The sequence below is a fragment of the Populus alba genome, chromosome 1 (genome assembly GCF_005239225.2).
Source record: "Populus alba chromosome 1, ASM523922v2, whole genome shotgun sequence".
Taxonomy (NCBI): Eukaryota; Viridiplantae; Streptophyta; class Magnoliopsida; order Malpighiales; family Salicaceae; genus Populus; species Populus alba.
The window spans coordinates 35,740,033-35,812,121 of NC_133284.1; the positions used below are offsets into that span (position 1 = coordinate 35,740,033).

The following is a 72,089-nucleotide window of genomic DNA, read 5'->3' on the forward strand; positions in this document are numbered from 1 at the left end:
CTAAATTCATCGGTAAATTTATTACCGACGAACTCACCGACAAATCAAAAATTATTGACGAGAGTTTTTCTGACAGACTGGTTCATTCATAAGCTTATTGGTAAAATACTTATCAACAGGTTGTGAGTTTAAATACCAACAGAAATTTTTGTCAATAAAATTGTTAAATCTGGTAGTGCCTTATGGTTTTACATGTATACATGTTGATGCTCAATATTGTTATATGTATAGATTCATGTCACCATGTACATTTGATATGCTTGGAGTGTTGCAAAAGCAAGAAATTGTGAAAAAAAGAGAGGAGAAATGGTATTTGATGAATGGGTTTGCCCACTGCTTATGATGGATTGGACTATTCATGATGTGTCCTAACCTGCAAAACAAATTTCTTTGCGTGTTCCGATTATTAAATTAGTTCAGTGATGGAGCTTAATGGTGTAGAAAACTTTTATTTATCGGATTCCTTTTACCTGTATCGTTAAGTATAAAAATACCTCCCCTCACTCACCTGCGAAGACAAAAGGGTATAGCTTTTCATCATAGTGTAGCTCTCCTCTGTAATTGTAACTGTCGGTTTTAGCTTTCTATACAAGCAAATCATCAATAAACAATGTTCTGATTGCTCGCGGTATCGATCAATAAACAGAGCCTTATCAAAAAAACTCAAAGGAGAGCCACAGGAAATCCAAGTGGGCATAGCCATCTATTTTCTGGCCTTGTGATGTTTACTTGCACGCAGCCGTCGCATCTTTTTCTCAAAACTGCTTGTTTTTGGCTGTGTGCATGCGCCTTGGCTTTGCCATATTGTAAATAAATCCTCACTCTTGTTTTAACTATTATCATGATTGAGGGAAATTCAGTATGATTGATGCATCATTTGATGTGACAGAAAATTTCATTTTCTTTCTTGTGTCATACATTTTCCTGCCTTCAATAGGAATGGCATTACCTGTTGTCTCTCACATGGTGGCCCAGAGCTTGAAAGAAAGAGAGAGTTGCATGAAATTGCAATGAGCTCATTATCCCATCTTCATATCAAATTAGTCATCATATCGACCTCTAATTTTTTTCCCTTTCTTTTAACAGTGGCGTAGATCACACTCGTGTTTCATAAATATTTTAATAAGTTTTTTAAAAAATTAATTACTTTTTATATTTTTAAATTATTTTATTATACTATATCAAAAAAATTTTTTAAAAAAAAATATATATTATTTTAATCTATTTAAAACTTTAAGAAACAAAATTATATGAAAGTGCTAGCTATCGTCATTCTACCCCTCAAACATTAAAGCTAGGATTTCCTTGGTTTCACAAAAGCGGCAACAACAACCACATTCTGAATTTAATATCGACCATGTGAACATTCAAAATACAAGATTAATATGCTGATGAAGAGAATTTATTGTGTAACTGCCAAGAATCAAAATCACAGACCCCAGTTTATGGATTTATTTTAAAAAAATATATATTAGATAACTCTGTTCAGTGGGAACAAGAAGTTCCCCAATTGGGTCCTCAGAGTATTCAGAAATTCGCAATCGAGTACACAAATCCCAATTGGGAACTCGATCAAAAATCTTTATATAAAGAGAACGAACTTAATTTTAGTTGACGTGCAAGAAGGCCGGAGTGGCCAGGTAAAACAAATTATGGTAGAGGAAAGAGGACAAATTCATCTGAATTACTGCTGAGATGGTTACACATGATAAACAATGATAATTTAAAATAAGGAAATTGACGGCTACACTTGAGAAAAGGGACAAATCATCTTAAATGCCGGAATGGAAAGTTTACGCATTATTAAAAAACTATGAAAAGAGATAATTGACAACAGTACCTTACCACGAGTGACAAACAAATCCTTTTTTTACTACATGCTGGAACCTCGTTTTTTAGACTTTTTGCCCGGCCATAAATTTGTGTACAGTACACCAGCAAATCTTTACGGCTGCAAAGGTCACTGAAACAACCGATGAATTTGATGGTTTCATGACTTTCATTGTTTCCATAGAGAACAAGCGAGTGATGGGCATAAAGGGTTTCCAACACCTTGTGTCTCTTTTAGCACCATGTGCCAGGCATGTGAGATGTTGGATTTTCCCATTGATTTCAACCGGGAAATTAGGGGGTCCACGGTCCATGATTAAGACACATTATAATATTCAAGATTTTGCTTTTGAAAATACATTTTAAACGTACTGTGTGATTTGGTGATCTCAGTGGCGAATATAACCCCTTGTGTCCCATGCATGTCACTTCTTTCTCTTCGAAGCTTTCCAAGATGTAGCCAAGTTTTTCCGCTCCAAGGCCCAACTAGGTAACGGATGGTGGTCCTATCCAGTTGAAGAAAAGAATGAGAGATTCAAGACGAGAAGAACGCAGCCATTCAGGAATTCAACTTATGAACTGAGACTGATAAGAAAAAGTGGAAAGATTGGGAGTAAACTCCTTTTGAGGTAATAATTCTTCATGATAAACAAATGATGGTGCAAAAAAAATTAGCATGATGTGATCATTTGTACAGTTGTGTACATACAGTTATGTTGATTCAACTTTCTTACTTGTATGGTCAGTGGGGCATCCTTTGCGTCTGGGAGGCTCTTTAACACCTGTTTAAAAGAAAATTGATGTCAGAAACCTCACCAACAGCAGTGGTAAACGTGATAGTAGGGAAATAATATGATGTATGTGAAGGAAGATTCATGGATATTTACTTGGTATCGTTTCCAAGAAACCATAGCATCAGTGGCAGCATATTGTAGGTTGTTCTTTTGATAAAACATCTGCTTCCCAGTTTCCAAGTCTGATTCTGTTGGGCTTTCAAAGCTGTGAAGTTTCGGTAACTTAATTAGAATTTCTGAACGAAAGGCATAGCCAAAATAACTTGGAGAAAATTAAGTTCCATTTCAATCCACTAGAAAAACTACATACCAAGAGAGGGAAAATAGAAGACCAGAAGAGGTTGAAACAAAAATGAGAAAACAAGAGGAATGGTAGAGCAAGGATAACTCCATTGCTTTTGTATATCAAAGCAGAAATATATCGATCAAAGAAGAAGGTGCACGTAACACTCAGGGATCTAGAGATTCTTTGAAACAACAACAAAGAAGAGAACTCCAAACTAAGGAATGCTCCATTCTCTCTGAATACCAGTCACTGAAACACTTCTGAAAGCCTGAAAGCATCATACCACAAGGATGCAAGAAACACCATGCCATCCACTAACAACTTCTCAATGAGAGAATTGAAACTTGAAAGTTGTAGCATTCTCCTCCATCCAAACACACAAATGGCCACACAATCAGCACAGAACAATAAAATTCTGGTAATTTTTCTCCAAATCCACCATAGCATATTGGCAGCAAATCCCACAACCTACCAGGAACCACCTAAGACTCACATCTGCTGCTTGATCTTTGTGCAATGCTTCAGCATATCCAAGATTTCCATTTTCACAACCCTCCTCCACAAATACCATCCAACTTGTCAATGGAGAAACAATTGGCTCACGGCCTCCACAATGTTTGGTAACTCATAGATCTGATGTTAGGAGAAAGATCCTGATGATGACAACTCCATTGTTCATTACTAACCTTCCTAATGATGCAGATATGACACGTGCTCGATGTCCAAACTAATATAAGCACATAATTCTAAAACTATTTGCATCGAAATGCGTTATAGAATAACTTAATAGCAGGACCAAAATCTCACAGAAGTGAATTCCCTTTTCTGGCCCTTTAAGAATTTGAGGAACAATCACTGTTGAATTCAAAAATCTAACCAGACTGTGAGTAGGATCTGGCCAATGCAAATTGCCTTAACCTATTAGCATAAATATGTATTCTAGACAGGGCACAAAATCCTGTAGTTGTTAAACCTTCAGTGATGCCTTGCATGGAGTCTGCATAAGAAATGCAATCAAAGCTTTTCCTTTCTATTTCATTTTTTCTTCATTATGGCAAAGGCAACAAAAAGTTCTCCTAGAAATGCATAGGATATGTATATTCTGACCGGTCAAGGCAATTTTGGATTTATTTCAAAAACAGGCTGGTCCAACATTACCATATAATAATGCAGGCACCAATTTATTTTCCCACTATTTTTTTGATACTGTTGACAGTCCAGTGACTTGATAAAATTGCAAAACAAACATAAACAATCAGGAATAAGCTTTTGAAAATGCAACTCAGAGAACCAAATAGATGTCCTTTACTCAGAAGGCATTTCAGCAAGATGTGATAGATACCTCTTTGCAAACAAGAATCTTTGCTAGAGCAAAGACCCCAAGTTTTAGGTTTTCCACCAAGCTTTTGATTTGCATGATAGGAAAGGTCCTCACTGATTTAACTGAGACATTATAATCTCTAAGAACCTTAGCACAGTCACCACTTATGCCAACACCAACCTGCACACATGCCACACATTCAGAATAGAAAATTAAATCTGTAATTAAAAAAAAAGAGAGAGAAAAATCATATGTACATAAATGAAGTACAGAAACTAGTGCAAGAGATCTCACTAACTTTTACAAGTGTAGAATCCTCTAGAAGAAACTGCAGACTTGTGATTCCAGAATGAAAAGTATGCATCACATGACAAAGGCTGGTGTTCCCACATATCTGCATAACTGCAGCTTTTCCAGGCAACACACCTGCAGAGATCGAGGTTACTATTCAAAGTGATGATCCATCAAGAAAAATCTATTTCCTAAAGGGAGGCAGCACAGGAAGGACAATGCTTGCAGAGAACAAGATTTGATTCATTTTTCAATGTAAACACAGTAGGAATGCATTTTTGGTCACCTCAACCCCTAATCAATTTTTCAACATTAGTTTAACATGCCACTCGGCAGAATTGAGGAGTTCCACAATTCAAATAACTCAATGTTAGCGATAAGTCAGGGTCATTTGTATTAGAAACATAATTGAAAATTCTGCTAGAACATTTGACAGTGCACAAAGCACTGCAACGAAATGCCATGGAACCCTGCCTTCTCCTCCAGGAGCACTGGAAAGGCAAGGAAGACAAAACTAACATTTTAAGTAATGTACTCTGGTTTTAAGGAAATGGTACATAATCTAAGGTTGAAGTGAATGATCAAATGTCAACTGCATTTATTTGATGACATGCTGCAGGATAACAGTTGCCTGGTTGGTTATTAATTTCATGGTTCTAATGCACAGTGAAGGTGTCTATACCAAGCTACAATCCATAAATGAAACTTGAGCATCATCAAAGAACAAGATTGTAGTATATGAGTAGGAATAAATTTCCTCCATGCCATAGAGGAAGTGGCAAATGGAATAGTAAACCTAAGCACTCTACAGCTAGAGAATGCATAGGAGAAGAAAACATGGCATATAATAATCAATAAGCCTAATCAGTTTGTAAATCAAGTTCACATTCCAAAAGTTTTCCTCTGACTCCAAGAAAGCTTTAGGATAAAACATTAAACAACAAGCATGAGCTCCATGTATTTGATGAATCATAATTGCATAAGCATCATTATTATTGAGAGAGAATAAGATCAATGACAAGGATTTTTGAAAGAAAAGGAACAAAAAACATGCATTGGAAGGTCCTATTTATCTTATAATTCTAATAATAAAAGCGAAATAGCTTCCATAAAATAAGAGAAGTCCAATTTATCTTATAATTCCCTCCATCCAAAACATTGATGAAAACAACTAACAAACAAACCTTTGTAAATGTGGTTTTCCACTCAATATCAAAACCAACAATAACTTGACCCATTTAACCCTTTTTAGCTTTAAGACTCTGTAAAAGCTCCCTTGCAGCCTCTTCTACCTCCATAGAAGTTCTGATATACAAAATTTGACCCCTGAACTTCAATGCAGGATATCTCATCTTCACACTACCTGCTACACAAAGTACAATAAATAAATTAAAATCCCACAAATAATCAACTTGAATCCGAATTAAACTAAAACAAAATGTATGTTTTAAAGCTATGTAACATAATTAAAAGTTCAAACTTTGTACATAATTAAGGACCTCGGTGACAATTCATAAGCAATGCACATATAAAAATGAATAGGGAACCTGCAAGCGTGATTTTTTTTTTTTTTTTTTGGGGGGGGGGGTATGAACAGTGATGATATGTAAGCAGAAATTTAGTAAAAATTACATGAACATAACCGACATCGAAATTGTTCCAATCACACTTCTAAATTCTAAATTTCATTTCTTTCTTCTTAGATCTTAACTACCAAACGAACCTTACAACAATGAGCTGCAAAAGTACTAACAAAACGAACCCAAATTTATAACTTATTCCAAATGTTAACATTTGAAAGGATAAATCAAAACCTAGAATTTTCTAAAGAGATATTCAAATGGTTTAGAAAGATATAAAATGGTTTAGAAAGATATAAAATACAAGTACAAGTAAAAAAAAAAAAAAGTTATTTTACCTTGACAGGGAGAGAGAGAGGGAGGGAGGGAGGGAGAGAGAAGAGAACTGGGAAAATGGTGTCGAGTTCTTGGAAGTTATTGATCCTTTTGTGGACTTGAATGTCGTTTCTTGATTATAGTTGCTGTTGATGATGATAGCAACGACGACGGTGTTCAAAATCTCTCATGGAAATGAAGAATGCCAGGGAGAAGAGGAATTAGGATTCAATTGATTCAAAAGAAATCACTCTCCCACCTGATGTTGAAAAAACGCACCGTGTTATTAATTTGTGTCAAACGCAGCGTTTAGTCTTGTTGTTTTGTTCTTGTTAGTTATGTTGTCACGTGTTGGCTTAGAATAGAAGGATAATTGGTAGTGTTCCATAAGGACTGCGGACGCTCCTGATGTTTAGTATACCGGTTTCATTATATTTTTTAAAATTTTTGAGTTTTTAGTTATTTTTTTATGTTTTTTTTTAGTTTCAGTGTGTTAATGTTAAAAATAAATTTTTAAAAATAAAAAAATATTATTATGATATATTTACAAGTAAAAAATACTTTGAAAAACAATATTTACCTCACTCTCAAACAAGCCTGTAATAGATGTATTGAGAGGGAAAATGAACATAACAAAAATGATGAATTAACTAATCTTTTCCCTCCCTCCCTCCCATTTTTGTTCTTTATAGGTGTATTGCCTATCATCTACTAGATTTGGAAAATTACCATAACAATTTCCCTTAAATCCTCTAAAAAATCTCTAGTTAGGCACTCATAGAATCCAGCTTGCACCTAGTAGTATCAAAGTCCCGAGTCTTTGGATTTGAGAAATGACTCTTAATATTTGATCATGAGACCCAAAAAGATTAGAGGATTCTCTTGAATTTGTGAATAAAAAACAAGCATTTAAGCATGAACGATGATGAAGATGCTGGAATCATATAATAAAAAACTGGAAGTTATAAAGTCTATCCACGATGCCAAGTTTAGAGACTTGAAAAAACCCATCAATGATTTATCATATCAACAAACATCAATCCTATAGGCTTTACAACAAACAATAAGAGAATCTAGTGTTACTAGGTAAAGGTTAACCCATATTATGGTAACTTTGCTACTAAAACTTTTAGAACCGGTGATGAAGGTTGTTAACACTACAAAACACATAAACTAAATGAGATTTTCCTTGTTTTAATGGTGATAATATGCACAAAACTTTGACATGGAAGAGATTGATGATTTTAAGAAACTTAAACTAACTTCATACTATCTAGATAACATGGCCCTAAGTTGGCATCAAAAGTATATGAGAAGCTTTAAAGGTCATGAGGTAACATGTGGAGAATATATGGAAGCTTTATGTGTTAGGTTTGGGGATCAAAAGGACCTATTGGAAGAGCTTATAAATCTAAGATAAGTTAGGAGTTTATAAGCATATATACAAGATTTTTTATGTCCTACAGAATATGGCATAAATTAATGAAAAACAAGTCATGGTAATCTTCATAAGAGGATTGTAGATGGAGATCAAAAACCTGGTCAACATGTTTGAACTTAAAACTCTTAAACAAGCATATAACCTAACTTGTTTATAAAACAATACCTTATCCCATATACATTTCCACAACCATTACAAATATTCATCCTAAACCATCATACAAACTACCCAAACCAAATTTAATCATTCCCGATCTCATCCCATAAACTTAAATCCACAAACGCCAACACATAAAAACCATCTCAAGCTGGCTTATTGTTTGCTCCTATCCAAAACTATATCCACAAACCAAACTTAAAACCTACCAAATCACTAAGGACCAGGGGGTTGGAGGAAAGACAAGCCAGAGGGTTATGTTTCTAATGTGATAAAAGATTTGTACTTTGATACAATTGTAGAAATAAAAAATTGTAGTTACTATATATCATGGAGGATGAAGAACATAATGATAAAGGTGCGAGTGAAATAAATGAGACTAATGCAAAAGTAATGACTCCATACATTTCCTTTAATGCTTTGGAAGACATAGTGGAATTCCATCCTTAAGGATGACTGTAAAGGTAGAGAGACATTATATCTTTGTTGTAATCAACTTTAGCAATACTCATAATTTTTAAATGCAGAATTAGCTCAAAAACTGCAATATGACTTAACACCTATCAAATCTTTAATAGTTGAGGCAACAAATGTTGGATCTATATGTTGTATAGCCATATGTAGAAACTTTAAGTGGAAAATACAAGAGATGAATTTTATGGTTGGTGTCTTTATTGTATATTTAAACAATTGTAACATGGTGCTAGTCATTGAATGGTTTGCTAAATTAGGCAACATTGTGTCTAACTATAAGGATTTATGTATGTCATTTAATTGGCTAGGTTAAAAAGTATTGCTTAAAGGAAATAGGACTGCTAGACTATAAACTATCATACTTGAGCAACTTAATGACTTACTAAATAATCCATCATAACTTATAGAAGTGAGCATGTATAGTATAAAGGTCTTAGAGGATATATTATGTAATGTGTTCCATATTGACCACCTCACATTCTAAATGGGTAATGAATATTGTCTTAGAGGAATTATTGAAGTGTTAATAAAAGATGTTTAAGGAACCTAAAGGTTGCCACCAATTATAGCTCATGACCACATTATACCTCTAAAGAACAAAGTTCAATGAGTGTATTTGGTATTGCGATAGCTGTTGTGGTTGTAGTTTGAAAAAAATTATTTGATAAAAAGTACTTTTAGTTGAGGTTGGTTTGAAAAAATAGGTGTTTGGTTAAAACTGTGGTTAAAATTGAGGTTGAACAAAAAATAGTTTAATGTGTTTGGTTAAGAATGCTTTTGAAATTGAGGTTATAAAATAATTTTAAAAAAATATATATATTAATATTGATGATTTTTAATTTAAATATTGTGAATTTAACTATTGCTATAACATCATGAAATAAATCATATTTAATATAAAATATTTTTTTATTATTCCATAAAACCATCTACAATTCCATTATGTACAAAATACATTCGACAAAAACTACAGTTTTTTATAATTTTTTTTGCATATAATAAAATTAGATAAAATATTATCAGGTATAAAATTCATTCTAAACTAATTTTAAAAAAAAAATATTAAAAAACTTAACACACTAAAAAAAAAAAAAAGTAGTAGTCACGCAGTGCAAATGAACAATACAATTTTCTTGCACTGTTCATTGAACAATGCAATTACGTGAACAGTGCAAAAAAAGTAGCCTCAGCTGCTTCTTCCAATCCTGTGTTGCAAACATAGAAATTAATGGGGCTCGTGAACAGTAATCAGTGGTTTTTCTTTTATCAAACACTTGGCTCTTGCGTTTTATTTTAAACGCAATTTCTAACGCGTAAACAAACGGTCTCAATATGTCAAACCAAGACCTTGCAAATATTTTGGGTTACAAAAAAATATATTAGAGAAGATGTTTTTTTGAAATGATAGAAACAATGGTAATTTAACAGAGCAATAGTCCATTTGTTTCTCTAGTGGCTATAGTTAAGAATAAAGATAAATCATGGATACTTTGTATAAACTACAGGGTCATCAAAAAACTCACCATTAAAGATAAGTTTCCTATACCTTTAGTGGATGAATTATTAAAGGAATTGGTAGATGCAACAACATTTTATAAGTTAGATTTAAGGTCTAGATACCATCAGATTAGAATGGAAAAATAAGATGTATTTAAACCAATATTTAAAACTCACAATGGCCATTATAAATTTCTAGTGATGCCATTTGAGTTGGCAAATGCCCCTACTGCCTTTCAAAGTCTAATAAATAAAGTGTTTAGGAAACATTTAAGGTAGTTTTTATAGACTATAGGGTCATCAACAAACTCACCATAAAAAATAAGTTACATATAGCTTTAGTGGATGAATTATTAAAGGAATTGGTAGGTGTAACAACATTTTATAAGTTGAATTTGAAGTCTGGATACTATTAGATTAAAATGGAAAAATAAGATGTATTTAAAACAACATTTAGCACTCACAATGGCTACTATAAATTTCTAGTAATATCATTTAGGTTGACAAATTCCTTTATTACCTTTCAGAGTCTAATAAATAAAGTGTTCGTGAAACATATAAGATAGTTTATACTGGTCTTTTTTTTAATGATATTTTAATATATAGTTAGTCATTGGTAGAACATTTAAAGCATTTGAGAACAATTTTTGAGTTGTTAAAACTACATCAATTGGTTACTAAAAAAGTAAATGTGTGTTTAGCAATAGCCATGTATAATATTTGGATCATGTAATATCCAAAGAAATAGTTGATATCGATCATAAAAAGATTCAAGTTATGGTTGATTGGCCAATGCCTAAACATATTAAATAACTATGTGAATTCATTGGCCTTACTGGTTACTATAAAAGGTTTGCTAGGGGTTATGTATCTATATGCGAGCCATGAACATAAAAGAAAGATGTATTTATATGGATTGATAAAGCATTAGAATCTTTGAGATACTTGAATAAGGTAATGACTCGGCCATATGCATCCTTAATCAAACCACCTAACCTCAATAAGTTGATGAGCTATAGCAATTCCTTTGGTTTGTTGGACTATAAGTTTATCACCATATGCATCCTAAAGCCACACAGTAGTTCACCATAACATTCTTAATGATAAAAGCTAATGAAAGATTAGAAGCATGCAAGGAAAGAAAATTCAAACTACGTGCTTGTTTTATGGTTGGTTTCTTTAGAATAGAGATAAATACAAAGATAAGAAAGAGAAATTACAAAAAAAAAAAATTGGGATAATTACAAAAAAAAAAATTGATATACTTTAGTCCATTTCTTATTTTCAATCTAAGGTTTGAGAAAGTATTGTTTTTTTCCCATGGTCAACGAGATAAATCAAATTAAACAAAAAGACATTTTTGACCTTGTATATAATAAATGTAAATCCTAAAAATTTATCATAAACCTCGTTTCTCTTTCCCTAAGCTAAAGTTTGAATATTTATTTTTAAGTAACATCCTCACTTGCATGCCATTATAAAAAAGCTAACAACTTTAACTAACTTGACAAATCTAGGGATAAATTGGAGAGTATTAATACTTTAAGCAAATGAGTTGAATTTTTCTAGTATTGCCTTCTAAGAATCTAAACTATCATGACTCAAGATAATGATTTAACTTCTATTGTGATCTAACTCAAGAAAATATTATTAACTATATAAATTAATTTTATGGGATTAAATTAATATTAATGAACCAATATGTTAAAAATAACTATTATGTGAATTTAAAATTCATAAGATATTAAGAATAGCTATTTTTAAAAAAATATATGATCTTGCATGTTGACATTTTTTTTCATTTGAATGATGTGTACTAAATGAGTTCAATAATATAAAATGGTGAAATCAAAGTTTAAGTTGGTGGAATCTTGTTTGTTTAAAAAAAAGTTGAGTAAATTTCTATTTATCTTAATTCATAATCTCAATAACATTAAAAATTATATTATTTACTTAAAAGTTACAATATTTAATCATTACATAATCTAATTATTTATATTTCAGGGTGCTAGCAACGGCTAGCTTGTCACATGAAATGATACATATATGGTTACTTATTAAAGATGAAGTTTTATTTCTTGGGAAGAAATCTCTTGTTATTAATTTTCACCTTTTTTTTTAATATATATCTTTTTAAAACAAAATCCACCACGGAAGCTATAAGACTAAACACGGGGTAATACTTTTTTAGTATAAGCCATGATGATATCAATATCAATATCAAACATTGACTAGGATAAATCCTAGGCAGCTTATAAGCTCATGATATAACTTCTCTTTTTATGAGGTGTTTGTTTTTTTTGGGAAAAAAAAACCCATCGTTAGCTACTGCTTTTAACTCTTCAAGCTTTTTAATTAAAAAAAACATGCACGCTGACATGAATATTAAATCAATAAAAAAATTAATGGCTTTTATTCACCAAAATAAATTATGTATCAATAACATGCTTTTCAAAAACTCTTGTAAAACCATATATATATATAAAAAAAAAAAAAAAAGACCCAGTTTTTTTTAGGGTGTTTGGGAGTGTGGTAGCGGTTGCTTTTCAAATAGCTTTTCGTGCCGAAAAGCATGTCAATAATGTTTTTTTATTTTTTAAAAATTATTTTTAATATCAACACATCAAAACGATTTCCAGAAAGTACAAACCGAACTCAATTTTAATAAAAAAAAAAAATTTTTTTTTTGAATTTTTGCAAAAAAGCTGTTTGGACCGCATTGCCAAACAGCTTTAACGCAACATGAATTACTTTGGAGCAAACTTGTTTTATTCGAGGTCTATGCTCTTCATTTGTTGAAGAAGTATCTTCGCGCCCTCCTATTTCGAACAAAGACAACTTGCTCAGGATGAAATCCATGGTCAGGAACTCCATTGCTCGTCGTGTTGTTCCTAATCAACGAAACTTCAATTTCCAAATTCAGATCAAACAACAAACCTTAAACACTGACTCGAATATTCTTGTTAATGGCTGCAACCGATTCTCCTGTTGCTCCTCCCTTTTCCAAGCCTATGAACAAAGCCCCGAACCTCAAATTCAACCCCAGCTCCCAAACTTGAACACAGACCCTCGGCCATGGAACCCTAGCTCCCAAACTTGAGCACAAATCACAAACCCTCAACCATGGAACCCTTCTAGTCAATGTCTGCCATTACTTGTTGTGTTGTTGCCAAATTAATTCACCCTTATACTCCTCTCTAAAAAAACTTTTTTTTTTCAATTTCCAAATTGAAGCACAAATCACGAACCCTAAACCATGGAACCCTCCTAACCAATGATTGTGTGTTGTGTTGTTGCCAAATTAAACCACCCCCTCTCTCCTTTATATATAAAAAAAACCCTTTCTTTTTCAAGCTCCTCCATTTGCTTATGCTCCTTCTTTTCCCCGCGCATGGAGAGAGGACGGGAAAGGAAGAGAAGAGAAAAGTTAAGGAGGGTTGTAGTTATGTGTTTCAAGAAAAGCTTTTTCTCCCTTAACTGAGAAGCAATAATAATATGAAGTACGAGACATTGATTGTGAAGATTGATGGGATATATATAAAAATAAAATTTCATTTTAAAATTAATTTTTACTTTTTTTAACTAAATATATTTATATTAACTTTATCTATATCTTTTCTATAAAAAAATATTAACCAAGAAAAACAATGATTTAGTCTGGCTTTTCAAAAAAAAAATTATAATGTAATAATTTGTAATTGTAATGGTAATCTAAAATAATCTTGAGGTATTGTATCATTAAGGTTTTTAAACAATATTTAAATTTTTATGATGATCAAAATAAAGTACTGATAAAGTACTGATAAAATAAATTGTAATTTATTATTATTATTAATATCATACATGCACTCACTTGTGTAGTCATGATGCATGAGATTTTATGAATCCTTTTACCCTTTATGATTTAAAAAGTTTATTATATTTTATTTAAGATTTTAAATAGAGTCATTAAATCTATAGTTGATTTGGTATGAGATGTTAATTATGAATAGAGTGAGGTAACCTAAATTTATTATATATGTGACAGTGTAGTAGTAGTTGTTTTTCAAATAACTTTTCGTGTTGAAATGCATGTTAATGATATTTTTTTATTTTTAAAAAAATAATTTTTGACATCAACATATCAAAACGATCCAAAACATAAAAACCGTATTAAATTTTAACAAAAAAAACAATTTGAATTTTTTGGGAATGCAGTTTGCATCATGTTTCTAGACGTTATCTTAGTCCGTGACCTTTTGGTTTTTCTTTTTGTAATATTGTAATAATTTGTAATAGTAATCTTCATTTAAAATAATATTAAGATATTGTATTATTATGGCTTTTTAAACATATTTAAAGTTTTGATGATGATCAAAATAAAACACTAATAAAATAAATTGCAATTTAAGAATTGAGGAATCCTTTACCTTTTTTTAAGAAGTTTATTATGTTTTATTTAGGAGTTAAAGTAAAGCTACCAAATCCAATGAAATAATTGATCGATGAAGAAATAATAGATTATGAATAAAGTAAGTTAATTTAATTTTTTTAAGGTGACAATAACATTATTTAAATTTTAAAAAATTAATAAGTGTTTAAAAGTGGAGTAACTTTTTTTGTTTTTTTTTGATGTATTTTAAAAATAATTTTTTTATTTGAAAATACATTATATTAATAATGTTTATAATTTTAATATGTTTAAATAACAAATAAAAAAATATTTTTATATATTTTTAAGCGAAAAAAACTTACATTCTAAACAAGAATTTAATTGAAGAATTAATGATTAATTAAACTTTGATTTAATCAAAAACCCAGGACTAAATAAAAAAATCGAGAAAATAATCCCCCCTTTGCATTTTAATTCACTGACAGTAGTAAGTGAATTATATCACTTGCTACTGTAGCAAGTGAATTATAATTCGTCTTCAAGCAGCAGACCACAAGTAATCTCCCTTTGCCATCCTTGCTACTGTAGCTCATTGGGCAGGCGTGCGCTACGCACGCCAAAAGGTAAAGTGTTTTCCTTTCTTTAAAAGCAAACTTTCATTCGAAACGAATTCATTTTCCTTTGACCATTTTTCCTTTTTGTTGCCAAACAAGCAGGAAGTGAATTCCAGGAATTCACTTTCCTGCAATCAAACACTGAAACACTCCTTAAGAAACGACGATGCATTTCTCTCTTTCTTCTTCCCTCTCTCGCTAAAATTGAAACTGTTCTTCTTCAATCAATCAATCAAAGATGAGTACAGTAGACAAGATGCTGATAAAAGGAATCCGGAGCTTCGACCCGGAAAACAAACACGTCATCACCTTCTTAAAGCCTCTTACTCTCATCGTCGGCCCCAACGGCGCTGGAAAAACCGTAACAATCATCACTATCATTTCCTTTCCTTATTAATTTCCTTTTTTTTTACAAATATTATTTATTTTTACAGACGATAATAGAATGCTTGAAAGTTGCATGCACCGGAGAGTTGCCTCCGAATGCTAGGTCTGGTCACAGTTTCATCCATGACCCTAAGGTAACTCCAACTTTTTCATTCTGTTTTTTTTTTTTTTTTTTGTTAATTTTGAGAGGACCGGTTGGTTAATTAGTTGATTATCTGTTGTTGTTAGGTTGCCGGTGAAACGGAGACGAAGGGGCAAATTAAGCTGCGGTTTAAGACGGCGGCCGCGAAGGATGTGGTGTGTATTAGGTCATTTCAGTTGACACAAAAGGCGTCGAAAATGGAGTATAAAGCCATCGAGAGTGTGCTTCAAACGATCAATCCACATACTGGAGAGGTAACATTTCTATGAATTCATGAAGGTTTCACGGAGAAAAAAATGATAGTAGCCTGTTAGGGTTCAGATTATTAGTGTAAGGCTAATGGATATTCTTTCGTGGCAAAATTAGGGTAGTTGTGATGCAAATGTATGCGTGTTTTTTGAACACTGTCTTGTGTGAATCTTGATACGGTCGTCACTTTTTTTTTTCTTGGTTGTTGTTGGAATGCAGAAAGTCTGCCTTAGCTATAGATGTGCTGATATGGATCGAGAAATTCCTGCTTTGATGGGTGTCTCGAAGGCCATTCTAGAAAATGTTATATTCGTGCACCAGGATGAAGCTAATTGGCCTCTACAAGATCCTTCCACGTTAAAGAAGAAATTCGATGATATCTTCTCTGCTACTCGGTATTCTTTGAGCTTTTCCCCTGAAATATTGAGAAAAGATTTTATAGTTATCATCTGTCACTGATTGTGCTGTTAGTTGCTACAGCCACTTGCTTTTCTTGTTGTGGTTAATTGTGTTTAATTGCTTCACTTGTATTCTCTTGCTTTAACTTGCTTTCTTTACTACACTGTATGATGGTCTCAAGTATGTGAAATATGCATTCTAGAACACGTAAACAAGAAGTCTCTTAGTATCTTATTTAATTTATCTCCGACTTTGCTAGTTTACTCATTTTTTTCTTGGGAACAGAGAATGAACTTGATATTGTTTTAAAGTTTCACTCTACAGTAAATTGAAAGAGTGAAAGCTGCTGTTGAAACGCACATTATTAAATAAATGTTTGTAAGAAAAGAGAGTGTAAAGATCAAAGATTGATATATAGCTCAAGTATTCAAGTGATGTCTTTCTTGGTGATCTAGAGCATGAAAAGCATCCTATCTATATTTTAAATACCTCATATCAAAACAAAGCAGATTCAAAATGCTATCTTTGCAAAACAATAACAGTAAGGGAAAGTGTTTTCTGCTATTTGTTGATGTTTTAAGATTGAATGTGTTCATGACATGAATTATATATAAAAGAATGCAAAAATGTTTATGCAATACAACATTGAAGCCATGCTCAATTAAACAGATATTTTATCACTTGGTGCCCACTTCATTTCATTTTGGTAAACATTTTGTTGATCCTTAGCAAGAAGCTAATAATACTTTTGCCATGCTCAATTAAACAGATATACAAAAGCCTTGGAGGTCATCAAAAAGCTTCACAAGGATCAAGCTCAAGAGATAAAGACATACAAACTAAAATTAGAGAATCTTCAAACCTTGAAGGATGCTGCATATAAGGTTGTATTTCTTTTTTCCATCCTTTTCTTCTTATAGCACGCTGGTCATATTTATTAGTTTTTCAGGTCTTATTTTTTCTACTTTTTTATTTACTATGGCAATTCTTTTTGTTATTTCATGATGAATTGATAATCTGTCTTGTAAATGATCTTCTGACTGCTAAGAAAGTTGTAATGTCATTGTTTATTTGGAATATATAGTATCTCTATTTCAATCTTCAATCTCTCTCTTTCTCATGAAAGGCAGTGGCAACAGTGTATGCTTGCATTCTCTGTCAAACTAGTAGTGAAGAACCGGAGTGTGATCTCATCTTTACATCAATGAATGAGACTATGGGCGGATTATAATTTCTCTTCTGCATTAGAACATGACATCACTGTTGACATTAAACTATTAGGAATATGACCTATAATGTTTCCTTTTGAAATGCCTTTGGAAAATTCATTTACTTGGTCCGAATAACTGACATGTACAGTGATTTTCAGCACTTGTTTTTCTTATTATCAATAACTAAGTAGGATCCAAAACTCAGATCCTCATTTGCTGTTCCAGTGAATTAAATATCATGGGCTGTGGATATCACTCAATAGTTTGCTAAATTTGAAGCTGTCAGGGTTTTCACTCTATTTTAGGCTTCATGCCATTTAAGCACTTAATTTTGATCAGGCTTCACCTGTAGAATCACAGCCTGATGTGATAAGTATATCTTAAAACTAACGATGCCCTGTAGTGTGGATCCTGTGGCTTGGATTGTCTACTTTCAGAGATGAAGCATGGCTTGTAGTAAGATTTCAGATTGGAGGAAATGTAGGATTCTGTGCCTTTGTGTGTTGGTTTTGCTGTCATTTAGGTATATTTGGATAACTAGGAGTTGTAGGGTTTTTAGCAATCTTTTCTTCTCCAGACAAGTGGAGAGGGTTAGGACAATTTTTTTCTGCATCCTTGTGGTCTCGTGGCTCGGGAGCTTTTAGGGAGTTTCCCCAGCTGACTTTCAGGAGGATTGGACCATGCTTTATTTTTTTTCTTAAGGACTTTCCTTTTCCCTTTGTTTGGAGGATGATTTATTCTCCAATAAATTTTTGTACGTTCTTTTCTTTAATCAAGCATTCTTCTTTTATAAAGAAAAGGCAAAAGTATTGGATGGAAGCTCTTAACTCATTATTTTGATTGAGCTGTCTATTTAAACATTGACTTAGTGCATGTTTCCTTTTCATTTTGCTAGATTGGGCCAAGTAATAGTGTAACAGTTAATAAGCATAAAGTTGGTATGAAGCTGCTTCTATGTAGCACTTATTGATGTCAAGTTTTGTTTGTACAGCTTCGGGAAAGCATTGGTCAAGATCAAGAGAAAACAGAAATTTTAAAAGTCCAAAGTCAGGAGCTAGAAAGTAACCTTCAGAATTTGGATGCAAAAATTCATCATACTGAAGTAACTCTGAAAGATATGAGAAAATTACAGGACCAAATAACAATCAAGACTGCTGAAAGAAGCACTTTGTTCAGGGAGCAGCAGAGGCAGTATGCAGCTCTTGCTGAAGAAAATGAAGGTTTGCCAAGCATGGGAACAGCAATATAGTTTTTCTGCATATCTCATATTCATATACACATACACATGAAGTCTTAGATGTGTGTGCTTATTACCATGTCTTTAGAACCAATTCCTTGAGAAGTAAAGGAAGATGCTGATTTTCTGAAATCATTCTATACTTATTTTTCATGTACAATTCTCTCTGTTTCAGACAGTGATGAAGAACTACAGGAGTGGAAAACCAAGTTTGATGAAAAGATTGCAAGTTTGGAATCGAATATTTGCAAATTGGAGAGGGAAATGAATGACATGGAGACAAAGGGTTCCTTTCTTAAGCAAAACATTAATGAGTATATCCGAGAGATCAGCAGGCTTCAGACTGAAGCTGAGGTAATGCTAATGAAACTATTCACATTTGATATTTAAAAACTGTGTAATTTATTGCAGAGCTTGCAAATGACTCCCTTTCTTTTGAAAATTAGGCTCATGCATCCTTGAAGAATGAAAGAGATTCCAATATCCAAAAAATGTATACAAGACATAATCTAGGTCCTCTTCCTAATGCCCCATTCGGTGATGATGTTGCTTTGAACCTCACAAATAGATTAAAGTCAAGGTTGGTGGATCTTGATAAGGATCTACAAGATAAAAAGGTAACCCCCCCCCCTGATATACCATTCCTTTACCCATGTGCCTATGTAAAACACAAATTGTATATGCTCAATTTCTGTTCTTCAATTGGCAAGTTAAAGATTTCAAAGAGTTTCTTGTTCACTTGAAGGCTGAAATTGTGCTCCATGAAATCATTGAAGCTTTTAAGACATGAACTTGATTTGTCTGTTATTTCAGACATCGAATGATACTGAAGTTAAGAGAGCGGAGAATTGCTACTGGGATGCCAATGAACGCTGGAAAAATACGGAGGCTCAAAAACAGGCTAAAGTAGAGATAAAGGTGCGCACTATTGGGGGTTTCTGGAAGGGTACATGTTTTATTTCCTAGAGTTGTACGTTTTATGTGTGACTCTTGATATTGTAACTTTATGCAGAATAGCATTCTAAATCGCATTACAGAGAAGGAAAGGGAGCACTCTTCCTTTGAAGAACAAATTTCACATGTTAATCTTTCTCACATTGATGAAAAAGAAAAGAACATGGTGAGGATGTCTTTGCATAAGATGTACCCAACTTTGCCTATTTTAACTGAAAACAATTGAAAGAGAAGCTCCTTGTGATTTTTTTCAGCGAATTGAGGTTGAGAGAAAGACAAATCAGCTAGCTGAAAGAGAATTTGAATCACACATTCGACAAAAGCAGAGTGAGCTGTATGGCATAGAGCAACAGATTAAGGTTCTTAATCGAGAAAAAGACATTTTGGCTGGAGATTCTGAGGACAGAGTGAAACTGTCTCTAAAGAAAGTAGAGCTGGAAAACCATAAAAAGAAACATCGAAAAATGTTAGTTAGATCTTTCTTGCCTTGCTTTTAGGACCGGGCAATCCATACTCTTTTGTTTCTTCACATTGTCTCTATCCTGCTCTCTCTCTTATCCCTCATAGCTATTTTTTCTTTTTCTTTTTATTTATTTAATTTTTCCAGAATTGATGAATGCAAGGATAAAATCAGAGGAGTGCTAAAAGGGAGGCTTCCTCCGGATAAGGATTTGAAGAAGGAAATTACTCAGACCCTAAGGTTATTCTATTCTCTTAATTTGTTCTGTGCTCACAGATAACATCTGTACAAGAATCCGTTTGTGGATTTTATTGATGCTTTTTGGATTCATTTTTGGTTAGCAGAAAATTAAACATGTGATTGCTTGATTTTCTATAACTCTTTTTTTTCCCCTTTCAATTCTTGTCATTTGCCATACTGTAGTATAATTTTTCCCTTATTCATTATTATTGATAGTGCTTTTACGACCTCCTTCAAAAGTTGTGGCTTTGTATTGAACCCTAGTGAATTATATAAATTTTGAGATTTCAGATCTCCTCATAAGATGGTCTTTCAGAGCCTGCTATTGGTTTGTATGTGAGAGTTGCCTGGCAAGCTTTCTGGATGTTTTAATTTTTGTCAACACCTTCTTCAATGAGATATTGACAAGTTGATAGTGCTCCTGCTGCAGGGCTCTTGGGATGGAGTTTGATGACTTGAATATGAAATCCCGTGAAGCTGAGAAGGAGGTAAATGTGTTGCAGATGAAAATACAAGAAGTTAATAATAACCTTTCCAAACAACGCAAGGACATGGACTGTGAGTATTGCTTCACATCTAAAAATGAAGTACAGCTTATGTTTATCCCGTGGATCAGTGAGAGATATTGTTACTAATTGTTGGTCATGCATTTCCTTGCTCTGTTAAAGAGTCTGATATGAAATTGTTAATGAGAATTTATCCTCCCTGTGGTGGCGGTAGCTTTTTGCAGGACTTCTTAGGCTACTTCAGTTTTTTAAGGGGGTCGAAGGGTATGTGTGTTTGGTGAGCAAATGGGACTGGAGTGTACTGTATGAGAAAGGACCGGGCTTCCACACGAGGGTAGGTTGACCAAAATTGGGTGCCAGACAAGACAAAAAAAAAATTGTGTTGTGTGCTCCAAACAACATTTCTAGTGGAGTCATCCTGTTCAGTCCCAGTACATATTGCTACCTCAGTTCCCTTTGTTTTCTTTATGAATACTTTTGGGGCTAGGATTTTATGGCCGGTATTCTAATCTTTGTTTTAATAACAAATTTTTGGCTGTTCTTTTGAGAACTTTAGGGTTTGGATAGTTTAGAACATTTTCTCTCGTAAAGTATAGGCTTCAGTTAAGTGTGCCTCCACTGAATTGTGCTCATGACTGTGATTTAAGAATCCTGGAACTCTGGCATTTCCATTTTGCTTTTTCTTTCTTGTAATCTCCTCATGGTGCTTAAAACTTGTTTTCTGACCTATTTATTGACACTTGGACTGGATATAATGTAGCTAGGAGGAGATTTATTGAATCCAAACTCCAGTCCTTGGATCAACTGTCATTTAGTGTTGATTTATATCTCAAAGCATTGGAGTCGTCCAAGGAGAAAAGAGATGTTCAGAAAAGGTTCCTCTTTTTGCTTCCTACATGATATAAACATTATGTGTATGGGCTATTGGACATGTTGACATATAATTTCTGTGGCTATGAAGATACTAATATAGGGTATGGTGTATCACCTGCAGCAAGTACAATATTGCAGATGGTATGCGGCAGATGTTTGATCCTTTTGAACGAGTTGCCCGTGCTCATCATGTGTGCCCTTGCTGTGAACGCCCTTTCTCTGCTGAAGAGGAAGATGAATTTGTTAAAAAGGTTTGTTATATGTAATCCAATCATGCATTGTCCTGTAGTATGCATATCTAAGAGTATTATCCTATAGCGATACTCAGATAGCCTGAAACTTGAGAGGGAATGCTGTTTAAGCTTCATGTATTATTTTCTGAATATGCTGATATCTTCTGTGGCATGCAGCAAAGAGTGAAGGCTGCAAGTTCTGCAGAGCATATGAAAGTGTTGTCTATGGAATCTTCAAATGCAGACACTCTTTTTCAGCAGTTGGACAAGCTTCGTATGGTTTATGAAGAATATACCAAAATTGGCAAGGAAACAATTCCTCTTGCTGAGAAAAACTTGAGTGAGCTAACTGAAGAGCTGGAGCAAAAGTCTCAAGCCCTTGATGATGTAAGTACAGTATTGCTTCTGGCACTTTTAGCTTTCAAATAACTTTTGTCTGCTGAACTAGAATGCTGGACTTGTTATAATGGAGCTGTCTTTGGTTTTTATATGCTATAGCTAAGAACAAGTTTAGACGTCACCCATGGGCATCAATAATATACTGTCTGCTCCTGGGAAAGCATGTGAACCATAGTCTCACTTAATTAATTAATTAATCCTTAACTGGTGAAAAAATGTTCTGTTCATGACTCTTTTTTCCTCCCTCTCTATTTGTTATCTAATATTTAGCTTTTAGATGTTAGACTGTATTATGTTGTCAAGAACTTTTAGTGATGATAAGGATAATGTAGTCATGACATTGGAGATCAGTGGTTATAACATGAGGGATTGATATTTTTCAAGTGGGAGCATTTCAAGAACAAGAGAGAGTCCCCATGTCACAACTTTCATAATTTCCCTAGAGGACATTCATTGAAGGGCATGACACAAATATAAGCTCAACAAAATCCAGGGCTGCCATTGCAGAAATTATTGGAGAACAGTTTCTTGGAAGATGAGGACTGTCATATATATCTTTTGTTGAAGAAGCAATAGATGTCTCCCTGGATTGAACCTAATTGGATGGAAATCTACAATTGGATTTTGAATTTTCAGGAAAGACACAGGCGTCAGTATGCCTGGACCGTATCATATGGAAGAGCTGAATAGACATAGTTCAAGACTGTAGAAAGGCAGCTGCTTACAATCACACAAAAGTTGCACCTTGCAGAGAAAACTAGCGAAATTAAATAAACAGCCATGCAGCTGACCCAAAATAGGGAGTGCAGTCCCATGCCGTTGACTTTATTGTAGTTGGGTTGATAGGGTTATGCTCTATATAGCGGGTTGAACTCTATTTTGAAATAGCCCTTCCATAAAAGTTACAAGTTTTTTCTTTTTTGCAATTTTTCATAATCCTTTTAATATAATTCTCGTTTCATTTCCAATTGCATATGGTATCATGGCAGCTAGTGGATAAGGAGGGCCTCAGAACTCAGATGTGCTCTGTTATTGTGGATTTATTATTCTTTAATGTGATATTTAGTGGCTAATCATTGATTTTGCTTGATGATTGTTTAGTTATGAGTATGACAGTACAGAATGGTTTTGCTCATAGGTGTTGGGTGTTTTAGCTCAAACAAAGGCCGAAAAAGACTCAGTTGAGGCCTTGGTGCAACCTGTTGAAACAGCTGATAGGCTTTTCCAAGAAATTCAGAGTTGGCAAAAGCAAGTTGATGATTTAGAATACAAGCTTGATTTTAGAGGGCAAGGTGTTAGAACCATGGAAGAAGTGCAGTCGGAGCTAAGTAGTTTGCAAGGCACAAAGTATAGCAGTTTATCCCTTAATTATCTAATTGATTTTTTTTCCAGCATAATTATCAAGCGTTTTCCAGTTGGTGACCGCCCACATTCTCAAAATACATGTTTTTTTTTATCATTTTATTTTATTTTGATTTTCAGTTCTGAAGTTGCCTTATCATTTCAGGATATATCAGTATTTTTTTTCTTCCTCTTTTGCCTTGAGCTTTATCTCTCTCATGACAGGGATAATTTGCATAATGAAGTGGAGAAGTTAAGGGATGAGCAAAGGTACATGGAAAATGATTTATCACATATTCAAATTCGGTGGCATGCTCTGCGGGAGGAAAAAGTTACAGCAGCTAATATGTTGCGTGATGTGAAAAAGTCAGAAGAAGAGTTAGAACGTTTGGTGGAGGAAAAACATCAAGTTGAGCTGGAAGAGAAGGTTGTCTTTATTTTCTTAATTGTTTATAGTCCATGACTATATTTTCTATTTTCATTTAATTTTAAAATCTCTTGACCGTTTTGTTGAGCATCTGTTTTTGTCTGTTTCTAAAGATTTTAGAACTTCTGAAATGACAAAATGTGGATTTCAAAATTTTCATGATTGGTTTTATGTATTAATTTGCCATTTCAATTAAGTTTTTCCAGTTTGGTGGTCGATGTTTGAGAGAATTTGACTGAATGCTTGATGGTGCGAGTTGTGACTTTCTTGGTGTAGTGCAGTAACCTGGAGTCCATGGCTATATATTGCCCTGATAATTAGTTTACTAAATCCAGTCTTAATAAAAAAACAATTCATTTTGCTGTAATATAATTGATTTTCTGTGGTCCCTTTCCAGCATTTGGCAGAGGCTGTTGGTCCTTTATCTAGGGAGAAAGAAAAATTACAGGGTGAACACAATGAGTTGAAAGGCCAACTTGAGCGGGAATACGAGGAACAAAAAAAACAGTTAGATGACTTTAAACAGGAGGTTGACACCCTTGTTAGAATTGCATCAAAGATTAGAGAGTAAGTTCTATGAAACCGAGCTTTTCTCGGGTGTTGTTTGTAAATTCTCTATTTCTTGGTAATCAAAGCCCAAAGATCTATGAACTATCTCATGTTTGACCAGCCAAGCAGACAGAGGACCCTGTCTAATGTTTTCTCTCTTCCCCATTCTTGTTTGTACAAGCATTTCCTATTTCCAATGAAATTGAGGAGGATGATTTTCCTCATTCCATTTGCATTGATCATCAATTCTGTTTGCCAGGTATTATAATTTAAAGAAAGGTGAAAGATTGAAAGAAATGCAAGAAAAACTATCTTTATCGGAGTCCCAACTTCAAGGTTGTGATGCTAGGAAGCAGGAAATTTTAGCAGAACTCAATGACAGTAAAAATGCAGTGCGAAGTCAAGATAACCTTAGAAGAAGTATTGAGGACAACTTAAATTACAGGAAAATAAAGGCCGAAGTGGAAGAGCTTACCAGGGAGATTGAATCATTGGAAGAGAGAATACTGAAGATTGGTGGGTTTTCCTCATTTGAAGCTGAACTTGCAAAGCTATTACAAGAAAGAGAGAGACTTCTTTCAGAGGTATGTATGAAAAATAATATATCTTTCTTTGAGACTGATATGTTATGTCCCTGCTGATGTACCTTCCTTTTCTTATTTGCCATTTTATTTTTAAGCTATTATCTTGGTTAACCCACAAATCTGTCATAACAAAACTTTATACTGTTGATTTAAATAAGTGTTAGGTTATAGAGTATATCTAATTGAGACTATTATTGAATAATGCAATTTTGGTGTTTCGGGTTTGATTTGTTTAATGTATGGTGACCGGGCCTTTTCATGTTGTAACTTTATCTTAATACACTGGATTAATTGTTAGGATACACAATTTGATCTTATTGATGTCTGTTAAGGAATAACACAATGGTTACGCTTTGGGTTTAGTGTATGGTGGCTATGGACCTTTTCATTTGATAACTTAATTATTCTGGTCATATGTTTAGGGTTGTGTCAGAACCTGCTGCTTTGTTCCATGGATTAATCATTTGGTTTGTTTGTTACTTCATCTGCCTCTGTATGTTCTTGAGACTGAATTTGCCTTACACATATGAGGAACTTCAAGGAAAAGTAGATTCTCTTTTGATGCAGTCCTAACCTTGGTGGCTTAAACACTGGTATTGCATACTCGAGTCTTGGCTACTAGAGAATTAGGAAATAATGTCTTGAAGTGTTTTGTTAGAGGAGGTGTCGATGGGTTTGAACCTGGGACACCCACTGGTACCATGGACGCTGCCCTCCCTGATAGTGAAAATGTGCAATGATATCTCTATCTTTTAACTCTAAAGTGTTCCATGTATGATTGTATCTTATAGGAAAATGGGCTCCTATTTTTTTGTATTTTATTGCAATCGAATGAATTAGGGAGTTATGGAAACCGATATTCTTGGAGAAAGAGTAATGGTATTTGTTTAGTTGATTAATGTGCCAAGGATATTTTTGTTCTTTTTTGTCTAAACAGTTGAACAGGTTCCGTGGAACAATGTCTGTTTACCAGAACAATATTTCGAAGAATAAAATTGATCTTAAACAGGTGCAATACAAAGATATTGATAAGCGATACTTTGATCAGTTAATCCAGCTAAAGGTGGGACATTTTGCTGACTGCTTGGATGTGTTTTTTGTTACTCATCCCAATCTGTTGTTAACTTGGACATCTTGTTACAGACTACTGAAATGGCAAACAAGGACCTGGACAGATACTACAATGCACTTGACAAGTGAGCTTTTCCAATTAAGTTTTATATTGCTTTTTGGTTAATTTTGACGCCTGTTTTTATTACCAGGGATTAGCACATACTAAAATAAAAGCTGTATAATACAATGCATCTGAAAGTCATTTGTGTCATTTGCTGGATATTATATAAGATATCTGTGTACTGCATTCAAAACTCTTCAATTTGATATTATATAAGATATCGGCGTTTCATGTTGGGCTGTTGGCTGCACCTCGCAAGTTCATACAATCACTACTTAATGGTTTATGAACTCTCACCAAGAATTTTGCAGCACTACAATAGCTTGCAAATGCATATTTTACTTAGCAAGGGAACAAAAAAAGAGTAGCAGATGGCCTAAAAAATTGGGGCTTCTAGGCTAGTGCTTTATTTTATTGCTCCTCCTTGATCTGTGGCTCATAAAATTATGCATTGCTTCTTTATTGGACATGGTCTCTCTCTCGCTGTTTTATTATACTTGAACTGGATGGCAATTGAACATGGGAATACCTGTTACCCCTTAACTCCCGGACTCAACTCAACTGGTATGTGTGTTAAAAAAAAAAAACTCATCTGGTATGTGGGTGAGAGGCATGCTACGGAACATTGCTCACTCTTTTCTGATGTTAAATCCTCTTTACCTTCAATATAAGAATGCATTCTACATGGGAAAGGGACTCTTTTCAGCTAGTGTTTTCTTCTTTCTACCGACTAGAATTAACTGTCACTTTGTTGTTAGGGCACTCATGCGCTTCCACACAATGAAAATGGAGGAAATTAATAAAATCATTCGGGAATTGTGGCAACAAACATACAGAGGACAGGATATAGATTATATTAGCATACATTCAGATTCTGAAGGTGCTGGGACTCGTTCTTACAGCTACAAGGTAAAAAAGTAAAAACAACTCTAAAAACTGTGCTTGCTTCTCACAGTTAATTTGTTTCTGCCCCATGACTGCATATCATTCTTCCATTGCATTCAATGCAGGTTGTCATGCAGACAGGTGACGCGGAGCTTGAAATGAGAGGAAGGTGTAGTGCTGGTCAGAAGGTGAGTAATATTTGACTGCTATTTCCCTTCAGTTTTTACAAGGAGGGAATTGAGAATTTATGGTTCATTCATAGGTCCTTGCTTCACTTATTATTCGGTTGGCTTTAGCCGAGACATTTTGCCTCCACTGTGGAATACTAGCTCTAGATGAACCTACAACAAACCTGGATGGCCCAAATGCTGAGAGTCTTGCTGCAGCTCTCCTTAGGTAAGATCAGAATATGAAGTCCATCATAGGATAACTAATCACATTTCCCCATCAAACTGGGGGGGAGGTTATAGAATTATGATGAGATATTGTATTAACTCGTCTTCCTGTTTTTCATTTTCTCCAGAATCATGGAGGATAGAAAGGGCCAGGAGAATTTTCAACTGATTGTAATTACTCATGATGAGCGATTTGCTCAACTTATCGGTCAACGACAGCATGCAGAAAGATACTATCGAGTTGCAAAAGATGATCAGTATGGCTTTTTGATTTTACTCTGTTGTCTTATGTTTACTGGGTCTGACCTGTTTTAGCTTTCCATTTGTTATTAGATTTTATCTCTTAGTAATTTCTATCATTGAGACTAACTTCTCTTGCTCTCTTTTCAGTCAGCATAGCATAATTGAAGCCCAAGAGATTTTCGACTGACATTTCAAAATGAGGCAGAAACTCCCTTCATCCCATTGAATGCTCTGTTTGAAACGGAAGCAAAACCCAGAAACCAGTTGTATGTAAAACTATTGTAATTTTTAATTTAAATACCATTGATCTTCCTCACAAATACTTTTTTTTTCCCCTCCTATTATTGAAAGCTACAACAGCAATCCGTGTTTATACTCCTGCCTTTGTCCAATCTATGGCTGGGCTGCGGCTTCTGTGATATCCAAGATGTTTTAGGACTTGAGCTGAATGCGTGATCCTAACTCACTTTATCCAGTGATGTAGTGGATTTTTATACAATCTTCTCTTATAATGCTGTTTTATAACGTCATCTGGCATCACCTCTTGCCCCCCTTCTAACTGATCTTTCTGATGAAACTAGCAGTCGCTACGGATCCCATTGCACGAACAAGCAATGGAAGCATGAAGGAAAGTAAGTGAAAGGGCCTGAGAATTTCGAACTACCGTATTTTGCATAATTGCTTTGTAATTAAAGTCAAAATGCAGCTAGAAACGATGACAGAAAGCGATGAACTCGTCTCCGACTCCGTCTCTTCAAATGGAATGCTCTCGTTGTTGGATGCCGGCCTACAGAGCCTTTACCTGCGTCTGAGGCCTATGGTCTGACCCAGTTATAGGCCCTTAGATTTGCCATTGGAGCACATCTTCCAAATAGAAGTGGCAGTAGTCATGGTTGTTGATTCAAAGTCACATGTAGCCCTTTCTCATTGTTGCTAGCTAACACAACAATGTTTTTTTTTCAAGTGTAAAAAATTAATTTTTTAATATACACAGGATTCATTTACAGAAAAATATTAAACTATCTAGAAAAATAAACACTCATCATAAACCCATAAATTTATTAAATGTTAATAATTTTTATGATAAATTGTTTTTTCTTGATTATGCTATAAAACATGAATTTCTAATATCTTCATTATAATTCTGTTGTTACTGCTGAACAATTAATTGATCATTTCCAACCTTTCATCCCCATCCTGTAATTAATCCATTAAAGCTTATATAAAGCTATAACTCATTACTTTATTGGTTGGACAATCAAATACATCATAATAATAATAGAACAGGCCATTGGGAGGATGGAACATTATCAGAACCCAAACGACATGACATTCATCCAAGCGTGACAAAAAGAACTCATCCCACCATGACCGAAAGGAAAAAAAGAGAGAGAACCAGCATAAAAGTGAAATTAAAATCAAAAGAAAAATTGAAAGCTAACTAAAAGACCAAGAACGGACGAAGAAGAAGCTTCTCTTTTCCGGGGGTGAGGGGGGGGGGGGGCGGGGGATTTGAAGTTTTCGAAGACCGGAAGCTAAAGATAATTGCATAGATGCAAGACTTGATCCTTGTACTTCATCTCAGACATCAGAAACCCACCCAGGCATGCCTGTTGAAGGAGCCTAATCCTTGTACTTCATCTCAGACATCAGAAACCCAGGCATGTCGAAGGAGCCAGAAAACTTTTCAACATCAGCCTTGAGTGCCTCAATGTCCTTGTTGTTCACCAGACCCTTGTTGAAGTCCTTCAAGAGCTTTCCATATTCCTTTTGGATGCTCAGCGTGATGGTCACAGCACGGTGGAGGAACTCTCCAATCTGTTCGAAATCCTTCTCTACCAAACCTCTTGAAGTCATGGCGGGGGTACCTGCCAGCAAAAACTCCAATTAATATTTCGTAAATTGTTCGATGCCATTCATTGTCTAGACAGTGGATTAAAACGCCCATATGTTCAAAGAAAAAGAAAAACGTCGGTGTTTTAAGCAAATCGGAGAGAGCAGCTTCTCATTTACCAGTTGCACGACTTCATAACTTTACCGAAACAATCAACACTAGACAATGCATTCTAAGGGGGTGGTTCTTACCGATTCTTACTCCTCCTGGAGCCAAAGCACTGCTGTCACCAAACACGGCATTTTTGTTGACGGTGATGTTTGCAAGATCACAGAGCTTTTCAACCTTGTTGCCTGCAAGAACATTACTAAAGTATATCAGATTTCACATCAGATGAAATCAACACGCATGACCAGCAAAGCCCTCAAACTGAGCAGTTCAATTCTTTTACCTGTCAATCCAAGGGGTCTAAGATCCCACAGAACGAGGTGGTTCTCAGTTCCTTCAGTAACAAGCTTGTATCCCTGGCCCATCAAGTAGTTTCCAAGGGCAACGGCATTGGCCTTGACTTGCTTGGCATAGGCCTTGAACCCAGGGGTTTGGACCTGTTTCAGGGCAACAGCCAGAGCACCGATCTGGTGATTGTGGGGACCACCCTGAAGAGATGGGAAAACAGCAAAGTTGACCTTGTCTTCGAAGTCATAAACCGCATTCTCTGGCTGGCCCTTCTTTGGTGGTTTAGGGCCCTTGCGATAGAAGATCATACCAGCCCTAGGACCCCTCAAACTTTTGTGGGTAGTGGTGGTGACTATGTCACAGTACTCAAAGGGGTTGGCAGCTTCCTGCAACCAAAAACAGTTTAGATTTAGACCAGATATAGACGTTTTACATTGGAATAAGATAAAAGAAAAGATGTAACAACGCCAACAGAATGGCTAGATATAATAGTAGAAACTGAAATTCCGCAGCACAATTTAATCTCGAACCATAATCACATGGAGTGCCTTTATCGTAAAACAAATTGAATATATATATATATATATATATATATAAAAGCAAGTTCCGTTAGCTTTGATATTTAATGATAAGCTACGAAACATTTATACATGCATACACATCTCCAGATCAGAGGATTCCACTAACTCAACACAGCTCTAGTCATCTAAATAAACACTATGCTCAGATCTAATTTGTAACATTAAATTCCATAGAAATTGACTACATGATCCCATTAGGGACATGTTTACTCTAGCATCTACTGCATGCAGGATTAATGCCATGCAAATCAACTAGATTTTAAACTCTGATGTTTTGAAAGCTTTCAGTTTGCATTTAAAAAAACAACTGCAAAGAAATGACAGACAAGTAAAAACAAGAAACTCGGAACCCAAATGCCGACCAATCTGGCAAATACATAAAACACATGCAACATCACATTACACAAATCCCAGATCTAGATATCAAATCACAAGCTTAATTCAGTGACCAAACGAGATCCAGAAGTTAAGTAACACAAGACTCGGGTCAAGTATTTCAGAACCTGTCATCCTCTAAATAACCAAAAAACAAAACACCGTAAAATCCAATACTAACAAATCACTGAATAAGAAGCACAGATCCAACAACCAAAAGCGAAAAAGCAATATACATATATACCTGAGCAGCGACAAGGCCACTGATGTGAGCCATATCACAAAGCAAAAGAGCACCACACTTATCAGCGACAGATCTAAACCTTTTATAATCCCAATCTCTCGGATAAGCACTTCCACCACAAATAATAAGCTTAGGCCTAAAATCCAGAGCCTTCTCCTCCAATCTATCGTAATCAATATACCCAGTTTGCGAATTCACCTTGTAAGGCAAACTCTCAAAATAAATACTGGTGGCTGAAATCTTCTTGCCCCCAGATGTATAATACCCGTGAGTCAAATGCCCTCCAGAAGGCAAATCCAACCCCATGATTCTGTCATGGGGCTGAAGAACTGCTGTATAAGCAGCAAAATTAGCAGGAGAACCTGAATATGGCTGAACATTTACACCCCATTTTGTGGGGTCTAAATGAAAAGCTTCAAGAGCCCTAGATCTGCAGAGATTTTCAATCTGATCAATATATTCATTCCCGCCGTAGTAGCGGTTTCCTGGCATACCCTCTGAGTACTTATTAGTCAGAGCGCTGCCAAGGGCCTCTATAACGGCGAAAGATGTGAAATTTTCTGAAGCTATGAGCTCGATACCTCTGCATTGACGGCGTTTTTCCTTCTCTATCAAGTCGTGGATTTCTGGGTCCACTGATTCCAGGGAGGTGTTTCCCCATGCAGTGACTGGATCCATTGGAGGGATATAGAGAGAGATAGAGGGAGAGAAGAACTGAGGTTCGTGGGGCAGAAGAAGAAGGTGGGCTGGGGAGTGGCAAGGGGAGAGGAGGATCTTGTTGGGTTTAAAAAGAGAAGGAGTGGGTGAGGTTATAGAAAATTACAGTTTTGGGGTTATGGATTTAGGTGGTATGAGGTGGCTAGATCGAGAGGAGAGGTGGTGTTCATGCTGCCACATAGAAGAAGGCTTTTTTAGCAAAGATTGGTGTTGTACTGTTGTTTATGTCTTTTGCGAAGGTCAAGTGATTTATGAGTTTTGGAGGTTTGACTATAATAACTAGATTTGTCGGCCGCGGGCTGAGCGATTTTTTTTTTATATAAAAAAAAAATGTTAGGGTAAAAAAATTTCAAGTTTCAATTTATTGATCCAATATAATTTAAATAATATAAAAATAAAAACATAGCAAAAATAAATAAATTAATAAAAAAATAAAAGAAATTATATGTGAGATTATCAAACAACATAATACTAATATAATAAAAGATAAACGGTAGAAAAAACAAATCAAAGCAAAACTATATATAAAAAAAAAATAAATAAATTCAGGCGAACCTCCTAAATTGGTTTAATTTTTAAAACTTGCAACTCATTAAATCATAAATTCAAGTTCAATGAAGAAACTTAACTCTCAATCGATTTAATTTTAAATGAAGAAATTGTTGAAAAAAATTAATATAAAAACTTGTAAAGGCAAAAAAAAAAATGATAAAAAGAATGGGGATAAAGTCTTGAGAGAAAAAAAATATAAAAATGATGAAATTTAAAAAAAAAATCAAATCTCAAACAAAATAAATAGCAATTAAAAAAAATAATGCCAAACTTGAAAGATTAAAAAATCATAGGGGTGATATTGAAAAACATTTGTAATTTGATAAATTATTTATAGATTAAAAAAAAGTAAGGGTGAAATTAAAAAAAAAAATTATAAAGAGCTAACACAGTATAATAAAATCATAAAAAATAAGGAAACAAAACTCCAAAAAATAGAAAATAAGAAAAAATCAACTTAGAAATCATAAACAAAAAGAAAAAAAAAACAAAAGAACAAGGAACAAAGTTCAAATATTAATAACTTATAAGACAACAATGAAATTTTGAATAGCCAATATGATTAATGAGGGAATGAAAGAGAAAAAATAGGGGTAAGTCATGCCCCACTTCAACAGGAAAAACATGTTATAATGATTCCAACAACATAATGATGGGCCTTTGACAATCTTGAGGTGTTTTAGGTGCCTCCCACATGCGTCAGTCATTTTCTATTTTAATAATACTTTATACTTATTAAAAGATCAAATTACTCTCGATTAATTTGATAATAACACAAAAAATCATGTTGAAAATATAAAAAAAAAACCCTTAAACACAAGTTTTTAAATTTTTGCTTTTAAGGTTAACTGAGTCATTTTATTGTACTTAAAAAAACACAATGTTTTAAAAGTCCTTAGATGCTAGCTTTAGAAATTTTGCTTTTAATGGTAATTGAGTCATTTAACTATGCTTAAAAAAATAAAAAGACAATTTCATTCTCAATCCATCTAGTAATGATCAATGAGTATTATGAAAACACCAAAATATCCCAACACACCACGACCTTTGATTTTTTTAAGGGTAAAATGATAATAATACTATTCTAGTGAATAGTGAATATCCCTTCAGTTTTAGCTTTCTTTAATTATTTGTGGAGGGCTATATTAAAAGTTAATTTAGATTCCTTTTGTTTTTATGACGTGGAGTGGTGTGATATGCGTTTTGTTATAATTATAAATTTAAAAGTGTTTAGTTAATCAACACACACCATAATTTCACATGGATCCCGCTAAAAATTCTATCTTGAAACATTGGGTAAGAAAAATTTGCAGTTTATAGATTTTTTAAAAACTTACTAGCCATAATCGCAAAACCTACCACGCACATTGTAATAGCTTTTGCGTTAGGTTTTGAAAAATGTAGGTTTTAAAAAATATGCATTTGGTTAAATTTTTTGTAAGATGTATTTTTGTATGCAAAATACATGAAAAGCGGGTCTCCATGAAAAAAAAAATATTATTCTATCTTCTACAAAACTAAGGTTTGAAATTTAATTATATGTTGTAGAAGCTATTTGGCTAATTAAATGCATGTATAGTCTTTTTTATTTATGATTAGAATTTTTTTAGTCAAAACATGCATATTTTTTTTCCGAAAAGAATCTTATCCGACACACAGTTAAACGCTTGTCAAATAGCTAAAACATATACTAAAAGGAAACGGTGTTTCCTTGTAGAAATGATAGATTTGAAATTAAAAAATCAATGTTTTTACTATAGCGGTATTGTAGCTGTGACAAATCTATAATTTTTACAAAACAAAATTTGTTTAGATTTTTTTTTCTTTTTTTTTCACACTTGATATATTTATCACTTTACACTTTATTAATTTATAACCAATCTTTTTGTTCTTATCTTCATATTTATCACTCTACAATTAACCTATTTACACCATCCTTTTTTTTCTTTCTTATATTCATTCTTTGGTAAAAAAATTTACACTATTTTTTTTTGGAAGATTATTTTACAAAGACTAAAATGAAATGGTGTTTCACTATAGTAATTGCAACATTATCTTTACCATGTTAAAAATTAACTTAAGATCTTAGATGTCTTTATTAGCACATATAATCTTCATTTTATTTTATTATATGTAAATACTGGTTTTTTGATTCACGACAATATTATTTTACTTGATGTCAAAAAACACGTTAACAACATATACATATTTATTATTTTGTGTTAAGAAAAATTATTTAACCTACAGCAAGACGAGTCAAATAGACGCATCAACACTTTTTTTATGTATTTACTGGCACCATTGGTTCTCATTTTATTTAATTAAATGCATGAATAAATTTTCAATTTATGATTATGATTTTTTTTTTGTCAAAGAAGCCATTGAAAAAATCTCTATCTTGTTTTTTTTTCTTTTTACATAAAAAACTATCAAATCAACAATAAAGTGCAGGTCAAATAACTAATATATTATTATTAGTATATTTTTCCAAGTACTTCTCACCTAATAAATTTGAATTTGCAATCTGATATTTAATAGTAGTAGAGGATTTATCAAAAGAAAATATTTAATAGTAGAGGACTAAATCTATGTTGAGGGTTGGATTTACATATGCTCGCTAGACGATCCATCTTTGGTTTGATTAATGGTGCTCGAGATCAAGTGTTCTCTCCCTCTCTCTCTTTCTTATCAATAACTATTAACATTATTTTTCCAACATCATCATCATGTATAAATTAAAGTACTATAACCTCCCCAACACCCCCCCCCCACCAAAAAAAAATAATAATAAATAAAATTACGCATAGAATTTAGTTGGTTTTTTTATTTAATTTTATTATCAAGACAGAACTCTATGAAACTAACAACCTCAGCCCGAAGCTTTGGACTGAAATCTTTGAATTTTTGCTTTCTTTGCTGAAAATGGAATCATACGAGGTAAGAGCACCTATCTCATGCTCCAACGTATCATTGACAAATTGTGGAGAGATGACCCGTTTATTTTTATATAATGAGGTTAGTGTTGATGTATTTTTTTATCCTCGTAAAATAGTTTTAAATTTGTCTTTTTAATAAAAAAAATTCCCACAATCAAAATTAGTTATGTGATATACAAATAATTAATATTATATCAAAAAATGACCTTGAAGTGAAAAAGGAAGTAGACTAATTTGTTCTTAAATTTTAGGTTTAGTTTCTACCTAGATATGTGGCTAACGCTTCGCTGCTTTCTTCAATCAATTATTATTTTGAAGTGAAAAGATGCTAAAAAAAAATGAGACCTAATTCATCATACTAATTAGTAATTTAAATAATATAAATAAAAAAATATAACAATAATAAATAAAATGACAGAAAAAAAAAGAAAAAAAAGTTAAAAAAAATGACGTGAGCTTTTCCAAAGTATAAAAAACCCAATGTGAAAAGGCAAAAGTGTGTGTGTAAAAGCAACACAGAAAACTCACTTAAACTGGGTTAACTCACAAATTATGTTATAATGGACATGGGATTGGAATGACCTCGTAGAAAGAAAAATAGAAAAAAAAAGACTACTTGAAAGGAAAGAAAATAAAATAAAATAAAAGCACAAATATTAATTTTCAATGCATCAAATGTTGAACGGTAAAATTGAAACAAATAAATTTAAAAATTACAAAAAAAAAAAAAAATTCAACTCGCGCTAACCTTTGATAATGATGACTCTAATTATGAACTTGAAACTAACTCTATAAAATTAAAAAAAAAAACAAAATAACAAATCAAAACTCTAAAAAAATGGTAGAAAAAAACATCAACTTAAAAAAAAAAAAAAAGCAAACCTGAAAAAACCTTCTAAACTTAGTCTAATATCTAAAACTCGTAACCTGTGACATCTTAAATCCCGGTTAAATCAAGAAGATTAATTTCCAACCAATTTAATTTTTAAGAGATGAAATTATGAAAAAAAAATATCAATAAACAAAAATAGGGATCAAATTTGATAGAAAAAAAAAACTCATGGACGATGAAAATGTAAACAAAATCTAAAAAATAATCCCAACTAAAAAAATAAAATTTGAAAGATAAAAAAAAAACAAAAAAAAACCAAAGAGGGTGGAATTGAAATTTTTTAAAAATGTACTTTTATGACAAAAGTATGTTTAATCTTTTTAAAAAATGTGACTAGGGGCATATACATTATTGATGAAAAAAGGCTGATAAATGGATAAATAAAAAAAATATGGAAAACAAAAAAAAATACATTGTTAAAAATATAGAAGGTAGATAAAGAAAAAAAAAAGTAATCACTAATGATATAAATGCTTAATGATAAAACTAAAAAAAAAAAATCAGCTTTAGAAAAAAAAACAAAATAAAACTAAAGTGAACCTTCTAAACTTGAACAGAGGTCTCGAACATGTAACAAAGAGCAACAATTAAAAAGATCCAAGAAAATTCAGGTTATTTAAAAAAATAAATAAAAATAATTTAAAAAATTATCTCAAATAAAATAAATAGTAATTAAAAGAATGAGAATTAAATTCAAAACAAAAAAATAAAACGGGATGAAATAGAAAAACAATTATAACCTTATAAATTATTAAAAAAAAACAATTTCAAATATTGAAGGAAAGTTTCATGAAAAAAAAAATATAAATTTAAAGAATTAGTAAAAAAAAAAATATACCCAACTAATAACAATACACAAAAAGACCAAAGATAATCAAATCATCTTCCATACCAACAAAACATTCCACAAAACAAGCTAAAAAAAAAGGAAACCAGTATTCAATTTGAATAAATAATGAAGGTTGAAATGAAAAAAAAAAAAAAATCTTAGACGAAGGAGAGAGAAAAACCAAGCAAACCTGATCAAACATTCTAGACCTAAACAGATCTCAAAAACTCGTAACCCGTGAAACCCTGGTTCGGAATTCAATTAAAAAGTTTATTATAAACCATCTTAAAAATCTGCCAAAGAAAAAAAATTAGAAAAAAAATCAAATGAGAGAGACGAATAAGGACTCATTTTGTAAGGAAAAAAAATCAAATGAGAGTGAAATTGTAAGTAAAAATCAATTTAAAAAAATGATTTCGAACAAAAAATAGCAATCAAAAGAATAGAAAACAAATTTGAAAGATGAAAAAAATTAAGATGAAATTGAAAATAAATAAAAATTTAATAAATTATTCTTGAAAAAAAAATCATAATAAAAAAAAAAGATACCAAATTTGAAGAATCAACAAATAAAAGGATTTTTCTTGAATTTTTAAGGGATTGACATGAAAACCTAAGGCAGAAAAGAGAGAAGAAGAGGGAAGACATGGTTGTTGTCGGTAAACCGCTATAAATATTGGAACATGTGCCGTCTCATCGAGTCAAGGGAGTCGAGATCTTCCAAACACTGCCCTGAAAAACATTTGATGACTAGACGGCGCGGGGGCTATCCATATACTGGTGTGTACTTTGGATGCGCTATCAAGTTTTCATTTAAATAATATTTAATATATATGAATTACTATATAAACTTAGCTCTCTCTTTATCTTCTCAATTTCAGTAGTTAAACTCACTAATCGATCCCTTTATTTATGTGATATGCATGCATTTAAGATAAACATTTATCATAAATTAAAAGTATCTTATATTATCAGACTTATTATTATAAAACATGCTTAAGTTAGGGGATTTAATAATACTTTAAGTGCAACATGATGATATAAAACTTTAATAAAAATACACTTTTAAGTATTAATCACCTTCCACATACATAACATTAGTCAAAAGACCATGATAACCCTAAAGAAAGCAAATCAAAATAAATTATGAAACTTAATTCTCAATAAACTCAATGTTAAAAAATAGAATTGAAAAAAAAATCAATTAAAAAAAAAACCTTAGTTAATATTGGTTAACTTGCCAAACCTTATATCTGAGTCAGAAAATTAAGATAACCCAATAAAAAACAAATCAAAACAAATTATGAAACTCAATTCTCAATCAACTTGATGTTGAAATACAAAATTGAAAAAAAAAAAAATTAAAAAAAACACAATAAAATGATCGGAGTCAACCCACCAAATCATGACTCGTGTAACCTCATAGAAGCAAACAAAAAATAATCTGAGTGAACTCGAAGTAACCTACCAAACCCGTAACTTGAATTATGAGGTTGAGATGACCAATAGAAAGCAAATCAAATAGATTATGAAACACAATTTCCAACCAAACCATTATTGAATGATAAAATTGAAAAAAAAATCTAAGAAAATAAATAAAAAATATTTGAGTTAACTCGGGTTAATCCACCAGACTCGTGACTTGGATCATGAGATTAGGATAATCTCATAGAAAACAAACTAAAATAAATCATAAAACCTAATTCTTAATTAATAAAATACTAAATGATGGAATTTAAAAAAAAATAGAAAAAAACTCGAGTCATTTAAGTTAACTAGTCAAACCCATGACTTGAGTCATGAGACTGATATAACCCTGAAGAAAGCAAATTGAAACAAACCTTAAAACCTAATCTGAAACAAACTAAAACATTGAAGAATAAAATTGAAAAAAAAAAAAAGCAATATTGAAATGGATAGCATTTTGTGAGGTTAAGCACAGTAAAAGCACCACATCTTTTAGTGTTTTATTAATATTCACGAGAACTAATGAAAATGAAAAAACTACAATTCGATTACCAGAATTTTAATTTTTATTATGGTTAAGTGCTTAATATTTTATTATATCTAAAGTTAAAAGAGCTTAGTGTTTGACTGTGCATTTTGCACTATAAATTACTGATTTGCCCGGATTATTTAAGTCTTATAGCAATCATTCAAGGGTAATTTAGTATTTTCCACGAGACTCACTAGTCTTTACAAGAATGAACAGGGTTAAATAGTGAATTTTTATTGCACAATTAATTATTTTATTACCCTTGACAACAACAAAAAATTAAACTTTGGTCTAGGGGCTTTCTAGTCGGTAACTTAATTTTATAACAGTTAAATTACATCGTTGCCCTTAGAATTTAAAAAGCTCTGTCTTTAATTTAGGTGTTCATTTGTCTTTTGCATTTGGTTATTTGGTAGCTATTGAGTACTGTTAGGGGCATCTGGGTAATGTCATATATAATCAAAAAAAAGTTGGAAGTGCGTGAATAATGTTTGCCAAGTTTGGATAGTGCATGCGATGTTGTCCGGTAGCCAAAACTTTACTTTAAGGGCGGTCGTCGAAGCGTCTTAGCGTCCCATTCACATACAAGCGACTCGTGTGTCTTAATTGTTACTGGTTGCGCATGTGGCCTTTTGTTTTTCCTTTCTCTTTTTGTCCCTCTCCTACTCAATTTTTTTTTTTTTTGCCTTCAAAAAATTAAATCAACCCTTAAGGTTTGTTGTCCTTATATTTAATCCCTATTTTTTTTATTACTATTTTTTTATTTAAAATAATTTGTGAAGTTAAGAATTTTTTCAATTTCATCCCCAATAGATTTTCTCATTTGTCAGATTTGGTTCTCATTTTTTTTAATTACCTTTTTTTTATTTTAGATGATTTTTCAAATTGTTTTTTATATATAATTTCACCATTCTTGATTTTTTTTTCCTATCAATTCTAATTCTTTTTTTTATTGCAATTTTTTTACCTTACAAGATTTTTTTAGATTGTTTTTTTTATTATTATTCCATCCTGTAACATTTAATTGGTCGGGTGTTTAGCTTCTTAGTTGAGTTAGAGTCTAGAATTGAACGAGTTGAGTTGCAGGTTTAAGAGATTAACTTTGATTTATAAAGTTGACACGAGCTTTCTTGTTTTTTTTTCTTTCTATTTTTAAGCTTTTTTTTTTTCATCTTCTAGCATTTTATTATTTTTTATTCATTTTCTATGGGATTTTTTAGTTTTTCTAAATATAAGACAAGTTGCCTCGGTTTTTAAATTTAGCCTTTTAAAGGATTTTTGTTTTTAAATTAAATTAAATTAATTGATCTCATCCTCCAACATTTAATTCTTCTATTGTTGAGCTTCTGAGTTGAATCCGGGTTGAGAATTTAACAAATTACATGTTTGAGAGTTTAACTCAGATTTACAAGGTTCACTCAGGCTTACTTAATTTGTTTTTTTGCTCTTTGCTTTGCGATCTCATCCTTCAACATTCTTTTTATTTATTTTCTATGAGATTTATCTTTCTTTTTAAAATAACAAGGGTTGCTTCAAGGTTTTTTTTTCAATCTTTATTAAATTTAGAACTTTTAAATTGATTTTTTAAATTAAATTAAATTTATTGATTTCATCTCCTGAGATTTAATTTGACGGGTTTTGAATTTTTTAGTTTAGCTCAAGTCAATAATTTAACATATTATGAGTTTGAGAGAATAACTTGGGTTTACAAGGTTCACCCAAACTTGATTAGTTTTTTCCTTTTAAAAGTTTTTTTTTTTATCCACCAACATTTTTTTATTTGCTTTATTTGGGATTTTCCTATTGTTTTGAAAGTAATAAGGGTTAACTTAGATTTTTTGTTTTTACCTTTATTGAATCTAGCTTTTAAAAAAATATTTTATTTTTAAATTAAATTAATTGGGTGGGAATAAGCATTAGATGCTTGATTTATGGTGTGTTTTTAGCTTTTCGAGTTATTACTCTGACAACATGAGTGATCTCTTTTGGATACTAAATTCTTATATTTTTTTTATTCTCAAAACATTGACATCACATGAATATGTTTTAAAAATTGATAAAAAAAATTATTTTAACTCACATTATAACACGGGCTATTTATCTATTTTTATATATTTTGAGTACCTAGTCTTTGATTTTAATTGATTTTAAAATGTTGACGTAGTTTGGATCAATTAACATGTAACATTATGTAACTAATACATGGTAAAAAGTGTGTACCATGCATAATTATTGAAAAATAAAGTAGGTTCTGGAAATTAGAAAAAAAAAATAAAAAAAAAAAATAGTAAATGGTAAAAAGAAAAAACCATATATTGGGTATTCAATTAGATAGAATAAATGGTTAAGTATTCAAATAAAATAAAAATCAAAGGTTGGGTGCTTAAATTATGGTTTTTTCTAACAAAAATATGAAATTGTTAAAAAAAAATAATAAATAAGTAAGAACATGCATATTCAGAATAAAACTTAAAAACAAAATTCATACATTTTCTTATATATATTTTTCAATCCTTAGAATACAAGACAAATAGACTATTTTTAAAAGAAGAAATGAGAACATTAAAGGACACTAGGAAATTCAAGTGTTATGAAAAACCAAAAGACTAAACCCACAAGTCATGAAGCTTAAAAGATTCTAATAGGCGTCAAATATATATAATTATAGATTTTATAACATTTTCCCTTAAATAACTATTTACTAAAAAATATCTTATTAAAACCTTGCAAAGAAAGACCGAATAGGAAAAAACCTAAGCGAAAGAAAAAATGTATAATATTTTTATGTGATTTCTGAATACTTTAGAATTTAATAAAAAATTTTAATATAGATACTTCAAGATTTATATTTGAATGTTTCAAGATTCATAAAAATATCAAATTGCCTCATTAAAACCTTGCAAAGTAAAATCCATTAAGAAAAACCTAAAAGAAGGAAAAAGAGTACAATTTGCATTAACTTCACCACAAAAATACATGTCTTATGATAAATCTTTAAAATGCACATTACAAAATTATGGACAAACTTCTTGAAAATTGAGGCTAGTAAAGACTTTGTAAATAAGTTTTTTAAATTATCATTTGACCTGATTTGTTTGATATCAATTTTTCCTTTTTGTTGAAGCCCGTTAATATAAAAGAACTTTGGTGAGATATGTTTTATCTTGCCTCCTTTAATGTTGTCTCCTCTAAGTTGAGTAATGGAGGGAAAATTATCTTCAAACAATATTGTGGGACTATCTTCAATGGTTGACAATCCACAATTTTCTTTTATGTGTTGGATAATTGACCTTAGTCATATACAGTCTCGACTTGCTTCATAGAATGAAATAATTTCTGAATGATTTGATAAAGTAGCCACTAATGTTTGTTTGACATATCTTCAGGAAATTACAGTACTTCAATAGGTAAATAGATAATTTGTTTGTGATCTTTCTATGTAAGGATTAGAGAGATAACTTGCATCTACATATTTAATCAGTTATTAATTTGATTCACTATAAAATAACCTCATTTTAGTTGTTTCATGGAGATAACGAAGTATATATTTGACCTCATTCCATTGTTTTTTTTTTTTATAGGAGTGGAATTGTATCTTGCCAAGAAATTGATTGCAAACGCTATATCTAGTCTTATACAATTTGCAAGATACATGAGTGCTTCAATAGCATTAAGATATGGTATCTTTGGACCAAGAATTTCTTCATCCTTTTTTAACGGTAAAAAAAGGTCTTTCTTCGCATCAAATGATCGAATAACCATAGGTATATTCAAAGGATTAGTATTGTCCATGTAAAAGTGCTCTATGACCTTTTTTGTATACGTCGATTGATGGACATATATTCTATTTGAAAGATATTCAATTTATAAACCAAGATAAAATCTTGCCTTTCTGAGATTTTTCATCTCAAATTTATCTTTCAAATAGGTTGCAGTTCTTATGAGCTATTCAGGAGTACTAACAAGATTTAAATCATCAATATATACTACAACAATAGCAAATCCAAATGTGGTTTTCTTAATAAAAATGCATGGAAAAATCTCGTTATTTTCAAACCATTTTTCTATGAGGTATTCATTAAGACAATTATACCATATTTGACCAGATTGCTTCAACCCATATAAAGATTTTTATAGTTTAATAGAATAAACACTTCTAGGTTTATCCTAAAAGGCTTCAAGCATTTTAAATCCTTCGGGGATTTTTATATGGATATGTTTATCTAATAATCCATATAGATAAATTCTAACTACTTTTATTAAACACATATCTAGAGTTTTTGAGACTGCTAAACCAATCAAAAATTTAAAAGTAATTGCATCCATAACTGGAGAATAAGTTTCCTCATAACCAATGCCAAGTCTTTATGAGAAACCTTGTGCAATAAGTCGCGCCTTGTATCGAACAATTTCATTATTCTCATTTTGTTTTCTAACAAAAGTCCACTTATATCCAACAGGTATAACACCTTTAGGTTTATGAACTACAGGTTCAAATACTTAACATTTTACAAGTGAGTTTAACTCTTATTGGATTGCTTCTTTTCATTTTGGCCAATCATTTCTATATCAACATTCTTCAACAGTTTATGGTTCAATTTCATCATCATTTCTGGTGATGCCAAAAGCAACCTTAAATGCAAGTATGTCATTTATGACAATTTTAATTGGATCCAGATCTCTCTTGTATGAACATGGTTTATGAAGATCTTATTTTTTTCTAGGTACCTTTAACAGGAGGATTAATATTAAAAGATGATTTTAACATAATATTTATTGTTTGTTTTATAGATAAGAAATCTCCAAGAGTACCATCATCTATTTGTTGTAATTTTTGCTTTCTAGGATTTTTGTTCTTAGTACCAACAAGTTTTTCATGCTTAAGCTTGGTATAAATTCATTTATTATTGTGTTGCTTTTTTTCTCTCTCTCTTTAGGGATTTCAATTCTAAATAATGAATTTGTAGCTAGAATATTGGATTCAAGTACCTTTTTATTGTTGGTAAAAACATTCAGTAATTAATTTACAATATTTTATAAATAAATTATCTTTTGAACTTCAAGTTCACATTGATTAGAATTAAAAATTAAAAATTCACTTATAAATGAACAACCTTTTTAATACTAAGTCATGCATATATCACCTTTTTAGATTTGATGATTTGATTTAACAACATCATTAGAATAATAAATTAAAAATTCACTTATTTTACAGGAGTAATTGATTCAATTAAGGATAAACAATTATTATATTATATAAGGACAAACTAAGGATATTTTCTTCCTTCAAATTTTATACAATTTTCATTGAGTCATAGCCTAACCTATCAAAACGAAGGCCACCACACAGGATGTAATGCTTCTCCTAATTGAATGGCCCGATGATGTCCTCACCATGTCGTTGTTGTTAGAGTTGGTGAATATTAGGAGGCATTGGTGTTGAAAAGTTTTTCCCTGTAGAAAAACTACATGGAAGTTGGTGGACTTGGGGTTGTTGAGGATCCTCTGGTCATTTTGATGAAACCACCTCTCCTGATAATGACAACATATATCCTTTCTCTCTACCTCACTACAAAAATGGAGTAAAAATAGTTTTAAAAAACAACTTAATTAGTCCTCCTTGTTTTGAAAACTAATTGTTTAGTTATCTTGTCTTTTCATTTTTTTTCTATTTTCTATTTTATTTTTTAAACAAAAAAAAAATATTGTGAAGATATCGATGAAAAAAGATAGATTTCTTTTAAGGAATGTTTAGGAGTGTGATCGAACAACGCTTCTAGAAAATTTTAAATTTTATTTGCTTTAACTTAATTTTTTTTTTCTAGTTTTTTTAAATCGTTTTGATGCATTGATATCAAAAATAAATTGAAAAAAATTATTTTAATACGTTTAAAAAACATTTTAAAACGTAACTTCTATCACACTCTCAAATATGCCTTTATAATAAAGTAATATTAATTAATCATAGTTAACATTGTTAAGGGACCAAATAATTAGTTTTTTGAAACAAGGACCGATTAATTTGTTTTGTAAGACTAAAAGGACTGGTTTATAATTTATTCTAAGATGTCGGTAGCCTTTTCGTAAGGGGATGTGGTAACAGTTATTTTTTAAATTATTTTTCATTTAAAAAATACATTCAAAATAATATTTTTATTATTATTTTTAAAAAATTATTTTTAATATCACGGTATCAAAAAATCTAAATACATAAAAAATATAAATTTTAAATATAAATTGTTTTTCAAATTTTTCCCAACTCCCATTTAAAACACGGTGCCAAATGGTGGCTGAGACTAGCTGAGAGCGACCAAATTTTAAACACACACACAGATATGTAAAAGTTGACAAATCTACTGTCTATAAAGGCAAAACAATAAATTAGTGGGTGTATTTCTTAATTCTGATATACAAAATAGTGTGCGAATTTGGCAATTTCTCACCAACCGCACCAACCCCCACTTGGGCCTTGGCTTTCATGAATGTCAATTTATCAACACCTTATTAAAAAGATAAAAGAAGTTCATCTGCTTTGCAAAGGAATCCGTTTCCAAACTCATAAATTTGGCCGCAGCTTTTTTTGACTGTTGTTGATAATTAGAAAACTTTTTTTTTATAACCAAATTTGACCACAAATTTATTTATTTTTACTGAAGCGATCAGAAACATGATTGAAGTTGTTTCCATACTTTCATGTCTCTATCTGAGATTGTTCCCCCATATTTTGACACATTTTTTATACCATCTGCGTTAGGTTGCTAGTTTTTCAAGTATGTTACTCGAATTGATTCTTCAAATATAGTACATAATAATATAGATTACAGGTCACTCAAGCTTATCTTTATAATAGAAAATTAACTAGCGAGAAACCGGGTATACTTACCATCACCAACAATTCAACTAATCAGTCTTTAGATTTACTCTTTAAAATCACCCGTTTGAATCTTACAAACTTTCAAATCTATTAAAAATTTATATGATTGTTAACTTCAAAACCCGTGAATTTAGTCAAAATACATGCAAACTGACTCGAACACCTATGTTAATAAAAAAAAAATATATATATATATAATAAATTAAATTCCTAATACTATCTCACAGGAATGAATAAACTTGTAATTTAATAATATTGCAATTGCCATGGAAGAGAGCTACTCTTTAGGTTTCTCAATAAAAATAAAAAATTATTAATTATTATTATTATTATTATTGGATTAGGTTAAATGGGTTTATTATTCTCGATTCATCAGACCCTTTCTTAAAACAAAATAAAATATAGCATCGAATTGTACTACAAGTGTACAAGCCACACTATGCACACGAAAAATCTAAAAATACAAAGGTTGGTGAGCCCAATTATTCCAAACTCCAAATGGTGGAGGGCTGCCCACGTTTAACAAATTAAATGAATATAATATCCAAAAGAGAATGGTTTTTTATTCCTCAAGTCCCTCACCTACTACGTACCAAATTCCTCTCTCGGTCCATTTATCTTTGATTTTTTTAAAAAAATAATAATAATTAATAATAGTGATGATGGAACAGGAAAAATCGATTATTTTGTTGATTAATTAGCACGACCTAATCACTTCACTTTCTTGCCACTCCTCCTCCGTTTTGTGCCCTCTCCTTTGATGGGTACCATGTCGAGTTGTCAACAATAACAATGGTCTTACCATTTTTTGTTCTTTGTTTGCTCTCTAAGGCAAGAGACTGCTGTTCCCTTCGAGTTGGAGACTCATTGCATTGACCTACTGAGCCAAGATCACGTCTTTTTTTCTTAGAAAAAGAGAAAACGGGATCTAGATCTGAAACCAGCTTTTTTTTATTATTATCATCATGTTTTTCGGGTCATGTCGCTAATTGCTACCCACAGGGTTAATTCTTGGACCACCTTTATAAACAAACAAGGGGTTAAATATAAATTTACTGGTCCAGTTTGTAAGTCCAAATAAATCTGGCATTAGACTTGTCAGTTTTTTTTTTTGCGGCAGTGCAGATGACTGCCACCTACTTGCAGCAAGATGTTGACATAAATGGAATACTTCGTTGTGTTTGTTAAAAAAACTTCATTAACAACTAAAATACTAGAGCAAGCTTATTATTCGTCATCTTACAAATCATATGAATTAGAATAGTTAAATTTTATAAAAAAATCTAAATTTCATTGAAAAACTTTTTTTCACAATTGGCCCATTGTTAACCCAAATTTGCACTCAGTTACAATTTCTTTTTAACGAATGCGTGATTCGAAAATCAGAAAAACAAAATGAAAAATAACATGTAACATAGACACTGGCTTTGAATCTCATATAAAAAATTTATTTTAGTTCCTAATTTTTTTTTGTTTATAGGTGGTGTATCCCTTTAGTTTTCAAAAATTTAATTTTGATACCAAATTTTTTTTCTTTATTTTTCTGTCATTTTCTAATACAAGAAATGATGGTTAAATCCCGATTTAAAGAGAAAAAATCATTGTTTACACCTATTCATACCATCAAAATGGTTGAAATTTATGTCAACAAATTCCATTAAGTGAGGAGAGTCTTATGGTAGTTGTTTTGATGCCTCATAAAATAAATCTAGGTTGAGAATGAGAAAATTTATTTGATTTGATTTTATGATTTGAGCTTCTTTTTTTTTTGTTGGGTTGCTAAGTTGGTTTCTACATGTGATAGGACTGGTTTTTATGTGTTTTGGCTTTAAATGAGTTAAAAAATAGATTTATTGGGTTAAAACTCATAGTTTTTATTTTTTGACCACCACAGTAGTGGTCAGAATTTGGACTAGAAGATGAGGCATCATCTCCATATTTTTAAAAAACATGAATGGAACAAATGATAGATTGTCCACCCTTTTAAATGAGGAAAAAAGGATCTAGGTTGATCCAATTTATTTTCTTCTCAATGTTAGATAAAAATATCATTTAATATGCAGCTGATTTTAAATTCATAATTAAAAAATATATATTTTTAAAAGATACATTAGCAATACTTAAATTTTTTTTTTTTTTGTTTAAAAGAAAGATGTCTTCCTACTGATAGTATAATGCAGACCAATGGATAAAGCTCAGCAAGTAACCATGTCAACAAAAATAGATATGAAAATTATTTTATTAACAATAAATTAAAGGTGGAGTGTGTTTTACTATATGCCCCTCCATGTATAATACTATTTTTTAAAACTTTCTTTAAAAATTTTTCCCTGATTTATATATGTATTTGTTTTTACTTTGAATTTCATTATTCAACGTTGGGTTTATTAAGGATTAGACTACATAACTTTTTTAATTTATTTTTTATGATATCATCTCAAATTCATGATCTAGATCATGGGTCTGACAGGTTAACTCGTTTAACTAGAGTTTTTTCCCCCCTTTTTTATTTTTTTTTTTAATTTCATTATTCATCACTGGGTTAATAGAAAATTATAATTCGTAATTTATTTCATTCTACTTTCTATGAAATTATTCTCATCTCATGACTTGAGTCATGAGTTTGGTGGGTTAACCTTAATTGCCTCGAGTTTTTTTTTTTTTTCAATTTCATGTTTGAACACTAATTTGACTGAGAATTGAGCTTCATAATTTATTTCAATTTGCTTTATAATCGGTTATCCCGGTCTCATGGTTTCGATCGCGGGTTTCGCAGGTTGACCCGTGTTATTTTTTTGGCTCTTTTTTTAATTAATTTTTTAAAGTTTCGTCTTTCAACATTGAATTTAATGGAAATTGAGTTTTGTAATTTATATATAGGATTATCATGATCTTATGACTTGGTATGCAGAATGGTAGGTTGACCTAAGTTGACCAAAGTTAATTTAATATATTATTGTTTTAATGTTTGACTCAAAATAAATATTTAAATAATATTTTTTTAATAAACCTACTAATTATACATATAGAAAAAATCAATTCTCACATTTATTTTTTTTCTATTAAAAAAAATATTAATTATCTATTACGATGCTAAATATCCATGTAGACATGGGGTAAAAATAGATACAACAACAATCAACTCGTGTATGCACAAATTGTATTTTTTTATTAAAAAAAATGACACTTTCTAAAAAAATTGGAAATTATCACATGAGATTTTTTTTTTTTTTGGAAATACCATCTGCATGGATTGCGTTGTTAAAAACAACAAAATTCAAAAAGAAAAAAAGTATTTTTCTTAATTTTTATTAAAAAAATCATTTTAAATATTTATTTTAAATTATATTATAAATTTTTCAGGTTATTCACATTGTATTTATATTCGTTAAGGTGATTGAATTATATTGAATTAATTTTTATATAATTTAATTTTTTATTAAAATAAATATCAACAGTACCAAAAAAAAATTATATTAAAAAAATAATCCAACCAATAACCTAACTTAAACAATTATCTAATTCGATTCTAAATATCTAAGCAGAGATGGAGGTAAAAACAGATAACACAACTGTCAACTCAACACCTATCAGCTCGTAAATGTATAAATTGGAATCTTTTGAAAAATGACACTTTCTCAAAAAAAAAAAAAAAAAAAAACAAAATTGGAAATCACCACAAGGAAATTTTTGCGTGGAAATAGCATCTTCGTGGGTTGAGTTGTTCAAAACAACGAAATTCATAAAAAAAAAAAAAAAAAAAAAAAAAAAAAAAGTTGAAAATGGACTCAATGACTGAAAACCCGATCTATATCATATTTAAAACAGTGACACTCGATAATTACGGTTCAAGATAGTATTTGAAAATGATGGTGAAATTGTGTTTTTAAAAAAATTATTTTTTTTTTAAAGATTTAATATTTTTTATATATATTAAATTATTTTAAATAATTTAAAAATAATTTTTAAAAAATAAAAAAAATATTTTAATATATTTTAAAATAAAAAATATTTTAAAAAAACAACCACAACCCACAAAATAAAATAAATCCCTCCTTCTCTGCTCACACTCCTGCTTGCATGCTAAAGTAGAATTCTCTAATTATTGGGTATTGACATCTGACTTTCTCCCCCGCTCCTATATATTTCAACTATGAAATATTATCAAACAAAGCCTTGAATTTAAGTACCTAATTACTGGTTACTGACACCTGACTTTATAATAATCAATATAACAAAAAAAAAATTAAAATAACAAAAACAACATATTTTAGATCTGTTTTAATTTTTTTTTAATATCAGCTGACTATAACAAGTTAAATTATTTGATAAAATTTTTGTTCAATCTAACAATTAAATATAAAATTACAATTATTTTTTTCATATTATATTTTTAACATATTATGCAAAAATAGATTGCCATGCCCCAAAGGTGTCTAGAAAATATTAACATTGAAATGTGAATAGTTTTTTAAAAAAAAATGAGTTTCGGTTGGTAGGAAAAATACAACCTGGTAGATTGTGTTGTTGTTTCTATTAACATGTTCGAGAGTGTAGTTACAATTATTTTTACTTAAAAAAATATTAAAATATTTTTGTTTATTTTTTAAAAATTATTTTTAATATTAGTCCATTAAAATGATCTAAAAACACCAAAAAAATGTTAATTTAAAGCAAAAAAAAAAATTTAATTTTTTCAAAAGCATTTTTAAAACACACAAAAAAAATAAGACCCAAGAATTTTATTTTTCAAGTTCTTTTTTTTTTTCAGCCTATGCTACTTTCCCTAAAATGACCTATAAATTGTAATATATAAAAAAAAGGTTATTTTGAGAAAACAACCTATAAATTGTAATATTTATATTTTTTATCATTTTTATACTAGAATAGTAGAATGCATATTTATTGTAATCAGAATTATTTTTTATACCAATTATAATCAATTTTGCACACATTTTCTTTGTCATATTTGATTTAAAATATAAAGCTGGTTTTCTTTATCTAAAAAAAATCATAATAAAATTTAATGAATAAAGAAATACTGTGAACCTCCATTTCAACAGAGTCCGTCTCCAAATAAAGGCAGACACAAAAAAATTAAAAATTATCTTTTACACGTACAGAGTCAAGATATATAAATTGGGAGTTCACAAAAGTAAAAGCAAATCACGTGTCACACAATTAAATATATCTCCATAGACTCATAGAGAGAGCTCTCATAAAATTTCATCTCCATTACCAAGAAAATAAATGCCAGTAAGATTTTTTTATTTTTAAAAAAATATTTTTTAATGAAAAATATATATTTTTTATGATATTGGTATGATAAAGTCATTGAAAAATAACTAAAAATATTAATTTAATGCTTTTTAGATGAAAAGTAATTTAAAAAACATTTTGATTACAGTGGCAAATGGACAATTAAAAAAAATATAATACTAAGAATATTTTTAAAAAAACTTGTAATTTATCAAGTAATTTATGACTCTCGAAGAATAACTAGTACATTATATTAATTACTTTCAATAGCATACTTTAAAGAAATAAAAATATACAAGGAGATGAGATATTTTTATTATTTTTAATGAGTCATAAATTTTATATTTTATTTTATTTTTATATATGTTTTTTTTAAAATATATTTCAAAAGGTAATTATTATGATACCAGTTTTATACTCTCTTAATCCCATAAGATTTTTCTAATCTAACACTGTTAATTTCAAAATAAACTAGTACTGTTTTTTTTTAAGTGTCGGCGTGGTAATGGCGGTGCCACCCACAACCCCACCATCACATGGTGATAATCCGCTGCCCACTGGCAGTGGTAGGAGTGGGACCTTTCCTCTTCTCATGTAATCAGACACCGTCACGTTTTAACACTTTCCATCTATAGAAATATTTCATGACATTAATAAATTTTTTCTTTATTCACTAACTGAATCCACAGATATTTTCATTTTTTTTTTTTTTTTATCGTTTTCTTCAAAGCCCACCGACGGTCCTTGATGATCCTACTTGCCTTCAGAGCTTGTTTTATGCAGTACACCCGTATCTATCTTAGCTTATCTGTAATCCCATTTTGAACACCAATATCTTAGCTAGGCTGTGATGTTAGGGCCCTTCACGGCTGCCCCACAAAATCAAATATGATTGCGTATGCGATTATCAACAAGAGTCGACAATATTATTTTGTTTTTTAATAGACATAAATAAATTTTTGTTTCCAAATAAATTAAATTCATATCAATTAAGAAATAAGTATCAATTGTATCTTAAACTGATACGAGACAATATCCAAATTGGGGGTTAATTCATATAAATTCAAGTTAATCTATTTTTTTCTTAAAAAAAAAAATATCAAAATAAAGTTATTTTAACAAAAAAATATTAATAAATCTTTAATTGGTTTTATCAAGTTAATCAATTTATTGGTTAACTTGAATTTTTTATTAGATTTACATGGAGTAATTACTTCCCATGTTTTTCTTTAACTTAGAGTAGTTTATATTTCGGATCAACTAGGTTTAGATTGACTCATCATATCAATCCAAGTTTTATAATTATAATTATAATTTTAATGGTTGATGATCATCAGATAGCAGCATTATACCTTGCTATCAAAGATTAAAAAAAAAAACATATCATGAATTATATAAATATAATTTTATAAATTTATCTCAAATCAATTTCAAAGATAAATTTAGTTACGACACATAAGAATATATAAAGAATATTAATTAATCATAAAAAAATGATGGCAATATGTTAAAAGTGGACATAATGTTGATTTAGTATGATAAAATCAATGTTGTTCTCAATAAATTATAATGTTTGGTTGTGCAATAAACTCTTGCTAAGATAAATATCAATATAAAATTATGTGGAAAAATACTGTAGCAATGAAAATATTTTTCTCATTTGACCCTTTAAAAAACATACATTAACATATCAAATGAGGGGTAATTCAGTTTTTTTTATTAGGACATATTAGTCATTGATAAATAATTAGATACGAACATAATTTTTAACTTCTATTATAAATAGTTAAATAATTTAATTATCTTAATAAAAAAAAAACTTGTATCCAAAAGCATTTTAGATATTTTGATTTTCTAAACACATTAAAATTACCCATCTAGTCTTGATCTAGTCTTGGAAGAGACAAAAACAAATCTTCATTCCAAGAAGTTTTTTTTTTTTGCTCTTTTATTTTGTCACAATCAAGTTTCATGTGAACAATTTGATTTTTCACATTTATATAATATTAATAAAAAGGGAAAGTGGTTGGCCAAAGTATTAAAGTATCTTACCATTTATATCTTATATCCAACTTAGTTCTTATTATTGCTATTTTTTTTTTTCCCTTCAATTTCATCCCAAATCATTAGGTTTTATTTTATTTTTATATTAAATTTGGTCCTTATTTTTTTCGATATTTTTAAATCTTTTCACTAATTATTTTTTTTTTCATTTTCATCCTTCATCATTTTTTTTCATGTTGGATTTGGCCTTCTCTTATTTTTAATGATGTTTATTTTATTTTGGATATTTTTTATTGTATTTTGTTTTATATATTTCATCCATCAATATGTTCTTTTACTAAGCCACAAGTTTTAAATGTTAATATGGGTTGACTTTGGTTTTTTTGGAGGTCTTTTTATAAAATTAATTTTTTTTCAATTCCATTCTTTAATATTTTATTTTCATGGAATTGATCTTCATGTTTTTTTTTCACTTTTCTTTCTATAGGATTATTCATATCCTATGCTTATAGTCACGGGGTTCACAAGTTGGTGTTGACTCAGATTTGTTTTGTTGTTTTTTAATAATGTTTTTAATTTAATGTCTAGAATTTTTTAAGTTTGCCTTTATCGTTGTGAGGCCGATCTCATGACCATGATCATGAGTTTTGAAGGTTAAAATTAGTTAACATTACTCTTTTATTATTTTTATTTTACAATTTTATCCTATAATGTTTTTGTATAGTTGGTCTTTGTGTTTTTTTTTTTCCCTCACTTTGTTATCTATGGAGTTATCTCAATCTTATTTTTATGATCATACGAGGCTAGCAAGTTAACCCTGATTGATTCATATATATATATATATATATATATATATATATTATATATATATATATATATATATTTTAAGAATAATGTTTTTCAAAGTTTCATGCCTTGATATTTTTTTTATTAAGAATTTTTATTCATTTTTTTTAGTTTACCTTTTGCGTGTTAAGTCTTGGTCTTATGATTACGGTCACAAGTTTCTAAGGTTAATACAAGTTGACTTTAGTACTTTTGGGTCCATTTTAATTATTTTTTTCAATTTCATCATTTTAACATTTATATTTTTAGGAATTGGTATTTGTGTTTTTTTATTCACTTTTCTTTCTACGAAATTATCTCAATCATGTGTCAATAGTCACAATGTTAGCAGGTTAATGCAAATTGACCCGAGTTTTTCTTGTTTTTATTTTAATTATTATTTTTTTAATTTTATCATTTAACATTGAGTTGTTTTATGGTTAAGGTTGAGAGTTTGATTCAATTCACTTTCAGTTTATGATTTTTTGTACCTTTTGTTTGCATGGAAAATTATATGATTATATAAAAAAAATATTTTAAGAAACATAATTATTAAACACAACTTAGTATATGACTTGTGTTGTGAGATGAAATACCATAATTTTTTTTTTTAATTTTATCCTTTAATATATATATATATATAATTGATCTTTGTTTTTTTTCCCCTCACTTTCCTGTCTATAGGGTTATTACAATCACGTGTCTATCTATGATCGCAAGGTTAGCGCTTCTACCACAAGTTGACCCAAGCTTTTTATATTGTTTTTTTTAATTAATTATTTTTTAATTTTATTATTTAATATTGAATTTTGACTTTTTTTAATCTTTTATTGGCACATATGGTTGTTTCACTAAATGAAAATAATACTCTAAAAAACATAGTTGTTAAACACAATTGAGTACATGGTCATGTTGTTGAGATCAAATATATCTTAATCTTAGTTATTTTCTCGATAAAAATATCAATTTAATTAATTAAATACATGTATAAACATTTTGATTTGTGATTCAGAATTTTTTCTATATTTAAGAATAAATAAATAAAACCTGTATATTTATTTTCTTATTGAAAAAAAATAACCGCCCCTCGACGCGGCACAGGTACAAAACTAGTTACTACATGATTTAAAAAGAAAGAGCATCGTGTGCGTGCCAATCCTTAATTAAAATTTTGAAAATATTTAAAAGTTCTGAACTTTTTTTAAGATTTTTTTTTAAATGCTACCCAATTAAAATTCTCGGACATGCTTAAGAGATGAGGGCAATATTTTTTTGAAAAATTACTGAAAAGGATTTAAAAAAATTCTTATCCATTGAAGTTTTTTAAATTCTTAGAAGTAAAAACAATATTAAAAAAAAAATCAAGAAATAGAAATGTTCAAAATCGCCATGCCATTAAAATTTTCAAAAAAACGATTAAGAAAAACAAATACTATTTTTAAGAATTAAAATTTTTGAAAATGTTTTAAGAAACAATACAATTTTAGAAATACTGAGAAAAAAAATTTATGCGAGGGTTGAACACAAGGCGATGTTATTTCCACCGAGTATAAATGCCAAACTAGTATCTCGTGCTGCATAGTGAGCCTAATTAAATATTTTATAACCTGAAATAATATATTCAGTTGATGACAATCTAAATCAACTTGAGATAACTTGATTCACATGTGACTTAGGTATGGGATCGAAATAACCCAGTAAAAAAAAAATAAAAAAAAATCATAAAGCTCAATATCTAATAATCTAATGTTAAAAAAATAAAATTGAAAAAAAAAAATTAATTTTCAAAAAATAAATGTTAAAAGAGAAAACCCAAGTTAATCTAAGTTAATTTAAACTAAAACAAATGCTAAACTAAAAACCGAGTCAACCCGAGTTAATTTGACAAAAACAAATGTTGAACTAAAAAACCTAAGTCTACCGTGGTTAAATAACCTGAAACTCATGATAACCCCACTAAAAGAAAATGGTAAAAATCACAAAACTTAAGGGCCAATAATTTACAGTCAAATGATGAAAGTGAAAAAACAAATTTTTAAAAACATGTCGAGAAAAAAAAAAACTCAAGTCAACATGAGTTAACACAACTCACCTGCTATCAACGATATGAGATTGGACCAACCCCATATATATATAAAGAAAAAACAAAACAAATCACAAAACTCAAGGCTCAATAACTTAATGACGAATGATGAAATTGAAAAAGAATCAATTTGTAAACAAAAACCTAAAAATACCAAACTTAAACTAGAATAATAATAAAAATATTGACTCAAATCATGATAACACAGTTAACCCGTAAAAGATAGACATGAAAAAATTATGAAGCAAAATTCTCAATTATAAAAAATTAAAAAACTAAATTAATAGCAATCAAACACAACGAGAACTTAATCGAGTACAAACACTAAATCAAAAAAATAATGATTAGGGATTAACTTGAAAAAAAATAAATTAAGAAAGGGGATAAACAAAACTGATCAAAAGAATGAGAATCAAAATTAGATACAAAAACTAAATGAAATAAATATTGAGGGACAATATTGAAAAAAAATCAAGAAAATAATAATAAAATCAATAACATGAATGAAGACCAAATTAAATTAAAATAATTCAATGAAAATAAAATACCGAAGAATGAAATTTTTAAAAAAATCATTAAAAAACAAAAAAAAATCAACACAAATAACAAACTTACTTAATTTTAAAAGGTTAAGTGTGAATCTCCATAAAAGAGAAAAGAAGAGGAAGGAGAAAAACCTTGTCGCCATTACACTATTGCGGAATTGAATTGCATGCTCTACCATGTTGTTTAAGCCACCATATGATGTTTCAGGAGATACGATGGTTGATTATCTGACACATGTGTAGCATGAGTCAATAATATTTATTATATTTTAAAAAGTTAATTTATCTTTGGGAATAAATTTAAAATAACAAAAATCAATGAGAAAAAAATAAAAAACCTATAAAACATGTTTTGTGTTTTTTTTTTCTTTCCAGGGTAAGTCTTTTAACTATTTTAAGAAAAGTAAAAAAAGACAATGAAACCTTTGTTCTTTTTGAAAAATACAATCGAACCTCTTGAGAAGATCATTGTGCCTTAAAGTTTTCTCTTCCTTGGCTGTCACTGTGGAGTGCAAAAATATTATTATATTGTAGCAATTTATATTATATATTATAATGTGTTTACCTCTATAATGATTATCCTGATATTCTTATTCTTTATCAATGCCAATCAAATTTCATTTGTTATTTCATACAAATTTAGAGGGTTTTAATTTGATATTTGAAGATTCAACTTTATATCACACTAAGAAAAGTAAAATCCTCATATTTTTTTTATTCAATTCAATGAAACTAAGTTTATTTACATAGCTTAGTTAAAAATATAAATATTATATACAAATGGGAATAAAATGATTTTTTTTTTATCTCATTAAATTTTTAACAAGCTAAAGTATGTTTGTTAATGTTTATGAATCGTATGAACAATATTAATAACTCTGAAAGGTATAGTTTAACTGATAAATCTTGAGTTTGCTTTTCTAATATTACCAATTTAAGTGTTACAACTTCAGGACCACTGAAAACTTAGCTGATCGTTAACTTCAAGGCCTCAAGAGATTAATCGAGATATGCGTAAACTGACCCAAACATCCATATTTTTTTTAAATAACAATAAAAAAATACCTTCAAAATTATCATGTCAACCTTTTATATATTTTTTTTAATAAATTCTTTAATCGAAGTATATATAGTCTATTTTTCAACATATTATAAACTAAAATTCTTTTTATACCAAAAGTTATATAGTTAAAATTCAACTAAAAAATGCTCCCGGAAACTGTGAAAACCTAGAATTAACGAAAAACATTGACTAACAACTGAGTGTGTTTGTTTTTAAGATATCTTTTTGTAGTTATGATTTTTTTTAAATAAGTTGTAAAAAAAACATGGTTAAGTATGGTTAATTGTATTTAGATACATGTTTGATAAAAATTATGGTTGAGGTTTACGTCAAAAAAAAAAACATGTATAAAATGTTTGGTTGTGGTTGTTTTCAAAACTGTTTTTTACTTGGAAAATATATCAAAATAATTTTTTTTATTTTATAAAAATTATTTTTGATATCAGTGAATCAAAATGATCTGAAAATATATAAAATAATTAATTTGAAGTAAATAAAAAAATAAAATAAAATTCAAATTTTAAAAAAATACTTTTGAAACACAAAAACAAATAAAATTTTACGAATCTCAATTAAACAAAATATAAAAACTGCATTTTAAATTTAATTTTTTAGCAAGCCTCCCAATATAAAATGCAATTTGATAAATTACTAAATAACTAACTATATTTTTTACACCACAAACACAAAAGCTATATCTATAACAATAGGAGCCAAGATCAGTCCAAACTTTAACTGTAACTGTAACTAGGAACTGGTCTTTAGCAGTTCCCTAAACAAACTTTTGTTCTGCTTTACCACATCCACCGAACTCCTATTTTTGCTCATCTTCTCCAACTTTCAATCTCCGCCGTCCATTCCTCCTATTTATCCCCCACTCTTCCTCTTCTCTACACTCGTTCTTCCCTGCCCTCTCTTTTCAGCCGCATCTTTTTTCCTTTTCTAAGATAGTGAAAGCAAGAAATTTCTTCTTCTCTTTCTCTTACAATGGCTTTGCTTGTAGAGAAAACAACAAGCGGTCGTGAGTACAAGGTCAAGGACATGTCTCAGGCTGACTTCGGCCGTCTCGAAATCGAACTGGCCGAAGTTGAAATGCCTGGTTTGATGTCCTGCCGTACTGAATTCGGCCCTTCACAACCATTCAAGGGAGCCAGGATCACTGGTTCCCTTCACATGACTATCCAAACTGCTGTCTTGATTGAAACTTTAACTGCCTTAGGTGCTGAGGTTCGTTGGTGTTCTTGCAATATTTTCTCCACTCAAGATCATGCCGCTGCAGCTATTGCCCGTGACTCGGCTGCTGTTTTTGCCTGGAAAGGGGAGACCCTCCAGGAGTACTGGTGGTGTACTGAGAGAGCTCTTGACTGGGGCCCAGATGGTGGTCCTGATTTGATTGTTGATGATGGCGGTGATGCCACTCTCTTGATCCATGAAGGTGTGAAGGCTGAAGAGATTTATGAGAAGACTGGTGCTGTCCCAGATCCAGCTTCGACTGATAATGCTGAGTTCCAGATTGTTTTGACAATTATTAGAGATGGATTGAAGACTGATCCTAAGAGGTATCACAAGATGAAGCAAAGATTGGTTGGTGTTTCGGAAGAAACTACAACTGGTGTTAAGAGATTGTATCAAATGCAGATTAATGGGACTTTACTTTTCCCCGCTATTAATGTCAACGACTCTGTCACCAAGAGCAAGGTATTGTTTTTTAAGATCTGGGTTTTTGTTGTTTAGATCTGTTATGTGTTTAGTTATTGATCTGTGTTTTAGATCTGATGTGATTAGTGGGTTTTTGTTTTAGATCTGATATTAACTGGATTTGTTTCTAGTTTGATTCAAAGTTGTCGATATTTCCACTTAGTTTCAACATAAATACTGTGAACTTTTTTAATGGATTTGCAATGTTGTGTGGTTATTGAGATATCTTAGAATCAAAGAGATATTATTGTCAATTATTGTGTGGGTTTTTTGTAAGATATTTTTTTTGAGGTTTATGATGAAAAGATTCTTTCAAGTTCTAAGCTTTTGATTTGTTTAAGAAGCAAAAATGTTTCGACTTTAAGATCAGAATCATGGTATTTTTTTAGAATATTCTATGAGACTTTGGAACTTTCGCACGATTCTTATTTTATGAGAACTTGCAAGTTTTTTGTTACTCTATTATTTAATCCAATTGGTGATTAGCACTCCACGATTTTTATCAAGGTTCGTTGCATGATTCATGTGTCGTGCTAGATGTTTTGAATATGGCTTCCAACTCTCAATCATCAGTTGTTGATTGATGACTTCTGAATTCTTGTATGTGATTCTGCACGATTCTTGTTCTCTGTCGTGGTCTAACAATTGCTCTTAATCTTTGTGTGTACAGTTCGACAACTTGTATGGATGCCGCCACTCTCTCCCTGATGGTTTGATGAGAGCCACTGATGTCATGATTGCCGGCAAGGTTGCTGTTGTCTGTGGTTACGGTGATGTTGGCAAGGGCTGTGCTGCTGCCATGAAGCAAGCTGGAGCTCGTGTGATTGTGACCGAGATTGATCCCATTTGCGCGCTTCAGGCTCTCATGGAGGGTCTACAGGTCCTGACCCTTGAAGATGTTATCTCCGAGGCTGATATCTTTGTCACCACCACTGGTAACAAGGACATCATCATGGTTGACCACATGAGGAAGATGAAGAACAATGCCATTGTCTGCAACATCGGTCACTTCGATAATGAAATCGACATGCTTGGACTCGAGACCTTCCCTGGCGTGAAGCGCATCACCATCAAGCCCCAAACTGATAGGTGGGTCTTCCCCGACACCAAATCCGGCATCATTGTCCTGGCCGAGGGACGTCTCATGAACCTGGGATGTGCCACCGGTCACCCCAGCTTTGTGATGTCCTGCTCATTCACCAACCAGGTGATTGCCCAGCTTGAGCTGTGGAACGAGAGGAAAACCGGCAAGTACGAGAGGAAGGTCTATGTGTTGCCCAAGCACCTTGATGAGAAGGTTGCTTCCCTTCACCTTGGCAAGCTAGGAGCCAGGCTTACCAAGCTCTCCAAGGACCAGGCTGACTACATCAACGTGCCAGTCGAGGGTCCATACAAGCCTGCTCAGTACAGGTATTGAGAGATGGAACTTGAGGAAAAACGTGATCGGAGACGGCGCTATTGTTTCTTTCGTATTTTCATGATGATTTGTCCTATATTATTAGGCTTCAATTTTTTCCTAGGATTTGTGTTTTGGTGGTGGGGAAGACATGGGAGGAAAAGAAATGGAACGGTCTATCTTGAAGACCACATGGGATTATCTAATAAGGTTTTGGATGGGGTTGTGTGGGATAATATTGTAGCTGTTGCCATTTGAGTTTTCTTGCTGCAGCTTTTCTTCTTTTTAATCATGAAAAATATAAAAAAATAACCTTTTTGTTTCACCTGTTGTCTCTTTTTTTGGATGCCCATGTTTCTTGGCTCAATGCATTTTCGTTGCTTGCTCTTGTGCTTTGCCGTTTTAAAAAATAGTATAAATTTTCCAACAATGATTTAAAAAAGAATTTTAGAATTATTTTTTAGTATTTTAAATTGTTTCAATCATAAAAATAAGTTTTAAAAATAAAAAAAATATTATTTAATGTATTTTTAAATGAAAATTAATTTTAAAAAGTAGTATTTTTAAATATTTTGTTTTTTATAGTAATCTTTTGCTAGAAAATTTATTAAAATAATATATATTTTTATTTTTAAATTTTTTTTATATTAACACATTAAAGCTATATATATATATATATAGAGGCTTTTATGTGTTTTGTTTAGATTCTAATTTTCGAAGTTTTTTTTCTTTTGAAAATAACATAAAAGTAATTTTTTTTTTAAAAAATAATTATCTTTACATTAACATATTAAAACTATTTAAAAACATAAAAAATATTTTAATTTAAAACATTTCATTTTTTTTTTGAAGTGTGGTCCAAATGCAATTTCAAATACCCTTGAACAATAATAATATTACCTTAAAAAACTAAATGACGTAGTATATCTATATCTTGAACTATAGTAAAATCATATTTATGTCATTTTATCCAAAAACAAATTAAGCCTCTTGGATGAGGGTTTTTTTTTTTCATAATAAAAAAATAATTTTTTACCTCTAAAATCAACAAAATATAAAATTGTAGACTAGAGGCTTTCTTGACTCTGCGTAAGTTTTTTTAACAATAAAAATACATATTTGCTCTAGAGTCAAAAATTACTGTGTTGTTGGATGAGGTGTTTTGGGGTTTTTGAATTTTAATATACAGTGCAATTACATCTTTAATATTAGAAGAGAAAAAACATAAGCTTAATATTTGAGGGTATTTTTATATTGGTATTTTATGTACTTGTTGTGGTAGTTGGGGAGGGGGGTTAGTATTTTCACTTTTTCCTAATTTTTAATGCTTGAATTTGTTGGAGAGTGCTGAGTAAGTCCCAACATGTGTGTGGTGTTCGTGCCATTTAGGTGGTGTATATGACGCCATCCAATGGATGTAACTGACCTTTCATTGTCCCTCTAGATGCCCTGTTGTGTCCTTTTTTATTTGGAGTGGTGCGTGACAACTGATGATAGTTAGATCATAACCGGTGGTTATTTGATTTTTTTCCCATTCTTTTCTCTCTCCAGACAGGTAATGTATTTCATTGTTCTCTTTACTTTATATTTTTTAATTTTAGTCTTTATTCTATTTATTTTTTTATTTCATTTCTTTTCCATTTATATAAGGTTTTAATTTTTTCAATTTATTCATTCAATTGCAATTTTTAATATGTTTGGTTTTTCTTTTCGGTCCTCATTTTTAAAAAAATTTAATTTGTCATTGGCATCTTTGTTGCAGTTTTTTTCTTTCAATTTCGTCATTCAATAAAAATTTTTGTTGTTGTTTTTTTTTCTTTCCAGTTTGACCCTTATTCTTTTGATTTGTTTTCCTTTTATTAAAGCTATTTTTTCAATTCAATTAAACTCTCCAATTGAAAATTTTTATCCCTCTAATTGATGTTTTTTGTCACCCTTGTTTTTTGATCTTTTTGTGTAATTATTTTTTTTTCTGATTTTATCTTTCAATATTTAATTTGTTGAGAATTCGTCTCCGTACGATCTATTATTCCACATTAGTTTTTTTTTTAAATATTAATTTTGTGATTATCTTGAAGTTTCTTCTATGGATTTATCTCAATCTTATGATCTAGATCACGATTTTTGCATGTCTTTTTTAAATATAAGTCTTTTTTTAGTTGTTCAGTTTTTATTTTATTTTTTAAGGTATTATTCTAATTCATCTATAATTTTTTTTTTATACAAATGAAGTTTATTTTTTATAAAATTTTTTTATTTTAAAATTATATTGATGATATGTTCGGTCTTGCATAATATTTTTTATGATATAAATTTACTTAGTTGTTACATTTATATTTATATTTTAAATTATAAGTTTTTTATAATATAGATTTATCTTTTATTTATTTAAATAAATAAATTTAGGAGAGATAATCAGATGCATCAATTGGCTGTCTTGCTGCATATTTTCTGACTTCCGTTATAATGAATGGCAAAATGAGCTGTGCCTCCGAGCTGCAACGCGCTGTGGGTCTCTCAAGAGGTAGTTATTCTGTACTTTTCTGGCAATGCTGTGATGGAGGAAGAAGAATGGAGTGGGGCACAAGGGAGTGGGTGTTTGTTGTTTTATTTATTTTTTAAAATTATTTCTATTTTCTGGTGTTGGGTAGGTTTCGCATTTTATTGATGTTAGTTCGAGAGCTGATTTATTTCTTCAAAAAAAGAGGCTGGAAGTAGGTTTTTCTGGAAAGTTTTTCACTGCAAAAAAACATTTGATGAACGTTATTTGTCGCTCGTTGCTATCCTGACTAGCAACTAATTTTATTCTTTTTCGAAATAAGTTAAAGAATCCTGACAAAAGCTGTTTTTTGTCAAAACCAATGGAGGAAGATGCACATTTGCAAGTTGGCAAGTTAAACCACAGTTAAGAGCCTGTTTGGTATTGCGGTAGCTATTATAATTGTAATTTGAAAAAAATCGTTTTATAAAAAGTACTTTTAATTGAGGTTGGTTTGAAAAAATAGGTGTTTGGTTAAAACTGTGATTAAAATTGAGGTTGAATAAAAAGTAGTTTAATGTGTTTGGTTAAGAATATTTTTAAAATTGAGGTTATAAAATAATTTTAAGAAATATATATTAATATTGATGGTTTTAAATTTAAATATTGTAAATTTAATTACTCCTATTACATCATGGAATAATAATACTTTATATAAAATATTTTTTTGTTATTCCATTAAACTATATATAATTTCATTACGTACAAAATTCATCCGATAAGAACTACAGTTTTCATAATTTTTTGAGTGTGTAATAAAATTAAATAAAATATTATCAGATATAAAATTGATATTATAGTGCGAGTGAATTTAATTCACTCTATACTACTTTTTCGAGAAAAAAATATTGTTCACATCACAGTGCGAATGAATTTAATTCACTCTAAACTAGTGTTTTTTTTTTTTTTTTAAATTTAATGAAATTAACACACTGCAAAAAAAAAAAAAAAAAAAAAAAAAAAAAAAAAAAAAAAAAAAAAACCTGGACGAACAATGGAAGTGAATTGCACTGTTCACGTGAACAGTGCAATTCACTTGCACTGCATTATTTTTTTAATATGAACAGTGTACCATGTACAATGTTCACGCTAATTGCGCTGTTCAATGAACAGTGCAATTAGCTGCAAAGTGCAATGAAAAACATGAATTTTTTTATTTTCATTTACTGTGTTTTTGACGCAAAATTTGCGTGGGCCCCATATATAGTAAATCAAGTTTTTTTTGTTACCAAACGGCTGCTGACTGATTTGGGGTTGGTGCGGTCAAGAAGTCGGTAATAGTGTGTTTGACAGTGTGGTAACAGTTGCTTTTTAAATAATGTTTTGTACCAAAATACATGTCAATGATTTTTTTTATTTTTTAAAAATTATTTTTAACATCAGCACTTCAAAACGATCCAAAAAGTACAAATCACACTCAATTTTAGCCAAAAAAAAATATTTCAAATTTGTTGGGAACGCGGTTTGCACCGCGTTCCCAAACGCTGCCTAAATGACATGGGTTGAACTCATAAATATTAAAAAATTATGTTTAAAGTTTTTTAATATTTTAAATAATTTTTTTTTGAAATAATACATGTGAATATAAACTAATATAAAAAATAAAGTGTAGTATAATTATTTCATATTAAAAAGTTAAGAAACAATCAATATAAATATAAATTATATATATATTTTTTAAAAAATCAATGTGGATTGATTTAATATATATATATGAAATGTAATGCTGTTATTTTCACAAAAAAAAATTAAGAAACAATCCTTATAGATATAACTATATATATATATATATAGGTATTTCACATTGATAAATTAAGAAATAATATATATGGATATAGATTATAAAAAATATGTTTAGTTATCTCATATTAAAAAATTAAGAAACATTCTATGTGATATAAGCTATATATATTGTTATTACATATTGAAAAGTCAAAAAACAATCCATGTAAATGTAGATTATAAAAAATTATGTGAAACTAAATATTCATAAATTAATTTTATAATTTTTAAGATTTATTAAAAAAATAAAATAAAATATAAAAAAAGAAGAAGTCAAGTCCCACCCTAGTTGCACCGGGTCACATAAGTTTTTAGTTGGCCGAACAACTTATATTAGTTTAACCAATCTAATTATAAACGTGGATTTTTATAATTTAAAAACTATTCCATGCTTCTAGTCATCTAGAGCCTAAATTAACTCAATGGTTTAATAATCATGGTTGAAACATCGATTGATGTTTTCAAAGCTGGCTTAAAAATTAAAGGTAAGTTATGAATACTTGACAAGTATTTTTTTTATTAATATAATATCATAAATAGTTTATATATACCTCAACAAATCTTATCGCTATTTAAAGTTAATTAATGGCAAGTATTCTTTCCGGGGTCCATTGGCTGCCTTTCTGCTTATTATGAAAATCGGATCTGTTTTCCTTTTATCTGAAGGGCAATGAAGACAAAACATGTCGTGGAGACTCGAAATGGTTCAAGGCAATTCTTCATTTGTCTTTTAATAATGTCCATGGCCTGTTCCTGGGCACGGAAATCGGAAAGCAATGATGAAGCTCCTTCTGATAGTGGATGCTTTCTTGGGCTGAACAATTTTTGTTTTCACTGTCGAGCTGGTTGTAAGACACGGCTTGGGTCTGACATACAGGTAATTAGATCATCAATTTAATTTTAAAATAATATGGTTTTGATTAAAAAAAAATATTTGAATTGATCCGACCATTAATCAAGTTAGCAGGTTAACCTGTTAGACCACCGAGCATGGCCAAATCAATGTAAAAATTAGTTTGAGTTATGTTTAAGATAGATTAGTGGCCTCGTCGTCAAGCTAGCTAGGATGTGTCGAGTTTAGTAACTTTGAGAAAACTAATTCACAGACATGGTGTTGCCAAAGTGGAGTTTCAAGAAAATTCGGAGAAGCAGTAGCAGGCAATCGATGGAAAGAAGAGAAAAAAAACTTATCTGGAAAAGTAAATTGGTCCTGCATTTCAAGATAGAACCTACCATTTTGGTTACAGTAAATTGTGTTGGATTTACCTCAAATCCTGCTACATTTTGAAAACACACATCAGAATCTAGTCCCCAGGCCTAAAACTACGATCTTGAAAATGAATAGGGCTCGAACAAGAGTTCGGAGATATGTTCGATGTTTCCAAAGATGAACAGTCATATAACATTGGGTGAATGGTGAGGGCCTGGCATGTTTGAGGCAGCATGGTGATGTAGGCTGGTAGTCTGTCAGGGAAACAAGGCTGAATCAGCAAGAGATGGTGCAGCTAGCAAAGGACCAGCAGAAACAGTGAAACTGGAGAATCGCCGCCTTGAAAGGGGTTGCGCCACCGTTGCTATGTAGCCACCAATTCAGGGACCTAAAGTCTAAAGATATAGCAATGACATGGGTCACAATAAAGCAAGTAGGTAGCTTATATTAGGGATTTGCAGAGAGAACCTTCAAGTTCAATGGAGGCAAAGGATCTGAAGTCTGAACAGTCTAGGAAGGAAATACGAGCAAATTTCTGATATCTAATGGTCTACTCTCAAAACGAGTCTTGACACATTCTGACAAATAAACCATGGTTGATGAATCCCAAGAAGTCAATGTTAAGGAGCAGCCATTAAATTTGATGGACATTCTTGCATGATTTATGATTTTAAGGTGAGAAAATCCTTCTTTTTTTTTTTTTTGTTGTTGTTGTTTTTCATCTGGCGTTAAGGTAGAATGTTTATCTTTGCTGGAATCATGATTTTACTCTGGAGAGGGTCTAAAGCCATGAAACTGAAGATTGCAGCAGGTAATGCCGAGGGTCAAGATTCAAAACTGCCTTTATCTGTCTGATGGATATGGTTTCCATGTCTGTATAATATATGATGATGAATACAGGCTAATCTTTGTGTTATTGAATTTTATTTGAGTTTATTTATTGAGTTTAATTTTGTTATTCTATAATATATTTAAGTGGGCTATTTTGGATTTTATTTAAATTTATTTGTTGGGCTTGATTTAGTTATATTTGATATGTTATTATTTAGATAGACTATATATAAAATGTTGTATATGTTTTTTTTTTATCCTCAATGTTATTTTTTTTTATTTCTCTACCAGAATTTTCTTTCTCTCGAAAATTGTAGTAACCAAAACAACTGATTTATTAACATCATTTTATTTTCAATTTTATTTTTCATAATTATTAATTAATCAGCTAATCCTATTGAAACTTAAATGGACTATAACTAGTCATTTTTATTGATAATTATTAATTAAGTTAATGAATTTTATAAAAACTTAAATTGACCACATCCAATCATTTTTATTGATAATTATTGAGAATAAAATGAAGAAGCCATTGCAAGTGCTGAAAATACCAAGCCTTTTAAAAGCATAAAAATAAAGGGTAAGCATTAAAATGAAGGGTAAGTTACTAAGAATTGTGATAAAATTGGCATCTCGATTTAATATTTATACATATTAAATATATTAAGTGAGTATATATAATGAAGTTCAAGGAATATAGATCTAACTAAATATGTTCTTGGAATTACATTATTTATATAGTTACCTTGTTTTCAACATGGCGACCCATTAACTATGCCATTTTTCCTATTATTTTTTCAAATTATGCTACCTTGTCAATTTTTCTGGCCGTGCAACTTAAAAACATCAACCTACAGGTTGGCTTGAGCCATAAAGTCTGTTCTGTTGTTACGTCAAGTTGCTTTTCTTGATGCAAATCTCACTAAAAGATTGTCATATGAGACTATTTTTTTCTTTTTTATCTAGTTTCTTGGTTCTTTTAGTTTGTTTTGTATTTTATTCCCTCGTTCTTTGTCAATCCTTTTGGGTTGTTTATTACTGTAGTGTATTACTTTGTTTTATGTGTATTTATTATTATTTTTTTCTTCAAAATTAGGGTGTATTAGTATTTGGGAGTTGCATAAACCTTTTCTTTTATTGTTGTTTCCCATTGAGGCAAGCTATTTTGCAGGTTTGTTTATTGGTCTTTCCCCCTTTTGTGCTTTGTATGCATCTTTTTCTCCCAGGGATGTTCATCATTTTTCATCCACATTGTTGCTTTGATTATTATTTGGCCTTTTCTTTTTTGCTTTGTTCGTCCATATTGTGTGATTTTATGTTGACTCATGATTGTTTATTGATTTCTCATCCTATGTCTCTTCAGAGCATTGAAACTATTATTGGATTTTTCTAGTTGCCATCTTTGTTATTTTTTAAGGTAGATGCTATTTTATTCATGTTGTTGTTTACAATTCAAGTTTTGGAAGAGCATTGTGTGATTTTCTCTTTCGTTTTGATGTTAGTTGGAAGGAAAAGATGTTGTGAAATTGGTTATGTTTAGCAGCATGTTTCATTGTACACAAACATTGTTAGGATTGTCTTCGAAACTGTTGTCTATGATGTCTTTAGGTGTCTGTATTTTGGTTCACCGCTGTCTTTTCTGCATATAATGTATCGTCTTTAGGCATTTTCTAGGATTAGTTTGGTTTCTGATGCTACTGAGCTTTTATTTCTAAGCAATGTTGTCATGTAACAATAATTCTGCAGACCTTAAAGATGATGACATATGGAAGCAAACTTGATTTGGAACTGATTGGGGGCTTCTTCGAGTGTCATGTTCTTTACTTGAGAAGTTTGCCCCCTTTTAGTTTATGTGTTTTCTTGCGTTGGATATTAATATACTGATGGGTGGTTGAGGAGAACACTTGTGGCTTTAAGAGTGTAATAGCTCCTTCACGTTATTTTGTATTGAGTTTTTCTTTTATTGTGTTTCTTTTATAGCTTGCTTTGTTTAGTTCTTTCTTCTTCTTTTGCATTGTTATATGCATGTAATGGATCCTTCATGTTATTTTGCTCTTTTACTTCTCTTTTTTGACATGCCTGCAGTGTTGGTGTGGTTATAATTAATGCCTTAGGCTATTGTTTCTATGTAATTTTTTCTTTCTAGGTTCTCTTTTTATCTTTCTAGTTTAACCTCATGTTTGATCATTTTCTTATGTTCTGTCTTCAACTCCTCTGTTGCTCAAACTTTCGGACATGTGATTGCTGCTTTTTATGCTCCTCTTTCTGAAGAGAAATAATATTCTTCTTATTATTTCAATCAACGAAAAGATTACGATTTATATAGATGGTTCTACATCAGGATCCTGCACTATTACCTATAATCAAGCCTAATTATTTACAAACAAGAAAACAAATAATTTAATGATTCAATTACAAGTTTGCTACCCATTCAGTGCTGATTTGGTTTATTACCTAATCAGTGTTTGATTTCCTTAACACTCCCCCTCAAGTTGGAGTGTATATTAATTATACCTAACTTGCCAAGTAAATTCTCAAACTGTGTTGAGCTTAATGGCTTAGTAAATAAGTTTGCCGGTTGCTATGTAGTTTGAATGTAGGATGTATGAATCATTCATGCTTGAATCTTCTCACGTATCAAGTGACAATTTATTTCAATGTGCTTTGTTCGGTAATCAAATATTGGATTTGATGTGATGTGCATTGCTGATTGATTATCACTGAACAGAGTCATTGGCTGCGTGTGATTTATCTTCAAGTCCTTTAAAATATTTTTCAGCCCTAGAGTGATATTTTGCCTCTGCACTTGAACGCGATACCGTTGTCTGTTTTTTGGTCCTCCAAGACATAGGTGCTCCTCCAAGTAAAATGCAATAACCAATAACTGATCTCCTTGTGTCCTTACAATGAGCTCAATCAGCATCAAAAAATGCTTGTAACTGAAGGTTACCCGTGGATGGTAACATGATGCCTTGTCTAGGTGTTTGCTTGATATATTTGAGGATTTAATGAGCTGCTGCCAGATGGGGTTGTTGAGATTTGTCCATGAACTCACTTAAGATGTGCACAACATAAGTCAAGTCGGGTCTAGTTATAGTCAGATATATCAACCTTCCAACTAACCTTCTGTATGCTGATCCATCCTCCAAGAGCTTCCCATCAGATTGTGTTAATAATACATTTAAGGAAACCGGGATGGCTTGGCATCCAAAAATCCTGTATCATTCAAAATATTGAGTGCATATTTTCTTTGTGACAAACTGATCCCATTCCGTGATCTTGCAACTTCTATGCCAAGGAAATGCTTAAGATGTCCCAAGTCTTTTAGCTTGAAAAGATTACAATTTATATTGATGGTTCTACGTCAGGATCCTGCACTATTACCTATAATCAAGCCTAATTATTTACAAACAAGGAAATAAATAATTTAACGATTCAATTACAAGTTTGCTATTTATTCAGTGTTGATTTGGTTTATTGCCTAATCAGTGCTTGATTTCCTTAACACTTTCTGCTTTATTTGTTTGTTTTTTCCACTCATTATTTTTTCTTTGTTTGTTTTTCTTTTTTATCTTTTTCTGCTTGACTTGATGTGTTTGCTTTTCAACATTTCTATTCTTATCGTGTTATTTTCAATGCTGTGCTTTCAGTGGGAGACAAACTTCAAAAAGTTACTGCAGGTTACGTTGCTTCGACATTGGTTAGTTGCTGCAACATTGGTTAGTTGCCTTCTCAACTCTTTACTCAGCTTTGTGAGTCCTTTGGGTTGCATTATAGCACTTCCAACATGTCCCGTTCCTTTTCTTTTTAGGTTGACTGATCTTCTTCTTCCCTTTTTCTCTCCAGGTTTACTGGAACAACCACCAAGTGTCTCGGTTGCATCTGACCTGTGCTCGAGATTACTGCCAGAATAAATTGAACTTTCTTGATATGCAGGTAATCCTTATTTTGTTGTTGCAACTCTTACGTTGTTTTACATTCCTCTGTTTGCTCTTTTTATTTCCCTTTTTACCGCGATGCTCATTGCTGGACTAGCCATCTTCGTGGACTTGCTGTGTTCATTTCGGGCATTTATTTTACATTTTTGTGGCATTCATGACATGTTTTATTTATCATATATTTTAAGTCACGTGCTTTCAACATGTCGATTAGATTTTCTTCCATGCCTGTTGCTCATTTTTCATTTTCGCTCCTGTTTTTTTGCTTGTTGCACACCACTCTGTACGTATTATTTTACCTGTGCTAACCTTATTTTTTCTTCAGCAATTATTGATGGCCTCCACTATGAAATCAGGGTTTTTACACCTATGAGAACATATCATCAAATATGGTGATTGCCAATGATGTTGAGCTTAAGTCAACCGTTAAGACCAATAAAAAATATCCTCTTACCACCGTTGTGCCAAGATACTACTTCAAGTTTACTGACTTTTCACATGTTCTCTCCCCAGGAAAAGGTTCACTGATTCTTACAGCTGTGCACAAACCCTTGTGTTTTTTGCCAAGCCTATGCACTTCCCTTTTTTACAATTAAATATCCAAGCAATTTTAACGTGTAATCCATGTTTTCATCAAGATGTTTTGGGAAGGATCAAAGCTATTCAACCGGTTGAACAAGTTTTGGTTCGAGGGAAAACAATGGAGAACAAGAGGGAGTTTACACTTTAAAACACAAGGTTGAGTCCATAACTTCACCAAATTTATTCTAT

At 30.9% G+C, this 72,089-nt stretch overlaps 3 protein-coding genes and 1 pseudogene across 3 annotated transcripts; 2 read left to right on the forward strand and 2 right to left on the reverse strand.

Annotated features, from left to right (window-relative positions):
* Nucleotides 1-1,706: 1,706 nt before the first annotated feature.
* LOC118055211 (3'-5' exonuclease-like) lies at nt 1,707-6,412 on the reverse strand (annotated as a pseudogene).
* An 8,700-nt stretch (nt 6,413-15,112) lies between these two features.
* On the forward strand, nt 15,113-28,396 carry LOC118055209 (DNA repair protein RAD50). Its single transcript, XM_035067031.2, has 27 exons — nt 15,113-15,332; nt 15,406-15,492; nt 15,587-15,754; nt 15,969-16,144; nt 16,918-17,032; nt 18,351-18,579; nt 18,772-18,950; nt 19,043-19,213; nt 19,410-19,514; nt 19,609-19,716; nt 19,805-20,016; nt 20,158-20,250; nt 20,681-20,808; nt 21,517-21,631; nt 21,751-21,880; nt 22,040-22,249; nt 23,400-23,608; nt 23,828-24,029; nt 24,427-24,596; nt 24,838-25,162; nt 26,100-26,225; nt 26,306-26,358; nt 27,095-27,245; nt 27,347-27,409; nt 27,484-27,617; nt 27,745-27,873; nt 28,007-28,396. The coding sequence occupies exons 1-27, from the start codon at nt 15,210-15,212 to the stop codon at nt 28,044-28,046; spliced, it is 3,951 nt and encodes a 1,316-aa protein (XP_034922922.1). The 5' UTR covers nt 15,113-15,209; the 3' UTR covers nt 28,047-28,396.
* A 681-nt stretch (nt 28,397-29,077) lies between these two features.
* On the reverse strand, nt 29,078-32,126 carry LOC118055210 (serine hydroxymethyltransferase 4). Its single transcript, XM_035067032.2, has 4 exons — nt 31,350-32,126; nt 30,145-30,535; nt 29,945-30,046; nt 29,078-29,727 (listed from the first exon to the last, which is right to left on the reverse strand). The coding sequence occupies exons 1-4, from the start codon at nt 32,025-32,027 to the stop codon at nt 29,483-29,485; spliced, it is 1,416 nt and encodes a 471-aa protein (XP_034922923.1). The 5' UTR covers nt 32,028-32,126; the 3' UTR covers nt 29,078-29,482.
* A 26,618-nt stretch (nt 32,127-58,744) lies between these two features.
* LOC118055207 (adenosylhomocysteinase) lies at nt 58,745-61,343 on the forward strand. The gene is made up of 2 exons (XM_035067030.2): nt 58,745-59,622; nt 60,293-61,343. Exons 1-2 carry the CDS (start codon nt 58,912-58,914, stop codon nt 61,037-61,039), a joined length of 1,458 nt encoding a protein of 485 aa, XP_034922921.1. The 5' UTR covers nt 58,745-58,911; the 3' UTR covers nt 61,040-61,343.
* Nucleotides 61,344-72,089: the final 10,746 nt, after the last annotated feature.

Coding starts and splice junctions, on each gene's coding strand:
- LOC118055209 (XM_035067031.2), top strand. CDS start 15,210: ATGAGTACAGTAGACAAGATGCTGATAAAAGGAATCCGGAGCTTCGAC. Junction 21,881..22,039: donor AAGATGAATTTGTTAAAAAG/GTTTGTTATATG, acceptor TGTGGCATGCAG/CAAAGAGTGAAGGCTGCAAG. Junction 27,618..27,744: donor CTTGCTGCAGCTCTCCTTAG/GTAAGATCAGAA, acceptor CATTTTCTCCAG/AATCATGGAGGATAGAAAGG.
- LOC118055210 (XM_035067032.2), bottom strand. CDS start 32,027: ATGGATCCAGTCACTGCATGGGGAAACACCTCCCTGGAATCAGTGGAC. Junction 30,536..31,349: donor GTGGCCTTGTCGCTGCTCAG/GTATATATGTAT, acceptor TTTTGGTTGCAG/GAAGCTGCCAACCCCTTTGA. Junction 30,047..30,144: donor TAGACCCCTTGGATTGACAG/GTAAAAGAATTG, acceptor ATGTTCTTGCAG/GCAACAAGGTTGAAAAGCTC.
- LOC118055207 (XM_035067030.2), top strand. CDS start 58,912: ATGGCTTTGCTTGTAGAGAAAACAACAAGCGGTCGTGAGTACAAGGTC. Junction 59,623..60,292: donor ACTCTGTCACCAAGAGCAAG/GTATTGTTTTTT, acceptor TTGTGTGTACAG/TTCGACAACTTGTATGGATG.